The sequence below is a fragment of the Polyodon spathula genome, chromosome 8 (assembly GCF_017654505.1).
Source record: "Polyodon spathula isolate WHYD16114869_AA chromosome 8, ASM1765450v1, whole genome shotgun sequence".
In the NCBI taxonomy this organism is placed as follows: domain Eukaryota; kingdom Metazoa; phylum Chordata; class Actinopteri; order Acipenseriformes; family Polyodontidae; genus Polyodon; species Polyodon spathula.
This window is the reverse complement of record NC_054541.1, coordinates 5,318,059-5,390,147: the sequence shown is the minus strand read 5'-3', so window position 1 is coordinate 5,390,147 and position 72,089 is coordinate 5,318,059. Positions and strand designations below refer to the sequence as shown.

Sequence of the window (72,089 nt, the reverse complement as noted above, 5' to 3'; positions counted from 1 at the left end):
GGCAAGAAACTGGCAGTAAAATAAAAATGACAAAAACAGAATAAAAATTGCCAATGCAGTAACGATCCAATTAGACGGCATAAAGAGTAAAGAAAATACCAAAATTATATCTCAATTGGAGGTCACTGAAAAAGACAGAGACAAATATAAACAACAGTCTAAAAATAGAATTAAATTAAAAACTTCCAAAATACAGGTCAACAGTGACACCTTTTTCCGCCTAGTACAAATGAAGGAGACCGTGGTACTGATGACGATGACTCTGATGAATTAGATTTGGCTAGATTAGCGGAGGAAGAATGGTAGCTGTAATTTCACGTGTTGCAAACAAGGAATATATTTAGCATTATGTTGATGATTTGCTCATTGCTACACCTGATTCAGGTACACACATGGAAACACTACAACAAGCAGAGGGCCTTAAACTAAAACCCAAAAAGGTGGTATTAATGAAAGCTTCAGTAACCTTTCTTGGTCATGAAATAAAGCAGGGAACACGTAACCAGGCAATCTTACAGATGCCTAAACCCATGACAATCACAGGCCTCTGCCAAATGCTGGGTGTAGCAAACTTTTCTGAGTGAATATGTGCCAGGTTTTACAACACTCACACAGTCATTGTATGACCAATTGAAGGGCAACCCTCACAATGCCCCCTTCACATGGACAGAAGATATGAACCTGTCTTTTTTGGATCTCAAAAGTGCTCTGGCTAGTGCACCAGCTCTAGCCCACGCAGAAATTAGGACTACCATCTGCACTGTAAGGCTACAGTGTATACTTTGAATGCTGTCCTGTTACAAATGCACGGCCCACGATCGAGGCCCGTAGCGTACTACTCTCGTAAACAAACCCCTGTGGAAAAGAGATACAATGAGTGCATTAAACAGTTACTGTGTGTGCACTGGGCAGTCATCACAACCAAACCTCTCACTATTGACTTGATGGCCATTTTAGAACTGGTTTTGCAGCTTATCAACCAGATACGTGTGAATGTTACACGTTTCAGCTCCCTGGTAGTCAATCAACCCAGGTGGCTGAACTTATGTCAATAATCGCCATCCTGCAAAACACCACAGGCCATGTATGCATCTATACTGACAGCTGATATGTGTTCAGCACAGTTCATGATTACACTGCACAATGGGTCCACCGCGGATTCATTATATCCACAGGAGAACCAATTAAACACAATGTATTGATTCAACAGATCTGGGAACTGGTACAGACACGCCCTGACCTATTGATCAAGGCCCATCAAACATCCAGCCCCACCATACATGAACAAAACAATCAGACAGTTGATAAAGTTGCAAAACAGCACACCCTCACTGGATCAGTCTGGAAAGCCCTGATAGCAGCAATTGACACAAGCAAAGCAGCACCACCTGATGTTAAAATAGATCAGAAGGAATTGTGGACACTGGAGGGTGAACTAACGCCCTCTGTTAAAAAGGACCCCCTTGTTCAGGTCTCTCAGGGGCTGGTAAAATGAGAGCACACTTGGGTCGTGCCACCCTCATTGCAATATCCTCTCACACAAATGTATCATGAATACTGTCAAGGGGGTTAGTGCTACTCTGCCTTTGCTGCAACACCACTTCTGGTGGCCTAACATGCATACCAACCTGGTCAATGTTTGTAAGCTGTGTTTGGTTTGTGCTCAAGTAAATCAAAGCTATCCAGGGAAAGTCCGCCTGCAAATCGATTTCATCGGTCTTTACCAATTGCCAGAGGGGAGAGAGGGAGTACAATACTGTCTAGTAGTACTGGATCAATTTACAAAATGGCCTGAAATTTTTCCAACTAAAAATGCAACTGTTTTTACAGTAGACAGATTATTATGGGAGAAACTGATACCAGTCTGGGGCACCCCACTGGAAATCAACTCAGATCAGGGAATACATTTCACAGGCCAAGTATATAAACACCTGTGTCAAATGTTAAATATTAAACAGAAGTTTCATGCCACCTCCGGAATGATTGAATGCATGAATTGCACTGTAAAATAAAGTATGACCAAATGAATGCTCCAAAATGGAACTAATAGGCCACAGACACTCCCTACCATCCTGGCTAGGAAAACAGCAACACCCTCAATGGCAACTGGGATAAGCCCACACGAGATGATGACAGGAAGGAAAATTAGGTTACCAAAGAGATCCACATCCTTTCAGTCATCTTGTGGGAACCCAGGTATAGCAGAATCAACTTCAATACTTGAAAGCAATAAAAGACAAATAGGAACAGTTGAAGGAGGAAGCAGGTGTTCAGCAAGAACAAATATAGATTGAAAATGACAGGGAGTTTGCAACTGTAAGTGAAACTGAAATTGATATTGGAAACAGTGTCATGATCAAAGTATTTGTTCCTCCAAAACAATTGTCACATAAATGGCATGGACCATATAAGGTGGCAGACAAAGTGAATAAATGTGTAGGTGTTTTGATAAGAAAACAGGTGAAATGGTATCACATTCAACAAATAAAACTTGTCAACTTGTAAAAACTGTATAACAGTATATACTACACCTGGTCCTTTCTTTACAAGAAAACAGAGACCAGATGGGACCCCCCAACCACCGTGGCAACCAAGACCCAGTGCATCCAGTGTCGACAGTTTGTGCAGTTAAAACTACAGACATTGCACAAAGACAGTCAAAGGTTTGGCTCTGATAAAATATGGAACCTGCCTAAACAAGATGAGTACCCAGAGCTAGATATGTACAGATAGGTGGGATTATAACTCCACAGTGCCCTGGGGGCAGACTTGTAGAACTGATACATTGCCACATTTACAGGGGAACATACAGAAGACCAGAATCACGCCTGATGATGAACTACAAAACTGTACTTACTTGATCATGAACATGGGACGCTTGGGGGAATATGGGAAAGCAAAACTATATTTAGAAATAAAAAAGGGGATTTTCAGAGATACTGCCTATTTATGGTACAAACCTGGCCTGACAATGATTCACCAAAATTTTTATGGCCATAGAGTCATAAGGGAGATATGACACAGTAAAATGTCTAATTCCCACAGAATGGGAGGAGCCTGATAAATGGGAAGATGGTGGGTTAATTCATAATATACCCATTGATCTTTCCGGCACTATACTGAATCCTAACAATGCGCAAGAGTATATGGACAACAATAAATGTGCTTTCAGAGATGGTAGTGTAGGACAATGTTATAAATATCCAAACCAGTTAAGTAATATTACATTGTATAATCATAACTGTTCTTACCGTTCAATCCAAAACATTACCTTAACATCCTGTAATAATTAAACTCCCACAAGATGCCTGGAACTGAGACCACTTCCACGAGAGGGTATCATTCTCGGACCAGAACGCAAAACTGTTTTAAATGATGTAAATATGGTATTAACTCATGTTGATGTATAATTTTACAAACCTTACTGTAATGTTCAATCAGCATGGCAAGCAACATACCAATATCAAACAGTGGCTAGAAAAGCAAATGAATAATCTGGTAAGAGATTACAAGGAAAGGAACCCTGAACAAGTATACAAGGGTAAAGAGAAAGTAAAAGGAGATAAGGTTACACGTAAGAAGCGTGGGTTGTTTGATGATATAGCCGGATGGTTTGGGGCAGGTAACTTGGCTGCAAACAGCTGGGACATCTATCAGATGTCTAAGGGTCAGGCTTGGATAGCAGGAAGCACAGGCACAGGAATAGAGAAGCTTGGTAATGGACAGATGTATGCAAATCATGGTATTAGGTTGCAGGGAAAAGCCATATATAATAATATTAATATTTATTTTTATCTCCTGGTTACAAACCTGTTTCTTTAATCACTGGACCACACAGCCTCAAATATGAATTAATGGAAAGGACAGAAGGGATCCTGTATAATTTGACAAAGAATTGATTGCAGACTCTGCAGAGGACCTCCTGAGTAATATGTGGGAGGAGGTAATGGATATTAGGCTTGGTACAATCTACTGTCATGCTTGGGACAAACTTAAGGCCCAATTGTCCATTTTCCACCCTAAACAAACTGATTTATTGGGGGCAAGCCTGGTGCAGGCACAAGAAAATGGGAAAGATCCATTGAGACATATCGGATTCCATCTATCAATACCATATGCAAACCCTAATAACCAATATAGATATAGCATGAAAGTTAGACCAATAGGGCTATTACATAATGACACTTATTCTATGGGAGAAAACCACATGGAAGGTACAGTGCGGGGCTGGAATGGTATGGTGCATAAAGCATGCTGTTATGAAACCCATACTCATGTTGTTGTCAGTTTTCTGCATTTACCCCTATTAATTGTAATATTACTACTGAATTGGAAATTTACCCCTTAGAAGGATGTGAAAAAGCAATACAAGTAAGGAAATTCCAGTGGTGCATAATGAGTAATTATACAGAAATGAAGTATGGTGAACTTACATGTCAAACTCTACCTGGATTCTGTTTTGCCCCAACTCATAGAGCTCAAACAGTTGATGTGTATATACCTGAACCTGAAGCAGAGGAATTTGAAATCTCAGCTTGGTGGGATGATACATATTTGGAATCGTACTCTGTTGTGTCCTTACATGTACATAAGCTGGTTAAGCTGGCCTTGCAAGAAGAAGAACACAAATTGCTTAAAGGTTGAAGTCGATCTTGCAAACCTGAAAGCCACTGTAATAAAGCTGTATGGCTGGTTGGAGAAGCGATGGGAAATAACTTCTGAGATTGGATATTCCTCATTATCCTTGAAGCGCTAGGGCTACTTATACTGTGGAACTTGGGGCAGTGTATTTGGTGGAAGTATTAACATAAACAATTGATTATGTATTTGATTATAAGTTTCTTTACTTATGTTGTTTTCATATTTTGATATAGCTTAAAGCAAGTGTAACTAGCTATACAAGACATTTGCAGTCTCTCGTATCGAGGCATCTGGGCAGATAGCCAAAGTTAGCAGGTATCTAATCACGATGTGTGGACACAGTGTGAAAACAGAATACCTCAAACAAAGAACAGATTAGGTTAAGACAGTCTGTAAAATGCTTAAATGTGAGGCACTATAGAATGTTATAGATTTGGGCAAGTCGCCCCCCCCCCCTTACCAGATGCGTTGAAGGTGTGTGATAGTAAGGTGGATTCCATACTGTTCGGAAGAAATGGAAGTGGAAATACTAATATTCATAGCATTTAAGGTAATGTTTTTGTTTGAATCGTCAGTCACTTCCTTGAATTGACTCTACATAACTTCTGTGTTGTGATACAAACATATACATTGGTTCATGCTGTGACCTGCGCGTCTTTGCTTGCTTGTATCCAATGTTTATACAGTTGTATATATTTTATGCATGTGAAGTATTTTTGATCAAAAATCATCTTGGTTCATTCTCCCTACACAGCAGTCATTAACTGCTAGATAACTGTAGACAGCAACTTAGATAATGGATCCCCTCCTAGAGGCTCATGACTTGATAATACTAGTAATGACTACAGAGCTTGTTCTTTAGTTGAATGGTAGGACATTTGTCTTAGAACTGCATGGTTTCTGGTTAAGGATCAGCACTTGCCTTTCAATTCAATCCAGTGGGCTTCCATGCCAATTCATTACAGTTCAATTGGCATGAAAGTTATCTGTTGTAATACCATAGTACAGTACCAGTCCCAATGTGTTATAATACTAGGGCCACTGTTTGTACAATATATTATTACTATTAATAATATATTAATATTAACTTCTAAGGTTTCTTAGGGAAATACATTGCAATAACAGGTATACCAGTTTGAGCTACTTTGTAAAGAAGTGTCCCTAACAAATACTTTTTATCTTAAAGCATTTCCGTATGTAGACACTGTTTTAATTATGATGCTGCATCAAACAAACACTGTGATTACAATAATTGTTTTTGGCAATCATTACACTTTTAATAGTACATCATTGTCATTTGGCAGCTCTTTAATACCGATCCATAATAATTCATATGTAATCCCAGCCTCTGTTCTTTCTCTGTCTGCTTCTGTTCAGAGAATGATGTATTTCCTAATGAAAAATTGCCAGAACTTTTCAAAGCCTTTAGTTTGTTTTTCAAGGAATGTTTTGCAGCCTCTTCGTATGTGCCTTTTTTCATAATTCAAGAACATTTAGGAGTGATTTCATTTCCTAGGCGGGCCATGACCCTGTAAACCTGTTTACATCAATGACTGTAACTCATGAATCATATTACAATCAAAGGTCAAACCCCTGATGTTAAAGAACAGTCATGAATCTAAATTCAAGAACAGAGGTCTAGGTTTTTGTTAAATGTATTAAAACAGACAGGTATAATGAAATCAAGACTATGAGTTTAAAGGTCTCTTAAATACTTTTGTACAAGTTCTAAGGCAACACTGGCATTTAGAAATAACTATGAGTACCTATGAGTTGTGTATTGGAGTCCTCTCATCATTCATTTCACATTATATAACTCAATAATGTTAACACTGATAGTTAATTAACCATTATGGGTTTCAACGCAGCCCATTATGAACATTGTATTGTATTGCTGTGTTCCATGGGCTTGTTCTGTGCCAGTACAAAAATTCAACACTCAATGTCAGCTAGATAAGCCACAACACATGCTTATATACCCCTAGTAACTTTAAGACAGTCCTCATGGGGTGCAATATACAATAGTTTGTTATTCTTTTCTCCCTGCTCTCCTCAAAATATTTTTCTTCTTAGCTTATTTCACTGCTAGATGTTTTGTTATGGTTACATTAACCTTTTTTTATCAGAGTCCTTTCCCCAATACTGCAATGCTAAGCAGTGAAGCTATCAGTCACCCTGTGGTGACTTTTAGATCTCAACTGTCCTCCTCTATTGCATCCATGAGTCGTAAGGACTGTCAGACAAATCCAGTGTCAGCATGTCTTACTGAACATGAACATAAATCCTTTCACAATGTATTAATAAGGTCAGAGTAGACTGAAGGCAGAAGTAGTTTATACATTAGTGAATGGTAGGACACTGTTCTCTTGGTTTTAGCCACTGTGATTCTGTCTCTCAGTTGGAGCCACAAAACCACCAGCCATATCTTTTGTTGTTTTCATAAAGTGGTGATGGCACTGGTTGTTGTCTAGCATCTCTCTGAACTCTAAGAGCAAGCACCACAACCCTGAATTGAACATTGACTTCCACTCCGTCCTGGGCATCTGTCAAGCTGGGCCTGGCATAATACAGTCCAATTTTGTGTGGGTTTAGTGACGTGGAATAATCATTGGGAGCAATATTGACACCACCACACTCATTGTGCTTCTTACCTGGGAAAGAGTGCAGGCAGAGACTTTCCAGACTTCAGTTATCTCGGAAAATCGGTTGCTTACGTTCGGAAGAAATGGAGTATCGCTTGCAGATCTTTAGTTCCTTTTCGTGCATTTCTGTGGCGAATATAACTTACTATTATGCACTGAAAAACCTGTTACTTCTTGTAACAGTAATCTGCACTTGTTAATTAACTCAGCACATTGCAGCATTTTTCATATGAATACAAGTGATTATAACAACTTAATAGCTCATGATCACCTATATACAGATATAGCACTAAACACTAGTTCCCTGTATCGGTAATCACAGTAGTGTTCGTCCATCATTTATTCTAACGTGGCTGGAGTAAACTGTGACTTTCAATGAAAAAACAACAAGACTACAACTGGATGATTCTAGATTGTTACTGTTGTTCTTGTACTGCAGTGCTTTTTATAAGCCTGTGTCATTGAATAACTACTGTAAATAGTTCTCTAGGGGCTGCCATATACAATAGGGAGATGCAGTTGCAGAGGTGGCGATAGTGCGCTTGAATAGGGATTTAAATAGCAAGCTGATTAAAAGGTGGAAAGGAAAGGGTAACATTTCAAGATGTTCATAAAGCTGTAGATGTTAGTACATTTTTTTATATCTTTTTTGAATTGTAGTTAAAATTATGGAAGGTGGTAAGTAAATTAATCTTCAAACTTCACATTTAACTTAATCAATCACACTTACAAAGCATTACACGTCTCTTAACCTACTAAGGGTTACGGTAAGATAAACAATAACAGAAGCTTGAGGTTCTTGAATCTGAATACTTGGCAGCACTTAGAGGTAAGCATTTGCATAGAACAACATTGAAGTATTCTGTTCCTACAGGCTATTATCAAAGCTAAATTATTGATTCAGGAATACTAGATGGATGAATAATTGCTCAGCTGTTTGGACACCTGGATGGTGTGTCTCCAGGGAGGTTTGGCTTGGTCTCCACATACAGTGTGGCATAGAAAAAAAGATGTATGTATCAAAAATGCAGAACAGAGAATCTTTACAGTTAAGATTTTCATTGTAAAGAAGCAAGCATTCTCAATCTCAGCTTGAGATATATATAATACACACACTGATGCACAATGAAGACGCAACAGTCTAGGTTTTACATCAATAGATCACTGGGCACATACATAATGTTATTTACATTTTAAATAATGAGCAGATAGGCTTGTTGATTGTTTGAGTAATATTGTTCCTTGGGATAACAAAATACTGAGTTCAAGTCATGCGATTTCATAAAAATATGATTTTAATTAACGCAAGAAAAGCGCTAATTTATAATTCAATAGAGATTCTTTAAAAATCCATCTTACTGTTTTCCATCACAAATAAAATGTTTATACATTAAATGAAAAAGTAAAAGATACAAAAAAAAATATTTCTATCACCCAAACTCAGTGTGAGGGTGTATACTATAAATTGCAAGGCTTTATTTAACATGTTGCACAATAGTCAGTCATGAAGGTCCAGCCTCTATGAAAAAAATGGGACCCCAGGGGCTCTATTACCACTACAGGGCCCCAGGGGCTGCTGTTCAGTTCTAGTGTCTGCCATAGGTATATGTGCATGTAACATAGGCTAGAGTGTCTTGGTAGAACAGTAGTCATCTAGTGAGCTACCACTTTGGATCTTTTGTTGTGCTGGCAATACATTGCTGTGCACAAGAAGGTGCTGGAAGAGCAAAAAAAAAGAAAAAAAAGTAAATACAAAAGGGGCCAATGTTCGCAACTGTAAATAACAGTTTTGGATCAATCGCATGTAATTGTTAACATCAGCATTTAGAGTTGAGTAATAGCAAGCCAAACTCTAATCTGTTATAATTATTTTCCATTTCCTGCAATTAAAAATGCATTAAAGCATTCATGAGCGCTGCGTGTTACGTTAGCCCCATGCAGGGTCTGAAGCATCTGTCTGGGATTATAAAGAGGGCATTTTTTTTTTTCTCTTTTTGCTGTGAGCAGGTGTTTTGGATTAAAGATGAGCAATCACTGTGAATTTAAACCAAGCTCAGAACAACAGACTTGTATACTGAAAGAACAGAATACATAGAGCACTCCTCCCACAGCAGGACCAATTGGATTTCTCGGGAAACATTTATATAGAATCTCCAGCTTCCACTGAGGGGAAGATAAATGAATCATCTTTAGGATGATAAATGGTTTCCTATAGAAAGTACTAAGGTCTTCAAGCACTGTGGATTTCTGCGCCAATGTAATATACCCCAGTAATAGACAGTGCTTTCCCTCATATAAAACCCAATCCAGTACTGAAATGAAAGTCCCTTTTGCTGTCCATGGCAGTCATACATCACAATCACATACAGCCTACCTTCGTTTAATCACCCCACAGTGATTGAAGCTCTGTATCTATAGGACTATCTGTAGTTCTAACTGCATCTTTTATTAAGGTGACTACAAATTTCATTAGTTAAATAACCACAGCACTCCATGAACTTTTGTCAAGTACTCTAATTCTGTTTATATAATAAGTCCATGTATGAAGAGAAAAGTATGTCTAAACCTAAATTTGGAACCATTGGGTTGGATGAACCAGAGTTAGATTCCCTAATAAGTTCTAGTAAAATAATTAAGTTCAGTTACCACTTGATCTTTTACAAGAACTCTATCTTCTAGGAGAAATTGGAACGCTCTGGTTCTCAACCAGCCTCTTCTTTTCTGATGCAGTAACGCATTGTTGTCTCTGTGTTTACTGTATGGCAAATAAACACAATACTCTTCATCCCTTTTTTCTTTACTAATTCCACTGAAAATCTCATACATGTTTACCACAATGTGTTGTTCTTTCATATAGGAAAATGTGAGACCTGCAAAGATACAGTCATTTATATTAGGTCAGATTTACTAGATTTTCCATCATTCTAAATTATTGTTCACTCGTATGTGGATCGAATTTGGACTTGATGGGGGTAGTGTATTTGGTATAGAATCCTAGGGTTTATTCATAAAGTGTTAACACCTGTCGAAATGACAAAACAGGAGTACACGAGCAGATTTCATTCATAGTCTTGTATTTAACAGCAGTTGCTATTCATAAGAGATAATTGAGATGGGCCGTTAAGCCCCAACGATTTTCCTCTATGAAGGCCTGTTTTAAATTCAGATGAATGACATAAAAATGCTGTCGACAATTTGGAGTTATTGAACGCTGGGTGCTTTGGAGTCTGAACTAACGACAGCATCAAAGTGACATTGTCAAAAAAGTTTTCTGACCGTATTTAACACCCCACTCTCATATAAATTAAAAAAATATAAATAAAGTTGTTGCAGCTTTTTTTTTATTAAACTGTGTACATATAAAAGTTAATGCCCCCGTGATTAACACTGCCTAATATATAGATATATAATTTATATATTTAGTAAGTAATGCTGTATCTGTGTTAAACTAAAATAATGATTGAAATAATTGATTTATTTTTTCATTTAATTACTTATGTCCTGCAAAGCAAAGGAACATTAACAATTATTAAGGTAATTTAAATAACCTGCACATGTGATTGCATCCTCCAGTATATAAATCACTTGTCATACAGGCATGCTGTCAATTATTATACAATCAATTCTTTCCTGTTTTGTATTTGTAATTAATTTAGAACAGTTTGTAGATTTTATTTTTCACTATGACATTATGGACTTTTTTTTGTGTTGATCAGTGGCAAAAACTCCTAATTAAATCCACTTTGATTCCATGTTGGCAGGCCTGTGTGTTTTTTTTAAACACTAAACAAAATAAACAAAACCAAAACCTAACTGTACTAATTTAAACTTTTCAGTTCTAAACTAGAAGCTGTTTGCTGGTCACAAAAACCAACACTTATTCAAGAACTGTATAAGCATTCAAACACTGTACCTTCTCTCTGTTTCAAGCTCCCTCATAGTCTCTCTCTAATTAATCTTCAGGTTTTCTTTTTATATCATGTGGATGTTTCCAATTAGCACCAATTATCCCATTTGGGAATAGCCACATTCTCACCTGTATTTGGCAGGAACAGGAAGTAACCCCATCCCTGCCAGCCACCACTAAAACACATCAACACCAATACTTTATTTACAGGCAGGGCTTTCACATTTTACATTTTCTATTTTAGCAAAAAGTTTAACATGTTGCTTGGGTTTCATTGATTACAATTAGGGCTGAATACATTGAAAACAAAACATGAAAAATGTATTGTATGTTGTTGGCCATCAGTTTAGAGAAAGGGAAATAGTATATTAATATTTGTCTATAGGGAATAATTAGACCAAATATATTCCAAGAAGACCCAGAGGAAAAGGTGATCTCTTTATGTATAGAAGCCTTGTGTGTGTTTTCAGCTGATCTGAATAATACTCTGCATCGCTTACCTGCATATAAAGTTCCAACAAAACAAAATACCAAGAAAATAAATAACCCCACTGCAGCACTGAAACGTTACTTTTAACTCTGTAGTTAACTCTGGTATTTTGAATAACGTAGGCCTATGTAGTTCAAGCTTTGTTTAGTACATTAGTACTCTCCAGTGTTCTCACTTTGCCTCTGTTGAATGAATAGTACTCATGCAAGGCAGACAATTAAAACAGTTTTGTGAGTCTATGGGTATGAAAAGACAATTCATCGTGTATTCGTTATAATGCAATGTTGTGCAAAGTTTTCTAATGTTGACAAATACATGATGAATTTTCTTTTCATACCCATACACTCACAAAACTGTGTGCCATTTGAAGCAGAGATTTGATGATGAGCAGAACTGACAGCTTAAATAGAACTGTTATTTCCTCTTCTTCTATTGGTAGATGACTTAATGGGTTATTTTTTGTTTTAACCAAGTACTTTTTTTTCAGTTGTCTTCTCTTTTAAAGTATTTATATTCATTTAAATCTTGTTTTGAAGCCTGGAGTTCATTTAGAAACACAGAAGACATGAGAGGCTGATTTGTGTAATTTGCAGAAAGCAATAGATAGTATAGAATAACAAGGATGTGAAGTATTCAGCTGCAACCGCAATTTTGTTTATGCAGGTTTGTGTACAATTAGTGGAACTCTGCTATCTTAACTATTGCAATGCTGTTGCAGTGACCCATACCCTAACACTACTGGGATTGGTCAAAAGGGTGTTGGTATCACACCATACTTCAGTGTATTAAAAAAACATCACTCCTCGTCTGCAGACTGTTATTGAAGAAAATATAAAGCCATTACTGCAGGAGCACCTTTCTTTTCTTTTTTTGCACTGTATTCACACTGCTGGGTAAATTTCATTACATTTCATGGAACAGTTGCTGGGATTAGTCAATCATAACCACATGGCTATGTCATTTGGGTAAAATCTCAGTTACTTTGGAATTCAATTATCATTGATTTTATTTTAAGAAATGGAACCGCGGGGGTATCATACCGCATCTATTTTGAGATTTGTGACAGCACATTACATACATCCTGGAAGCTGTTTCTGGGTAATGTCTGGCAGAGAAACACTAAACACCACATCTAAAGTAGATTGATATTCTAGAAAAATGAGTGTACACTACAACTTTTGGTCATGGCCAAAAAAAAAAAAAAAAAAAAAAAAAACATTTGAAGAAGTTACTGGATCAGTTTCATACACAGTGCTGTTAGGAGATGGTAGAATGGAAGCCCTCATGCAGACATGAGGGCCCACACAGGGTTATTATTTTGGTTAGCCCTCTAAATGTAGTTCCTTTTGAGAGAGTTTTAGCGGTTGCTCTGTACTAAAAGTGATCACAATTAAAGTTATGTATTACAAGGAGAACTTGCGTGGATTACTCAGACAAGATATAACAACTGCTTACATGAAAGATACTTTCATACAGTCTGACATTAGACACCTATAACAGCAATCCCAGTAAATCTAAGCAGCATGAAGTGGTACAGTACTTTACACTGTAACCCTTTCATTCCTGGCGGGTCCTGACGGTGCCACATTATCTTACCGCCGTTTAGAGTTCTGACAGGGCTTTAAAGTCCCATTTACCAACATATATGTTTTTGTCCTTTTCTCATGTTTACTCAATAAAGGAGTCTATTTTTTAATTATATAACTCCATTTCATATTCTTCAGCTTGATAGAAATAATCCAGGCCTGAAACAGTTAAACCACTGTACACTAACCATTACAGACTGATCAAATGTGTATGAAGCTGCCTCATTCTCCCTCTTGTGCCATGCTCAATTCACACAAATACACAATAGGAAGGAGAAAATTGATACAGTACACGTTTTGTTCACAGATCTAAGGGCCCGTTAAACTATTTTAATACCTGCCCATCTTTCAGAAAGGTGTAGCTGTACTGCAGCTAAAGTTATAGACTCGGTGCAATTTCAAACTAACTTTAGCTGCATGTCATCCATACTTTAATTTGAGGTGCAGGAACATTCATTTGACTTTTTTTACTTGTTGACCCTAAATTGATGTGATACCACCATGTTAGCAACAATCAATCTGAGTGTGACATCCAACTGCAATGCCTTATATTGAAAAATATATAAAAGAATTATTATTATTATTATTATTATTATTATTATTATTATTATTATTATTATTATTATTATTGGTTTTTTTTCATAACTGTCTATGCAACACTTTTTTTTTTTTTTTTTTTTTTTTACCTTACTCATATAGTTCTATAGGAAGGAAGGGCTTAGTAAATGCAAAACTATGTTCTCAATAGTATCCAGCACAAACATGAGCACAGCAAACACATGATACCAGATTCTTTGATGGAAATAGCTACCATCCGCTTTCCTTAATAGGCAGACTTTAAAGCATCCCTGCAGGATTGCATGTGTGTCTGTGTGTGCTGCAGGACTGTTGAGAATAGCCAGCTGTACCATTATTTGGATCTCAGTGAGACAGACAGGATCCCCACCTCTCCCCATGCTGTGTACTTCAACAGAAACAATGGATTATGCAGTAGAGCTTAAATTACACGGCCACAATCACATGGGGCATGTGGAAATTTTAACATTACCACATGGGCCCAGAGTGGTTTATTTCTTACTAGTACTTTACATCTTATTTTAGCAGAAATACCTACACATCTGATTGTTTCCCCAAGGTTTAATGTGGTAGTACCTTTCTGAAATACTAGGTTAAAGGCATTCTTTAATGATATCCTCCTGGCATAGTCTGAGTGCTTTGATTAAGCAACCGAGCATGAAACAACACCTGTCACAATCCTTTGACTAAACATCACTCAAGACACCTTCCTGTGCTATTTTATCTGAGAATTTCTTTCATCACTTTACTATTAATTAATTAGTTAAACTAATATAACTGGCATTTATTTATATGTTGATTTATTAATAATAGATTATGAAAATATATCTATGAAAAATACATACAAATAGTAATTATTATTGTCAGAGAATGTGATAAATGATATTCGTCTGTTCTACAAATTTGCTGCAGTCCATATGGCTGAGCAATATATACCGGTAGGTCAAGCTGTTATAGTCAAAGGGAATGTTTCATTATTTTCCTTGATTGATCGTAAATGCCAAGGTAAAATTACAAAAAGTAAATCAGTGTTTCAGCGTCTTCCTTGGTTTAAATGGTTTCAGTGTTGAAGGACGTGGATGAAATGACAAATGCATTTGTATTGAAAGTTATGAATAAATGATGTGCTTGTATAAAATGAATTAACATATGCCTTGGCATACTGTGCTAAAAAGGAACCAATTCATTATTACTGCAGCTGCTTTAAACAGAGGACACAGCATTATTGAATATATGGGGACACCTTCTGGAATAATAAAGCATTACTATAGTGCAGGAGATATTCGTAGAACATAAAACGCATTGGATACCCTGCTTTACTGTGTTCTGTCAAATTCATTATTATTACCAGTCTTTTTACCCCTATATATTTGAAGCAGATGTGGCTCATGGGTAATGCTAGACTGCATTTAAGCAATGATTTAAGTGGTGTGCATGAGGTAAAAATGATTTCAGAGTTCACTGCACTTAAAAACAAATCAAAATCCAAAGTTATAATTTACCATGACAACACGTGTGGCAACTGAGTGATCTGATTGGTTAAGGTTGATCATGTATAATACAGAATAGCTGCAGCATTTTCTTCTTTGTTGATATAAATTAACACTTAATCCCAGGACTGGCAACTATAATGATACTCATTTACCCAGCAAGTAACCCAGCTGAAGTGCTGTAATTAGACAGGTACTGTAGCCATCCACCCTCCAATAACTGTTAATCCAAAGAGCCATTTTAGGCATTAGACCCCCCTACAGCCCACCGGTGTTTCGGGTACTATTGAGCTTCTTGCCAAAGCAACTAAATCTCTTTTTTTTATTGGCTCGATGTTTTTTGCAATAGAAATTGTATTCTTGACTACTATAGAGAACATTCTTTTTAATTAGGTTTATGCAACAGCATTATTTTGTTGCAACGTATCAATTTATATTTGCAGTAAATGCCTGCTTTTCTTTAAGTCAGACACAGTCGAACATGACGTTTCTAGGACATATTTTTAATTTTACCATGTCTCTCAAAGGAATTCAACCCCTCCCCACACACACACACACACACACACACACACACACACACACACACACACACACACACATCTTATACTGGCATGGCTTCTACCCTGCCACAAACCTTAATATCCGAGAAACAACCTGGAGGAGAGATACAACGTTTTGCCTTCAGGCATCTTAGTAACTGAAAGCTAGAAACCTAAAGTGAACCTTATTAAAGGTATGGAAATGGATTTTAAGTAACCAGGCATGACATATATCCTAAGACTCCATTTATCTTCAGGGAAACAAACATGCATTAAGGAGTACTGCTATTGATCGATATGAATCGTGCATTATAATTGTACAAACATTACAGCTGTAGGTTGAGTCATTAACAGACTGAGCATTCCCGACAAAAGGGACCACAGTAGTAGTCTGGTTAACAGAACATGTAAAAAATGCACAGCTAACAGGCAAACCCATATGGGAAAACAGTCTAGACATATTTCCAAATTAGCATCTCAGAAACTAAGGGCTCTGACAAGCTAGAAAGAAGTTGTGCTACATCTTCTTTTGCCTCATTTTAACTAGACGACTGTTACTAACGACAACTTGCTAATTGAGATCTGAATCCTCAGGAGGTGCCTACAAGTTAAGTTACTCTAGTCTTCCAATTTCAAGTTCGGATTTGGCTATTTTTGGGTGATTATTTAATTAGTCATTATTATTTATCCGCAGGTAAAAGTGCAGTTTGTCAACACAATATCTACCGGTAGTTATTTTGTTATTTAATTGTGGCATTGTGGTGAATACTTGCAGGTGAGTGCAGTGCAGAGTGGATTAATCACACAGACGAATGATTTACAGATGCAAGCGTGTTTATTAATGATTATAATGTCCAGAGCCTTATAACAAAACCTGTAAATAATAATAATGATGGAAGTGGTACAGCGGCGTGTATCACTCCTGTTTGTAATCCCACTCGTTTGACCCACAACCAAAAGTCCAGTATTTTCTCACCCACACAAAACACAGACACAGACACAGTTCCTACAGTGTGTGAATTGACAGTTCGCGGTGAAAAGACAGTTCCGAAGTGAAAAGTGAGTCTTGATGTCTGAGTTTAATGCTGGCCTGCGGCTGCAACTCTGGATCGTGCTAGTACTCTTATAAATTAATAATACAAACAAACAGTGTTACAAGACAGACTGACTCTCAGAAATTATTTTCTCCCAAATTTGAATTGCCATGTGAATTAAATGTTCATGCTGGAATAAAACTCCTAGCTCCTTTGTAAATCTTAAAAGCAGTTGACAAAGTTAATCCTCACCAATACTTCAAGAGCAGTACAGTAACAAGAATCAAAGGAAACAGATTTAAATGAAGTGATGTTATCCAGCGGGTGCAGACACTGAAATTTGGAGCCATTTAATGAACAACCTTGTGTAAGGTTTGGACTCGCATGACCGTTTTGTGTTTTTGGGTTAGCAGGTGCGAATCTATGGGAAAGCCACATGAGCTCATTATATGATTAGATAGAACTGAACAAGGAGGAGGAGAATGTGGGTAGTGACTGAATAAAAAGTTAACTAGAAAATTAGGGAGTCCATGGAAATAGTTACTGCACCTGCAAGATCACAACATGTAATGCTGGTGTGACCCAGAGATTCAAAGAGAATGATAAAGATAAGCAGATGTTAAGACCAAGGAGGTGTAGTGGAACTTAATGACTGGTGCAGAACAATGTGGCCTGTTGGGTTAAACAAACAGTTATGAAAGATGTAAGCTTGTGCATCTCTGGAATTGGGAAGTATTGCGTTGTCTGCATTTCTATTGCATGATGTTAATAAAGTCTTGTTTGACTAAATTATTGTAGTAAATGGATTCATTTGGTTCAAGCCACAAAATAACAGTCTCATACGTAAGTGAGGTGCAGTTAACAGTGGATATAGAACTAGGACAGAAGACAAAATAGACTTCTTTACACAGAGAGTGATGAAGGGAGAGAAAGGGTTATCTAGTCAAGTTGATTCTGAATCATTGGGATCCTTGTCAGTGTTGAGAACAAGCGCTGATGATCTAATGACTTCATATTTCCCCTAAACTTCAGGATCTTAGCATTGTAAAAAAGAAAGGGTTACAAGAATTCTTTCAAAAATAGACATGTTAATAGTTTATATTTATGTAAAATGCAAAGTGAGTGAACAGAAGAAAAATCTACATCAAATCAATATTTGGTTTATGACCACCCTTTGCCTTCAAAACAGCATCAATTCTTCTAGGTACACTTGCACACAGTTTTTGAAGGAACGCGGCAGGTAGGTTGGCCCAAGCATCTTGGAGAACTAACCACAGTTCTTCTGTGGATTTAAGCAGCCTCAGTTGCTTCTCACTCTTCATGTAATCCCAGACAGACTCGATGATGTTGAGATCAGGGCTCTGTGGGGGCCACACCATCACTTCCAGGACTCCTTGTTCTTCTTTACGCTGAAAATAGTTCTTAATGACTTTTGCTGTATGCTTGGGGTTGTTGTCATGCTGCAGAATACATTTGGGGCCAATCAGATGCCTCCCTGATGGTATTGTATGATGGATAAGTATCTGCCTGTACTTCTCAGCATTGAGGAGATCATTAATTCTGACCAAATCCCCAACTCCATTTGCAGCCCCAAACTTGCAAGGAACCTCCACCATGCTTCACTGTTGCCTGCAGACATTCATTTGTGTACCGCTCTCCAGCCCTTCGGCGAACAAACTGCCTTCTGCTACATCCAAATATTTCAAATTTTGACTCATCAGTCCAGAGCACCTGCTGCCCTTTTTCTGCACCCCAGTTCCTGTGTTTTCGTGCATAGTTCAGTCGCTTGGCCTTGTTTCCACATCGGAGGTATGGCTTTTTGGCCGCAAGTCTTCCATGAAGGCCACTTCTGACCAGACTTCTCCGGACAGTAGATGAGTGCACCAGGGTTCCACTGTTTTCTGCCAATTCTGAGCTGATGGTATTGCTGGACATCTTCCGATTGCGAAGGGAAGTAAGCATGATGTGTCTTTCATCTGCTGCAGTAAGTTTCCTTGGCCGACCACTGCATCTTTGTGCTTCTTCAAAAGAGCTTGGATAGTATATCTGGAAACCCCTGTCTGCCTTGAAATTTCTGCCTGGGAGAGACCTTGCTGATGCAGTATAACTACCTTGTGTTTTGTTGCTGTGCTCAGTCTTGCCATGGTGTATGACTTTTGACAGTAAACTGTCTTCAGCAACCTCACCTTGTTAGCTGAGTTTGCCTGTTCCTCCCCCAGTTTTTTTCCTCCTACACCGCTGTTTCTGTTTCAGTTAATGATTGTGTTTCAACCTACGTGCATTAACATAGCCAAACCTAGACTCATTAAGCCATGGTTAACTAAATGAGTCTAAAGAGATACATACCAGTTGAAGTTTCATTGAAAGCTCTTTTAGCCTACATTATTGAAAATGTGCAATCTTGAAACCGTTTTCACACGACCAACCTGATTAAGGAATAAGTTTGTAGAGTGCCTATAGAAAGTCTACACCCCCTTTCAAATGTTTCACCTTTTGTTGCCTTATAGCCTGGAATTAAAACGTATATTTTTTTTTTCATTTATCTGCACATCCTACCCCACAACTTCCAAGTGGAAAAAAAAAAATTCTAGAAATGTGTAAAAAATTAATTAAAAATAAAAACCGAAATAGCTTGGTTGGATAAGTGTCCACTCCCTTTGTAATAGCAATCCTAAATTAGCCCAGGTGTAACCAATCGCTTTCAAAATCACACACCAGTTAAGTGGCCTCCATCTGTGTTAAATTGTAGTGATTCACATGATTTCAGGATAAATTCAGCAGTTCCTGTAGGTTCCCACTGCTGGGTAGTGCATTTCAAAGCAAAGACTCAGCCATGAGCACCAAGGCGCTTTCAAAAGAATTCAAAGTTGTTGAATGACACAGATTAGGAGAGGTATAAAAAATATCAAAGGCCTTGAATATCCCTTAGTGCATTGTCAAGATGATTATAAAGAAGTAGAATGTGTATGGCACCACCAAGACCCTACCTAGATCAGTCTGTCCCTACAAACTGGATGACCGAGCAAGAAGGAGACTGATCAGAGAGGCTACCAAGAAGCCAATGGCAACTTTGCAAGAGCTGCAGGCTTTTATGGCCAAGACTGGTCAAAATGTGCATGTGACAGCAATAACCTAAGCACTCCACAAATCTGGCCTGTATGGTAGGGTGGCAAGAAGGACACCATTACTCAAGGAAGCCCTGCTTCCCTCGACAAGAAAGCTGAAACTGGGCCGGAAGTTCACCTTTCAGCATGATAACAATCCAAAGCACACAGCCAAAGCTACACTGGAGTGGCTAAGGAACAAAAAGGTAAATATCCTTGAGTGGTCCAGTCAGACTCACCTAAATCCAATCGAAAATTTGTGGCATGACTTGAAGATTGTTGTCCATCAACGCTCCCCAAAGAACTTGACAGAGCTTGAATAGTTTTGTAAAGAAGAATGGTCAAATATTGCCAAATTTAGGTGTGCAAAGTTGGTAGAGACCTGCATCAACAGACTCACAGCTGCAATTGCTGCCAAAGGTACTTCCACCAAATATTAATTTAGGGGGCTGGAGACTTATCCAATTATGATCTTTCAGTTTTGTATTTTTAATATATATATTTTTTTCTCAATAGAAACTTTTATCCCTCTTAACAGTGTGGAGTATGCTGTGTAGATTAGTGGAAAAAAATCATCATTTCAATGCATGAAACTGAGGCACTGATGCAAGAAAACATTTCAAGGGGGGTGTAGACTTTCTATAGGCAATGTATTTGCATTAAATACATTGTTGTATGAACATCATATACATAGGGTCAGTATGTAATAATAAGTACTACTGAAGTAAGTTCATATGTGTAGTTGTCACCCATATAAAACTGTATGTGATGCCTCTATTGATTCCCAGTGCTGTTATTTGCTTGTTAATGAAAGGTCAATCATATGTACATATAGTAAAGTATAGAATAACCCAGTTTTTATTCAATCATTAACACATTAAGACAAACATAAAAGCAGCTTTTTAATATCAATTCACATACTGAATCAAAGTTCAAAAAGGAAATACACTTTATGTTGGGCATACAATAAGACATAGGCCTAACACTTTCCATTTCAATATCATTATTCCTGTTTCGTTATGTTTGCATGTACTCTCTCCACAACCACGTTGCTCTTTATTGATTTTCAAAGGAAGGGTTACTATTGTTTTAACGTGTAAACTTTCTGAAGCTTCGTTTTACTTCCACTCCTTATCATGAGCTGGATCTGGCTGGGTATTGTTAGTCCAGAATATAAAATGTACCCTCTTTTTTTTAAACTTATGCTTTGTCTGAATTGTATTTACTCGGGTATTATACCATTCCACAAGTGCCAATTCAACAAGGTCCTATTAGACCATTCAAGATTTAATAGGAATAATTAAATAATGAGCACATTTAATTGTTTTAATTAGATCATTTGAACAAGACTTGAATAAAAAGCTGGACTGGTAGAGCCAACTTTGTGTTTTCTGCTGGAAATGATTAATAACTGTGTGGCAGAGCAAAGCTCTGCCCTAAATTGGCAGGGATGGGGTTAACTTCCCCTACCTGCCTGGGTTTATTATGTTCAGGTGGCTGGGGTTGATTAGTTGATTAGGTTGATTAACGATCAATCAGCTCCCAGCCACCTGATATAAAAGGAGGCCTCTGCTTCTCATTTGGGGAGAGGGAGCTGAGGAAGCAGGTTGGGTTTTTTTGGGTTGTTTAGAAAGTTGAATCCAGTGAAGGCATTGCCCAGCCTGGAAACTGTTATTTTTGTAAGTTTTGCTTTTTATCTTTTTTGTGTTTAAATTGCTTTGTTTTGGCCCTTGTGCCCTTTCATTTTGTGTTTATTTATAATAAAATAGTTATTTTTTTGAACTGCAGTCTGTCTCTGGGCCTCTATCCACTCGCCAGCCTGCCACAAACTGGCTCTAATTATTATATCGTATTATTGTCACAGCTTTCACAATTTATGTGAAATGTACCCATTGCCATGTAATATGTAGATCCCCGTGAAATTTCCCATTTCTGAAAGAATAGTGTAAATATACATATTTTTTGTCAATTAAAAATACAGCTACATCTAGGAGGGGAAACATTTAATGATCACATTTTCAAAAATGCAAAGATGTTTCTGCTCCAGACTACAATGACCCCAGCAGGTGAGATGAGGTATGGGCTATAAACTACTCATTAAAAAACAAAAGCAAAGCAGTTTTGGCAGTTAAGTTACAATTCATTACTTACCATGCTTGCCCATTTCAGAACTCTCAATAAGTCAACGGGTAGACAACTGGGATGTTGCCAGTATAAGAAAATGGTTTTAATTTATAATTTTTTTACGCTGTAACAGCTGGGTGACCCTATTATGATAGTTTGAAATTCTGATGCAATAAAAGAAAAAGAAAAAGTGAATACTGCAACATCTCTGGCTTGAACAGTCCAGGTGTGTAGAAGGGATTCAAGAGCCTGTGGAGTTGCAGGCTCATCATGTTGGCACCCCTTGGGTAGGTTGTAACCGAGGCCCTTGTAGTGGTGGCAGTGCACACATAATAAACATTACTTCTGATAAAGTTAACATATCATTCATAGCCATTAAATACTTTTTGTTTTCTCAATTCTACTGTATTATAACACATATTTGTAACCATAAACTCGTGAAACAAACAAGACACATACACATTCAAGACATATACACATACTGTACATTACAAACCATATATACAGAAAAAAATATGGTAATAAATAAAAGGTCATTTTATTCAAAAAATGCCTTATTCAACCTGGAAGGTAAACAAGTCTAAAAATGAAATTCTAAATCTTTCTTTTTGGTGGCTTTCTGATTATTCTCCAGAGTGTTGGGATGTCTTCATCTGCAACTTGAGAATGTCTTCTCATTGACAATCTTTAATGGACTAGAATTTCCTTTAGGCAAATAAACAAAGAAAACAAAAGTTATTCATTTCATAATATGAAATTATAAGGTTTGTGTATAAGCCTTGCTATGGCAACTTTTAATAAGGGCAGTGTAACTGTGTTAAATTAAAACAGTCGCTGACATTTCATAAAACTATTTGAACCATTATTATTCATGTTGTCATTATTATTAATTAGGTATATTGTAAAAATTAGTCTACTGAAGAAAGCAAAATGACCACTAGATGTCCCCAAACATGTGCACCTATGGGGACAGGCATGTAGTACAGCACAGCTATGGCCAAAGTTTTACTGCTCCCCATTAACAAACAACAGCTTGTTGTATGGCAACAAGTTTTGCATCACCCTATAGAATTAACTCATTTTGCTTCATAAAGTTGAACGAAACCTGCTGAATAATGTAATGTTAACATTGGATTACACACCGCTTCGTAGGTTTATATCTACTGACACAAATTGAAAACGGTGACTGTGGAAGGGTGGTGGGTAATTCACTGACACGGGAGACAGAACAGATGTACTTGAAACACCACACCGGTGCCAAGTTTTATTTTTCAGTAGTACACTCTTTTTACCCGCAGAGGGCACTGTTGTCCATGGCCTGTCTATCAACAATGATAGACAGCACCAAGGGAATACCAAGGCTGGTAAACAAATTAAATACGGGCGCACTCGCAGGTGATGAACTTGGCAGCTTTATCCCAGTCATCGCTACCCGCATGACCCAGATCATCGACCTACACTAGCAGCTCCCTCAGCCTGCTCTAAACAATATTTCTGGGGTCTGCCCAAGGGTTCCCCCGCTGTCGCTGTCTTGCTTTTGGTTTCTTTCATTTCTTTATCCCAGCTGGTTCTCGGTCCTCGACCAGTGCTTCCGCATACTCAGCACGTCTAAAAGGGCAGACCTGAGGCAACAGTAGAGCGTTATCTTATAGGGCTAACAATCTCCCCAAGACCCGCCTCCCAGCCATTCAGAGAGAGGTAAAGTCCACACACCTCCTTTCCCACCTCCCCGTGTCACTGCCATGACTCACATGTGGTTATTGGACGACTGCTGCCCTCTTCCTGCAGCATTGTGAACACGCCAGCAGAGTCAGCACATATCTCCCCCTGCTACAGTGACATTTCAAAATCTAACATTAAATAGTGTACTACTATTATGAGTCCTGGTAGACTCAATCCTTAAATTGTAAGTAATGCAAAACTTTTGGACACAGCTGTATATTCATTATATACTTTTGTATACAACGTGGTAGTATATATACAGTACAATATATTTTATTCAAATTTAAAGTTTAAAGGCTTGTGTAAAAGTTTAGACAACTCTAGAAAACACATTTCTTAAATAACAGGTCTGCATTTGTGTCAGTTTTCAGTAAAGAATTATTCCTTTAACAAAATGACTTAACATTTGGAGCCTATTTCGTGAAGTCGGATGGTTAGTAATCAGATTTGAAATGTAAAGCATATTCCATAATTGAAATGGTAATAAGTTCAGACCTCTTCAGAACAGTGTGCAAATGATCTAGAAATGTTCTCAAACATTACCAGTTTGTTTTCAGAAAGTACAGACGTTACGCTAAAGCTTTAAAAAGTGAGTCTGTTTTACATTTATGAGTCAAAACTGACAATGCTTTTTCTGTTTATGGCTACAATCAATCTGAAATCACAAGTTTTGGCTGACACACAAAAAAAGCTTGTAGTAGCAGTCCTGCTCTGCTAAACCACTAAAAAAGGAGTTTTACCCTCAAAATAAATAAAAACAATGTGTTCCAGCAAGCTATATTTCCAGCTGCAGCCCAGCTTCACCATATAACTATGATCTAAATGAACACAGAAGAAACTCTTGCATAAACTTGACATGATGTTCAGGCTATCCATTAGTAAACCATTCTTTTAGAAGAATCCAGTACCCTGCATGTGGTTCAGCTGTTTGGGACTGAGCTGCTTGTGCTTCCAGTAGGTGCTGTGAGGAAGAGAACTGAACGGGGACACTCCTTCACTCATCTCCATTTCATTCTGTGAAAAATGAAAAGAAAAACAGAATTGTACATTAATTCCTACCTCTATGTGCATAACACAATCTGTACCCTAAACCCGGGACTGATGACTGGATGATAAACTAAATGAAACGAGATATATAGTTTGACCTCTATTTCAGAGCACTCGCAGTTGTGAGATATGAATATAGCATCTTGCCCTATAAGATATCACGGCCTATTGGAAAAAATGGGCTCCCCACATAGTTTCAGTGAAAACGTTCACTTTCAATCTGGAGCCCTATTTGTTTAATTACACTGCAATCTGTCTTACAGCATTCAGAACATACCATAGCTATAATGAGTAAACTGCTGTTCTGTCCGTAGTTTATCTTGGATTTTCTTTCAGAACTGTACCAAATGTACCAGACGTTATTTTAAGAATTTCTAAATGACTACTCATTATACTACAGTCTACATGTCTTTCATTTGAGGAGTCAACCAAAAATAATTAAGCCTTCAGGCATCTTGGTACTGACTATTTATAAATTTATTTTCCTTTATGTAAAGCCTTGTATGAGCTGTCAGTTATTAAAGAAACATGACCTCAAGGTCTGATAAGGCTGACTGAGTGATTTGTGATTAACTGTGTGTGTAATCTGTGGCATGTCCAGCTTCATGCAGACAAAAACTCACAGCTGTGTTCAAATCTCTGAGGACTGGCTGTCCATCTCTGACTTGGGGCTGAGGATAAAGATTAGGTTGGCACTTTACATTAAGTGACTCTAATTTATGTGTATTTACATAGTAGTTACATAGTAAATACATGTGTACATATTATGCATAGTTGCATGTGCATCTTTTTGCAAAATATATGCAAGTACACAGTTGTATCAGAAAAGGATTAGTGGGTTAGGTTTAGGCTTATGGTTATATTGTAATTATGTGTAAGTAAGTATGTATTTACTAAGTAACTACAGTACTATGTAAATACATCATAATCAGAGACACTTACAGTGCCTATAGGAAGTATTCACCCCCCCCTTGGACCTTTTCACAGTTTGTTGTGTTACAACCTGAAATCTTGATGCATTTAAATGGGATTTTTTCCTTTGATTTGCACAACCTACTCAACATTTTCAATGTGAAAAAATGGGGACGACGACAAATCAATTAAAAAAAAAAAAAAAACCTGAAAAGTCTTCATTAGATAAGTATTCACCCCCTTTGCTGTGACACTCCTAAATAAGCTCAGGTGCAACCAATTGCCTTCAGAATTCACACAGTAAGTTAAATGGAGTCCATCTATGTGCAATAAAAGTGGTTCACATGATTTCAGATTAAATACACCTGTCTCTGTAAGGTCCCATAGTTGGGTAGTGCATTCAAAGCAAAGCTACTACCATGAAGACCAAGGAAAGGCACAGAGCAGGCCATCCTCCCAAACTGAGCAGCCGGGCAAGAAGGGCCTTGGTCAGAGAAGACACCAAGAGGCCAATGACAACCCTAAAAGACCTACAGCGTTCCATGGCTGAGATGGGAGAAACTATCCATGTGTCAACAATATCTGAGGTACTCCACAAATCTGGCCTGTATGGAACAGTGGTAAGTAGGAAGCCATCTGAAAAAGCCCATGTAAAATCCTGCTTGGAATTTGCAAAAAAAGATGAAAAGATGTGGCAAAAGATTCTGTGGTCTGATGAAACAAAAAAAAGCGTTATGTCTGGTGCAAACCCAACGCAGCACATTAACCAGGTAACACCATCCCTACTTGAAGCATGGTGGTGGCAGCATCATGCTATGAGGATGCTTTTCACCGGCAGGGACTGGGAAGCTTGTCAGGGTAGAGGGAAAAATGGATGGAGCTAAATACAGGCAAATCCTTGAAGAAAACTTGCTTCAGTCTGCAAAAGACCTAAGACTGGGACAGAGATTCACCTCTCAGCAGGACAATGACCCCAAGCACACAGCCAAAGCGACACTGGAGTGGCTAAAAAACAAGAAAGTGAATATCCTAGAGTGGCCCAGTCACAGTTTTTTTTTTTTTATATTAACTGTCTTTCACAATATAAATTCTCTTGCCTCTTCAAAGTGTTGATTAGGTTGTGTAAATAAAAAGAAAACCCATTTAAATGCATCAAGATTTCAGGTTGTAACAACAAACTGTGAAAACATCCAAGGAGGTGTGAGTACTTACTATAGGCACTGTAATGGTAAGTGTTCGCAGTTGGCTCAGAGTTAAATCTGAATTCCTTTCCGCAGGGCGTGTGCACCTGCCAGATGACAAAGCTCATGCAACAAAAGTGATCTATTTTCAGAACAACTTCTTGTCACCCTTTGTACAAGATGAAGCGATTGTTCTAGGATAGGAATCATCAAATCGGTAGTGTTCTGGAGCTGCCAGATTCTATAAAGAGAAACGGAAAGGCTACTTTGTGCACCTATAGTACTCATTCTGCTCAGCACTGTCTTCACAGATACTGCTTATGTGTCAGAGTTTCAAATGATTGGCAGGTGAAGCCGGGCTGGTGCATATACAAGATTTAAATAGTCACTTCATTGACTATATTAATAAAAATTCATTGACTTCATTATTAAAAAGTATTCTTGAAAACAGCAAAAACTAAAAAAGCAATGTTTATAACCTAGTCATGAAAGTGAAATAAAATACAAAAGTTGAAATTCCAATTAACCCAAAATTAAAGAGTACCAAAATTAAACAATTCTCAGGTAATAGTAAAAATACAGCTATGGCCAAAGGTGTTGCATCGCCCTATAGAATTAACAAATTTTGCTTCATAAAGTTGAATGGATCCTACTAGAAACAATGTAAGATGGGTTATCATCATTATCAATAATACAGCTACTGAAACAAATATGTTAAGCATATAAATCCTATACAAGGCACTGTAAGAAAGTTGATTATTATTGTATAATGTCATGTGAAGCTGTCCCCTAGTACTAGTAAACATAAAAATGTAATAAAAATGTTCATTTGTAATAGAATCTTAATCAAAACTGTTAATCAACCACCCTTACACAATTCACATACGACTGTTTCTTTATGGCATGTACTACTTCAGTCCTCAAGTGTTTACGCTGTATTATCGGGTTACAGCTTACAAGTGCATATCTGATAACTGTCCTCACGTGTCTGGTAGTATGCATACCTTAGCATTTTTAATTAACCAATCGTGGTGTTCAGCAATGGCCAACACGGCTGTGTGCACCTTCTGGTAAATTGCTTCTCCTTCTCGCGTCTGGAAGGTGAACAGCCCTTCACCAGTATCACACATCCTGAGACAAAAAGTATCGTTACTTTTAATCTGTATTGCTGTCCCAAAAGTCTCTTTTAACTCTATCCCACTATACAGTTCCCTAGTGTTGGTTTACAACATCCTAGGCAAAGGTGTGCTAGTGGACCAAACAGCCTCTTCTTGTACTCACATTTTCTTAGGTTGTTTATTTAACACTCTGCATTAGTACAAACTAGAACTGGATGACTGTTTTTTCTTTAGGTTGCACATGAGTAATTTAGCAAAGGCGACACAAATCTCCTAGCCTGAATCCTGCAGCTATGTCGTTACAGTACAATACGAATGCTCCAGCTTCTTGTAGCAATTGGATGTTATAAATTGTGCCTTATGATGAGTCACAGCTCAAGAAGCAAAACATATTAGAGCTTTTTTATGTTTTTATAATACAGGTCAGAATGGCTGCTAGTTTCACAGACCTAGATTAGCACCACACTGTGACAACAATACCTAATATGAACATTGGACAGGGAATGGCACAGCATTCAAATGTTATACTGAAATGGACAATGCTGTTTGTGGGGTACCTTGTTCCAAAGTTAATAAAACATGATAGAAATTGGGAGTTGAAATAAACAAGGTTGACAGTGAGATTGGATTTTAAAACCTACAGTATAGTATCATTCTACAACCTATGTATTATTTAATATAGGAATGAGTTTCCCACACTAGATTGTACCTGCCCGCTTCAAATGTAAACCATGTCGGGGCACGTCCATATCGTCTGAGTGCACAGAGGGGCCAGGAGACGAGTTTGAGCCTCGGGTGCTGGATATCCCAAAGGCAGATTGTCTCAGATGTTATCTGAAGAATACACTCCCCATAGACATCCAGGACTGGAGATGGCATTAAATAAACATGGAACCTCTCTGAAGAGAAAGTGGAAAGCAATTATGTTAAGAGAAACTGCATGCAGTGCGTCTGTCAGCAGCAGGGGGGTTATTTAGGGGAAGTATATTGTATACAGCTATGGCCAAGCGTTGTGCATCACTTACAATTGTAGGATTGAGAGCTAATTAAAAAAAATAATAACCACATGAACATAATTTAGATCTTTTATTTAACATCATGTAATCAAAGAAACTACAAAATGATATCGCAAAAGTCTACTGGAAGCCATAATTGTGGTATATTATTTCATGTTAGATTTAAAAATGTCACATTTTTCTATTTTTGTCAGTTTTTCATTAAGTATATGGAAAACTACAAAGCAGTAAATAATTCCATATGTTAACGTAACATTATTGAGCAGGTTTCATTCAACAATGAAGCAAAATTAGTTAATTCTACAGAGTGATGCAAAACTTGTGGCCATACACAGCTATGCATAATGTTGTTTGTTGAAAGAGAGAAATAAAATCTGTACTGATAAAGAATAGTAAAATGGATATGAATACCTTGGGGGCTAGATACTGTACATACCACTCTGTTCTCTGTATACACCAGCTGCAAGCAGGTCTGGCTCTCCCAGACTGACATCATATATTTCAGTTCCCAGGCACTCCATGTGCAATACTTTACACCATTCGTTTGCTTCCATTTCTACAAAGTAAAACAGACATAAAAAAAGATTTGAGGTTCTGTGTCCCCAGAATTCCAGCATTTCTTTTAATCCAGGTTTGTATTCGACCTACCTGAGTCACAAGCAAAAGTCTTTGAGGTGTCGTCATTAAAAATGAGAGCAACAGCATGCTTCTTGGTGCCCTTAGGTATTCGAATAACATTTTTCACATTATTCAGCTCTGTCACCTACAAAAAGACAGCTCTTATTAGAAAATGTGCATATTAATTCATGGCATCAGCAAACCATGTGTAGTTTTATTATACCACTGTGCCTTTAAGGTGTTAAAAGGTCAACCAGAAATATACAAAGAACCAAATTACATTTACATCATTATATCACTTATATTATCAAACTGTCGGTTTTACAGACTTCTTTGAAAAGTATTGTAAATGGCTTAAAAAGGGAAACTTTTGGTTGTCCTACTTTACCAATTTTAAATGGGGATGTATAAGGGTAATGTTTGGTTGTCTTGAACGTTCCTGGTAATTAAGCCCCTGATAGATATGGCACACAAATATACCTAATTAAAGTGTGTTCAACGCATGTTAACATTGTCGTTCACAATCCCTTTTCTGTCGTTTATTAAGTAGAGTGAACAGGGTAAGTGAACAGTTTACTCAGCCTCCTATCTGTTACCAGTATGATGCAACCGGGTCAGTAATTGGCAGTTACAGTAACACAGATGTAAACACGTTGTTAATTGGTTGTAAAGCAAGTGTAATGGCACTGTTGTGTGATACACTACCATAACAGATTACAATTCAGTCAGTAAACAAATGTGCTAGAAGAACAATATTTATAAAAGCTTAGGCAAGACAAATACTGCATTATATTTTATATATATCATTATATTTCTTTGGCCTTCAGCCTCGCCCTTCGAGGTACCCCTGTCCATAATTTAGTTGGCTGATAGTGGAGAGGCTGATTGTGTGAAGTCAAGGGCAAGAGGGCAGGATAGTTGCCGTCACCCTTAGATGAAACCAAAAAACAAGTGGAGGCTGGGAAGGAGGAGGCGAGCTCTGACGCACAGCAGGTATGAAATGGATTGAGGTACAATATAAAACCCTTTGTAGCTGTTCATTGGACGTGTTGTTTATCAAATGATGAATAAGATACTAGCCATTCAACTGAAGAATATTCTGAGTTTTGTAGGCAACTAATATGCTTGATGTATCACGATTTTAATCTAGTTTAAAACTGATTTCAAGTTAGGGATGGAAATCTTCAGTCAAGTCTGGTATGCAGAATGGCCCATGGTCATCATTACTGAGATAGGTTCTTGTGGAACATCAATCACTGAAAATGATGCAGTTAGAATAATTTGTTGTTCTGAAAGGCTGTTACTGTATTAATAAGGTTTGCTTACAATGAAAAAAAACAAAGTACACTTAACAAAAATATAAACGCCACATGAAACAATCTCAAAGATTGTACTGAGTTACAGTTCATATGGAAATCAGTCAACTGAAATAAATTCATTAGGCCCTAATCTATGGATTTCACATGACTGGGAATACTGATATGCATCTGTTGGTCACAGATACCTTAAAAAAAATAAAGGTAGGGGCGTAGATCGGAAAACCAGTCAGTATCTGGTGTGACCACCATTTGCCTCATGCAGACACATCTCCTTCTATTAGAGTTGTTCAGGCTGTTGATTGTGGCCTGTGGAATGTTGTCCCACTCATCTTCATTGGCTGTGCGAAGTTGCTGGATATTGGCGGGAACTGGAACACGCTGTCGTACACGTTGATCCAGAGCATCCCAAACATGCTCAGTGGATGACATGTCTCGTGAGTATGCAGTCCATGGAAGAACTGGGACATTTTCAGCTTCCAGGAATTGTATACAGATCCTTGCGACATGGGGCCGTGCATTATCATGCTGAAACATGAGGTGATGGCGGCGGATGAATAGCACGACAATGGGCCTCAGGATCTCGTTACGGTATCTCTGTGTATTCAAATTGCCATCGATAAAATGCAATTGTGTTCGTTGTCCATAGCTTATGCCTGCCCATACCATAACCCCACCCCCGCAACTATGGGGCACTCTGTTCACAACGTTGACATCAGCAAACCTCTTGTCCACACAACGCTATACACGCTGTCTGCCATCTGCCCGGTACATTTGAAACCGGGTTTCATCCGTGAAGAGCACACTTCTCCACCGTGCCAGTGGCCGTCGAAGGTGAGCATTTGCCCACTGAAGTCGGTTACAATGCCGAACTGCAGTCAAGACCTTGGTGAGGACGACAAGCATGTAGATGAGCTTCCCTGAGATGGTTTCTGACAGTTTGTGCAGAAATTCTTCAGTTGTGCAAACCCACAGTTTCATCACCTGTCCGGGTGGCTGGTCTCAGACAATCCTGTAGGTGAAGAAGCCGGATGTGGCGGTCCCGGGCTGGCGTGGTTACACATGGTCTGCGGTTGGACGTACTGCCAAATTCTCTAAAACGACATTGGAGGCGGCTTATGGTAGAGAAATGAACATTCAATTCTCTGGCAACAGCTCTGGTGGACATTCCAGCTGTCACAATGCTAATTCCACGCTCCCTTAAAACTTGAGACATCTGTGGCATTGTGTTGTGTGACAAAACTGCACAATGAGTGGGCTTTTATTGTCCCCAGCACAAGGTGCACCTGTGTAATGATCATGCTGTTTAATCAGCTTCTTGATATGCCACACCTGTCAGGTGGATGGATTATCTTGGCAAAGGAGAAATGCTCACTAACAGGGATGTAAACAAATTTGTGCACAAAATTTGAGAGAAATAAGCTTTTTGTGCGTATAGAAAATTTCTGGGATCTTTTATTTCAGCTCATGAAACATGAGACCAACACTTTACATGTTGCGTTTATATTTTTGTTCATTGTATGTTGCGTCTCATCTTACCACAGCAACACCCAGCAACGTCATTTTATTTTATTTTTTTAGCTAACTGCCTGTCCTGTACAGTATGCGTGACAACTAAAGTTGGGCATGTTCCCTTCAAATATGTAATCTCAAACATAATGCTCTACTGCTAAATGAAATGAAGTGTTCTTATTAGTAATTTTGGTTATGGCTTTAATTCAAATTTTATCTTGAGTTTTTCAGCATAATCTAGCACGGCAAATGGAGTCTTAATCAGCCGATCAATTGCGTTATTCTGCATTTCACATTTGAAGCCTTTACAAGACAAGCACCAAAATAAAACAATAACATACAGTATATTGTGTTTCTTACCACTGATACAAACAAAACAAAGCCATTTCAGTCAACACACCTACATTAACTGCACATACAACTGCATTACAGCAATGCTTTTGCAGGGGGTGGGAGGATGTAGGTTGCACTTTAAAACCTGTGTTCAAATCACCTGATCTACTAGTGGGAGTACTGTTTCAGACAGACAGGAGTTTGTCATTGGAGGCAAAGCCTCCTCTGGTAAAAAGAGAAACAAACTCTGATCTCTTCCAATTAAAACCTATGCTCAGATCACAAGATCTTTCACTGCTAACACTGTGTTTAAATGGGAGAAGGGAGACTTGCCTCCCTTTGTAAAAAGAAAGAAAAAAGCAACTCTCCTCCAGGACCAGAACACCATCTGCCACTGCTAGTACAGCAAGCACGTATCTCTCAGCAGCCAGAAATTCTGTTCATTTAGGAATGTTGAATCTAGGGTTAAGTTAAAATATTTATTTCCTTAAATTTTAGCCAATAATTGTATTTTACTGAACATTATATTATAATTCTCTCTCATTCTCTCTCTCTCTCTCTCTCTCTTTCTCTCTCTCTTCTTTGAAACACTGAGGAGGCTCTGTCTCCCTTGCATCCTCTAAGGAGCCTCCACTGTGTGCAAGTGATTTGGAGGGCAGTTTAAATAGGATTGGAGGCACTGAAAGGTTTTCTAACCCACTTTATAAGAGCAACAACCATTTGTCATCCACATTTCTCTGCTGCAATGTTTTTAATAGCTCTAGCTTTGCAGGACAGCCAGGAGCAAAGCCCAGTATTTGGGTTTTCATTATGCGCTTCAGGAGGGGAAAAAATCGAAATCAATTGGAAATGTAGAACGCTAACATTGATAGATGGGAACCGTTAATGTACTATATCAATGTCTACTAATAAATCATAGGTTTGTTTTCCAAGAAACACATGTTTAACTGCTGGTCACATAAGTGTAACACTTTTCCAAGCATACACATTTTTTTAAACTTAATATTTTATTAAAAACTTGAATGCTCAAACTGAAGACTTCAAAGGGTAAGATAAGTTCAATGCAATGACAGTAAATGACAGCAAAAACTAAAGAGAAAAAACTGAAATATGTCAATTGCATAAGTGTTCAGACCCAACAACTCAATATTTGGTGGAAGCACCTCTGGCAGCAATTACAGCGGCAAGTCTTTTTGGGTAAGTCTCTACCAACTTTGCACACAGGCTTGGTGCAATTTGTGCCCATTCTTCTTGGCAGATTTGCTCAAGCTCTCTCAGGTTGCTTGGGGATTGCTTATGGACAGCAGTTTTGAAGTCTTTCCACAGATTCTCAATAGGATTCAAGTCAGGACTTTGACTGGGCCACACAAGGACATTCACTTTCTTATTCTTAAGCCACTCCAGTGTAACTTTACCCTTGTGCTTTGGATCAGTGTCCTGCTGAAAGCTGATTTTTAGCCCCATTTTTAAGTCTTTATTAGATTGAAACAGGTTTTCCTCCAGTATTTGTCTGTACTTTGCTCCATCCATTTCTCCTTCAGTCCTAACAAGCTTTCCATTCCTTGCTGAGAAGAAGTAACCCCATAGCATAATACTGCCTCCACCATGCTTGACTGTAGGGATGGTGTTGACTGGGAGATGTGCTTGGCATTTAGACCAAAAAGTTCCAATTTGGTCTAGTCTGACCACAACACCTTTTACCACATTTTTGCAGGATCACTCAGGTGCTTTGTTGCAAACTCCATGCGAGCTTTGAGATGGCTTATTTTTAGTAAATGCTTCCTTCTTGCCACCCTGCCATACAGGCTACATTTTTGAAGTGTTCTGGATATTGTTGACTGATGCACATTTTCTCCCATTTCAGCCATTGAACTCTGTAGCTCTTTCAAAGTTGGCGTTGGCCTCACAGTGGCATCCCTCACCAGTTTCCTCCTTGCCCAGCTTTTCAGTTTTGAGGGACGGCCTGATCTAGGCAGTGTCTGTGTGGTACAATGCACCTTCCATTGCTTGATGATTGAGTAGCCTGAGCTCACAGGGATATTCAGAGACTTCAATATTTTTTTTGTACCCTTCTCCTGATCTGTGCTTTTCACTGACTTAATCCCTGACTTGGTTTGAAAGTTCCTTGGTCTTCATGGTTGAGTCTTTGCTTGAAATTCACTACCTGAACAAGGAACCTCAAAGACATATGTATTTTTATTCTGAAATCATGAGAACCACTAATACTGCTGTAACAGGGCGAGAAGCCCTGTACTGTATTTTTTTTTAGAATGGAGTCTCCCCCTCCGCCCCTGTGTTATTTTGCATTGACATATTATGATTTATTTATTGTATTTATTATTGTTTTAACGGCGAAAGCCATGGTTATTGTTTTTGTATTTATTTAATGGATTTAAATATGACGGCATTGTCGCGTTTGTTTTGTTATTGATTTGTTTTTATTTAGATGTGTTCTGGCAGAGACGAGATTGGCAGCCCCTCCTCTGCCAGTTGCTAATTTTAAAACTCGTGCAGAATATGGCCGAGGGGTAATGAGAGAATTGATAGTTTAACCCCTCGGCCATAGTAAATAAAAGCCTGCAGCTCTCTGCACTCTGGGTAGGTTGTTCGGAAGTGGAGAAAGGGAGAGCAAGAGGAGAGATTAATTTAAAAATTGAAACATTTATAAGAACAGTGAAGACGATTGCCCAGCCTGACCTATTTTGTGTTTGTTATTTGTTTTGTTCAGCTACTTATTTTGTGCTCTGTGAGCAAGTGTTTGTTTTGTTTGAATATTTTATTTATTTTTTGTTCTTTAATAAACGGCGCAACCACTCACCTTTTGAACTGCAGTTACCTGGTTTGTTGTTGTTCCTCATTCTGGCCTGACGTCACTGCTCAGCTGTTTCCTGTCACAATTGTTAAGGTCATTTTGTGCACCTGAATTAATTTAAGTTTGCCACAGCAAAGGGTTTGAATACTTAAGCAATCATGACTTTTCCATTTTTATTTGATATTAATTATCTATTTTCTTTTTGCTTTTGCTTTGAATGTGTGGAGTAGGTTGTGTATATAACACACATTAATTCCCACTTCAGAATGGAGTCATACTCTAAATTACAGATGCATTGAATGTATTTGATTAACATTTAAAACCGCTCAGATCAGTAATAAAAAAATTGCCAGCCACCAAATGAACTTAGTGGGCACTTAATACAGGCACCAGTCTCTCATTCAATGTTATTCACTTGTACGGTCCTAATGAGGTATTTCGGACAAATAAATAAATAGAAGGTAACAGCAAGTGACTTTAATACAGGGTTATGGTACTTTCTTTAGCGCTATCCTCCACTGAATAATTGTTTAGTACATCCAACTATATAGTACATAATAAGGCTGTAATTTTATCAGGATGTTCTATAAACCCACAAGAGCAAAGCTTGACTTATTCACAATTGGAGGGATTCCTCTAGTTTCTCACACAGAACGCTTGTAGTACATTTTTATATCAGCTGTTTTGAGTCAACAAAGGTGCTTGTGTTTATTAACTGCAGGAGGCACTTTCATTCTTCTTAGTGAGGTTGCACAAGTAAATATTAACTGATCTTGAGTACATTGTTGTACTTATAATCTTAGATCTCAGACTGTTCTAAGTTTCTCAGTTCCTAAAGTTTGCATGGAATTCGGAAAAAAAGTATTTTTCTAGCTCCGTGGTCTTGGAACAAACTTCAGGTAGAACTGAAACTTATTGTCTTGCTACCTTTACGGGAGTTGAAACAAAACGTTTTGCCCAGTGCTCTTAAATTGATTCTTGTAATTTGATGAACTTGTTTGTATTGGTTGTGCTCATTTGAATTTGTTATTATATGCCACCTTATTGACCAGGTATCCCTCTAAAAGGAGAATCTCCACAGGACTTTCCTGGTTAAATAAGGGTTAAATAAATAAACACAAATACCTACGGGGGAAAAAAGGGGTATTTTTTTAAAAAAAGATTTTATAAAGATGTTTATAAACTAATACATTTCCATTAACATCTTTATTTCAATCATGTGATCAACTTGCAGCTGGTAAAAAAGGGGTCTGCTGCTTGAACATTCCTACAAGAGCTGACCTTCTTTACTACTAAACATTAACACAAAATGAACATTTGTTTGTTAGCAAGCTAGAATACACCCCTTAAAATAGAGTGTGACTTAACAGTAAAAACATGTAGGCAAAGTGATACAAATTCCTGATGGACCTAATAAGTTCAGGTCAATACAAAGGGGTTGGAGGTGACTTGCCTTGTGATAGCATCTGAAGTAGGCTGCTCGCTCATCTGAAAACTTTTCCAGCCTTTTAGGGCCTTTGCTGGATGCCTTCTTGAAAACCAACCAGCATCTGTGATATATCTGTGGAAAAGAACAGACGATCAACAAGCCATTCATGAAGATAAATTAACAAATCACTCCGAGCTTGGCGGTAGTTCCAAGAGGTACCCAGATTCCAGCCCTCTTATCCAATCACATCTCCCCTCTGCTCCAGCAATGGTCAGCACTGTTTTATGATGTTCAGAGCTGGTATCTGGTTAACAGCTGGTCAAGCTGCTTCAAGGGACTGAAGCCATGTTCCATCTGCCACTGGGATTGAGTAATGAACTATTTGAAAACTCATTCATTTACATCAGCAGCAGATCAAAATCAAATTCAACCGGGACTCTGTCAGCCCATTAGAATTATGGGCTGGCAGAACCCTATATATTGTGCCGATGAAGGAAGTTACAATGTAAAAGACACAACAATTACAAGCTGAACATTAAGGCTGTGAATGCATTTAGAGAAATATTGAAGAGTAATTGATCTGTTAAAAAATGAGATACATACAATGAAATGACAGCTCATTGGCATCACTCAAGTTATAGAATTCAAGTAGCTAGGAGTTTATTTTTGATCCATTGCAAAAATATACTAGAAATTTGTATTAAATATCTGGACTGCAGAGTGTTAGCCAAGTTATCCACTTTGAAAAAGGCAAAGCACTGGCTTAGCCTCAAGCTGAGGTTATGTATTAGAAACCTTACAACTTTCATCCAGCAAGCGGCACTCTCCATTCCAGGGCAGACGATGGCTGAACAGTTATACAATGACTTTCTTTAAAAAAAAAAAAAAAAAAAAAAACACACAATCACACACACACACACACCAAAAGTTAATCATGCTAATATTTCTTGGGAAATGTAATGCCATCACTTTCTTTTTTCAAGGTTATAGATTAATAAAATGTACTGATTGCTTCTTGGATGTCTTTCATAGCCGAGCTTATGTCCCAAGGGTTTCAAAGAACTTCAATTCTCAGAAGCTTCAAGCTTTTGCTTTCCTTCCCAGTACCATGGCAAATCCATGGCTTTCCTGTGGCTCATGTGTTTCCAAGGCCTCTCTGTTCCTTTCTGTGACGTCTTGAAGTGGAAAACGAGGATGTGCTGATCTCGTCAGCTCCGTGTGCTTTAACATTCAAATTCTCACAAAACAAAGTAATCTGCAGTAACACTAGGTTTTCACAAATGAGAATTGATTATTACCCATAGCTCCTAGCGCTTTCATACCTTCTTTTCAGAATTCACATTACTTGCCAAGCTAAAGGGCTTGATCTATTTCAATAAAATAATTGTGAGAAATGAATTCAATATTCTCATCGCTCAGTCATTGCATCTAAAGCGCTTTTAAATCGGTGTTATGTCAGCAGCTGTCACTAATATTTATAAATTGGGGGATACTACAGAATTCAAGATATATAAAGGCACTCATTTTTATGTGTGCTGCGGTAATGCTTTGAGGGTCAATATATCCTTTTCGACAATGCAGAGGGAAGATGTATGGCATCGACCTGTTCTGCCTTTGGAAAGGGCCATCTGCTCGCCTCTGATTAAATTGACTTTTATTTTGTATTTGTTTTTTACTACTGTTCACCACATGTCAACCTATTTTCCAATTTGATCTTTTTTATGTTATCCTCCTGAGCACTGCACTGCCTGTAAGTGTAGTGTTCAGCCTGGCTTCCCTTCTGAAAAGAGGTATGGAGTTTGTGCAAGTCAGATTTAGATGGGAATCTGATGAGAATGCTCTCACTGTGTCAGATGTATTCATCTGCCTCTGGAGAGGACATCATATTAAACTATACATATTTCAAAGGGTTATTTCTTTTTCATACATTGACTTTGTTATAATCCCTGTAGAACTCAGGCTAGGCAGACTGGTACCTACAGAAAAGCTTTAAACCTCAGAGATTGTGCAAAGAAAGCTATGAATACCTGTGCATTGAATTAGGTTTCATCAATACAAATTTGAATCTATTTTCAATAAGTTTGAGAATAGATTTTCATAGATAACCCAGATATCATAACTTAAATATTTATGAGAAGTATAATCTATTTGCTATTCACTTTCAATGGGATTTCAAATCCTGTTAGCCTGGGGGGGCAACAACTCAGAATAGTTTGAATAAGAAAACAAGAGTCCACAGAAAGCATCATCCAAATGACTGACTCAATTCTCAGCGTTTCATAAGAGCTTGACTTTCATTAACACCTTATACACCTAGAGTGCCATGTAGTTATCTACATAGTGGTGAGGTGACACTGGACAAAGTATTCTTGTGGGATATCAGGACCCCACAACCCCACACTGAAGGTGTCTAGTTTTTCCTTTACTTCCCATAAATATGGGATTGGCTCTGAGTAATTTGCTACGCTTATGACCTTGCAGTGGATCCATCCTTGATTTAGGATTTCTGACAGTTTCCATTTGTTGTGGTCATGCCTCAGTTCTGTTTCTGAACTGGACAAATCAAAAATGACAACCAGCAAGCATCGTTTCAGTGATGCACCAAAATGGAGATGTTTCAACTGAAAGTTACTTGACTACAGGCATAGTTTCTGGTATTATTTTGATTTAAGCATCCATTTTTAACAATCAAAAATATAGATATAAATGATTGTATTTAAAACTGTATTTTGACTGGCTCTTGTAATGCTTTATTTGCATATTTCTCTACAGCCCATTGTTTTTAAATGTATTGCTTTCATTCACCTTAACGAAAGCTACTTGTTTATATATATATATATATATTATATATATATATATATATATATATATATATATATATATATATATATATATATATATGTATATATAAAGTAGCTTTCGAGGTGAATGAAAGCAATACATTTAAAAACAATGGGCTGTAGAGAAATATGCAAATAAAACATTACAAGAGACAGTCAAAATACAGTTTCTTTACTTAAAATACTTTCTGAAGTCAAAATACATTTGCGCTGTACCGAAGAGCCCCAAAAAGGGCAAAGCATGTATGCGGCTACTGTATTTTGACTTTTAAAACGCTGTGACTGTAGAAGCAAATAGGCAACTTTCATGCAATTTGATTGGCTCCTGTAATGCTTTATTTGCATATTTCCCTACAACTCATTGTTTTTAAGTATATTGGTTTCATTCACCTTCACTTGAAAATTGCTTGTTTTCACTTACTCTCCTGAGCCTATTTGAAGTCAAAGTACAGTTGCGCTGTACTGATGAGACCCAAAAATATGCAGTTAGTGTATTTTGACTTTTAAAAGGCTGTGACTGTAGAAGCCGTTAGGCAACTTTCATGCGATTTGATTGGCTCTTGTAATGTGTCATTTGCATATTTCCCTACAACCATATATACACAAACACACACACACACAGTACCAGTCAAAAGTTACAATATACAAAACAAAACATAAGGAGTATCAAAGCAATGTTCAAGAAAATTAAAAATTGTCTCAATCTTGGATCCCTCAAAATTGCCACCCTTACCTTAATAACAGCCTCACAAACACAAGGCATTCGGTTAACAAGTTTCAGCAGGAAATCACCCAACATGACTTCCCAGCTCGTCTGCAGCACTTCCCAGAGATGTAGGACACTTGTGGGTAGCTTTGCTTTGACTCTTCTGTCCAGTTTGTCCCATACAAGTTCTATGGGATTGAGGTCTGGAGACTGGGCAGCCCAGGCCATTAGATTGAGTTGTCCTTCACTTTCCTTCTTCGCCAGATAGTTCTTGCACAACTTTGAGGTGTGTTTCGGGTCATTATCTTGCTGAAGAATGAAGGACTGCCCAACTAGCCGTAATCCTGATGGAATGGCATGCCTCTGAAGTATGCTATGATAGCCATGCTGGTTGAGCTTGCCATGGACTTGTAAAGATCATCGACTCTGTCACCAGCAAAGCAACCCCAGACCATGACACTGCCTCCTCCATGCTTGACAGTGGGAACCACACATACAGAACTCATGCACTCACCCTCTCTGCATCTTACAAATACTAGTATATTTAAACTTTTGACTCATCGGTCCATAAGACCGACTTCCACTCCTCAAACATCCAGTTTCTGTGTTTTTTGGCCCAGGCAAGTCTCTTCCTCTTATTCTGCACTCTTAACAATGGTTTCTTTGCAGCAATTCTTCCAGTTAGGCCAGTTTCATGCAATCTCCTCTGAACAGTTGATGTTGAAACATCTGTACTTCTAGTAGCATTTACCTGAGCTCACCGGTTTCGCAGACTTGTCACTCGAATTAACTTGTCCTCTGATTCTAAGGTCACCCTTGGCTTGCCTGACCTTGTTCGGTCCTCATGAGTGCAGGTTTCTTCAAATTGCTTGATGGTCTTGGCCACAGCAGTTACAGACACTTGCAAAGTTCTTGCGATTTGTCTTAAAGATTGACCTTCATTTCTTAAAGTAATTCAGACTTTTTTCTTTGCTTAACTGAGCGTATTTTGTTATTTTCTGCTCCCTTACATTCAGGAATGACAAACTTGTGCCTACGCTACCTATATTTATAGTAATCATGGACCCTCACCTGTTAACAATAATTGGTGACAAAAGGTTAATTAGGTAATATGCTAGTTAACTTAGAGAACATCTAACAAAGACACTTTTATACTTAGGCCAGTGTTCTAACACCGTGTTATACACATTTCAGACTTTTACCTGATTTGGGCTTCAGATTGAAATCCCCTTGCTTTGGGTGACCATTTCATTGAAATTGTAAATATTGACATTTTCATTTAAAAATTAAATTTTTGAATGCAATTCACATATGATTATCAGCTTATATTTACAATGAAAATTGTGTTTATAGTCTGGAACCAACTCCCCAGTAAAAATGATAATCATGAAAAACCTGGTTTCAAGCAGGTGTACTCAAACGATTGACTGGTACTGTGTATATATGCGGCGATCTAATTCAAGCATTCAGAATTCTAAAAGGTATTGACAATGTCAACCCAAGGGACTTTTTCAACTTGCAAAAAGATACAAGGACCAGGGATCACAAATGGAAATTAGTTAAAGGGGCATTCAGTGTAAAATAGGAGGCACTTTTTTTAAAGAGAAAAAAAATTGTCTGGTATCAACTCCCCAAACTTGTTAGCTGACACCCTGGGTTCAGAAGCTGCTTGATGAGACATCAATAATTTACTAACAACAAAATATTGACAGACTCCTCTTAATTGTTTTTTACAGTGTAAAATTGAACACAAAATTTAACATAATTATGATCAAAGTGAAACACCTTCAAAATAGCCAACAGACAGCAATAATTGTGTTTTCAGTGTAAAATTGAACACAAAATTTAACATAATTATGATCGCCTTCATAGCCAATGTTTTGTATAACATTTATGGAGGGTTCAAAAATCAGCGTTATTCTATCAAACTCGTAACGCTGTATAGTAATGACAGGTGACAGATATTTTTAATCGGAAATGTATTTTTTAAAAATTGGATGGGCTGGTTGGTAAGCCATCTATGTAGGCTCGGTTGGAATTAATTTTCTTATGTTGACATCTACTTTTGTATGTACGATTGCAGGCTATAAATAAATAAGTTTCAAGTGTCATTTGTTTTTTGTAGTTAGTTATTATACATGTATACCGTGTATGTAACACTTAATTATGTATGTATTAATCTTTAAAAAAAATACAATACAACTCCCTAAATGTACACAATTTGTTTATAATTGTTCGGTGAATTCCTCTAATCAGCCACCAAACATTTGCATTCTAATTGCAGGCTACCTGTAGATGAAACATACATGCTAACGTCCGCATATTTATTTTTCAAAGTTCCCATGTAAACAAAAAACAGCAATCACTGTAATATTTACCTATGGCCATACATTTGTAATTAATAAATACAATCTTAGAAATTTTTTGATGTCTTGTGAGGGATTGTGTTTTGTAGTTAATTGTTCGGTGAATTCCTCTAATCAGCCACCAAACATTTGCAGTATTATAAGAACATTTCATATGCTGTAGCTGGGCGAGTGCCCTGCACATATAGGTACTGTATAGTCACTGTGAGTGCAGTAATGCAACTGTTAGTTTAGTTTTTGGTAAAAGTTTAGCTAGTGTTCCAAGTTGGAGCTAAGCTTTTGTTTTGTTTATTTTTGATGGTATTGTGAATACAGTAATAAAAGTTTGCAAAAAACATTTAAACTGCAACCTCCAGCCTGTGTAAATGTTTTCTGCAAGCCACTCTACTATATAAGGTTTCAGTGGTGGGATGATACCACCTCCTGGAGGTTGGGAGTATAGTTGCAGTTGGAAAAAAAAGTATTACTATTCAAGAAAAAAAAAATGGAAACTGACTGATGCCGTTCAGGGTTACCTGCGCCTGAGGAGCTGGAGTGCTTGTTGCAGTTGTACAGTCTACCACTCCACAAGCAGGCCAAGCTGAGGAAACAGCACAATCGAGGCTTGATCATACCTTGAAAGCCTGGGAAGACTGGCTGTCCCACCACCCTGACTTGCTCCCAACGCCTACTCTCTGTGAGTATTCTGGTGAGCCCAACCCACACTGGAAAGACGGCCCGGAGCACAGCCCAACAGAAGGGTGTGGACTGTGTGAATACTTTGGGCATGGATGGCGAGAATGTCCGGAGCCGGAGTCGGACAGAGAGAAGTCGGAGTCAAATATTGAATTATCTAGGTGGTCTGACCTACTACTAATATGTCATTTGGTGTATTGTGTCTCTGAAATGATTAAACACAGTGGATGGTGTCAAAATGTAAATAAAGACAGGGGCCAGGGAAATTTGCACATATGTTCCGATGCTATAGGATGCATCACAAATCACCTGCCCGTTTGGTGAATGGAACCCCTTCCTGTTCACATATGTTTATGCATGGTGCTGCAGTGATTTGAGAGCAACGTGTGTGAAATCGATGGTTCCCATTACTCTGAAAAATCCATCAATGGCATAAAATTCTTTTTTATTATTTTGTAGCTGCTCCCGATTAAGTGGGATACTGGTATAATCGTTAACCCTTGTTTATCAAGTCATCCGTGACCCTTTGAAATGACCCAAAGACAGAAGGACAATGCTGCCGACACCTTCATATGCGGGGTACGGTATGACTCCTTTTGTAGGCAATTCAAGGTTCTCCCGCAGAGCCTTACAGAGGTCGACAATAGCTGCCCTATCCAGACGCAATCACGTTTTTAGATAGTCATCTTGTAAATCTAAGAAATGAACCCTGGTCCTACAACTTCGGCATCGCAGCCAGGGTCTGTCAATCTCAGGCTTGCACTCAAGCTTTAAAATTATATTTGCCTCTGCTGCAACTGCTGCCACTCCCAGCAAAGCCATACTGTAGCTTATTTATGCTGTTTAACACCAAAGAACTTAAAAATTGTTTCAAGATGAGTTCAATACTTTTTCGTTAATTAAAACCCTCCTTTTCCAAGTGCAAATTAACGCCTGATTTACAATCACATTAGCAAGATTATTTAATAATGAAATAGGCATAACGACAGCTTGAAAATGCCCAAATCAATGCTACATACAGATTTGTTCATTAACACTGGAGTTATCAGTTACCAACTTTTGAAAATCCCCCCCCCCCCCCCCTTAGTTTCTTCCCAAAACTATTAGTCTTGTGAAGAGCTGCAGGATTGAAACGTGTATCCCTGTTTTGCCGTTTACAAAACTGCAACGGTTGCACGTTTTCTTTAATCTTTTAAGGATATATGTATCATTTAAAAAAAAAAAAAAAAAAAAGTGAGAAAATGTTAAATCTTCAGGAAGGCATACATTACATTCTGGCCTTGTAGTATTTCTGATTTTATACAGTCTTGAATCCAGTCTATTCACACATCATCAAAACAAAAGTTTTTTCTGTTTTTTTTTTTTATGTACGTGGAAAATGAAAGTGGTACTGGCAGGGCGGGCCATTATATTACCTAATAAACATTGTAAAAGGCAGGCACTCTTTCACAAGTGTAGAAGTTGCAGCTTTACAGTTTTCTCAATTCACTCTGCAGCACAGTCACAGTTTACAAAGCAGGTAATTTTACTAATATTACTTGATATACCGGCCACACTGGCATTTTTTTTTTTATCATGAATGCACCTTGGGCACAGAAAAACATAGCTAACCAGCATTAAAAAAAGGTATTTTAATTAATACTCTTACTGCTCTTTTTTATTATTAAATTTTGATGTAGCTTTGATTTACTGAGTGCAAAATCCACAACATAAATCTTGGTAATAGTATTATATTGCAAATGCTTGTTTTATAGCAAAAAAACCCAATTGAGTAATACTTAAAGAAGATACTGAATGATTTGTGATATACTATTTTTATTCGCTGCCGTAAGGCAAAAAAAAACATGTCTACCATTAATGAATATTCAATATTGCATTTATACTACAAGTATATAAAATAAACAGCAATACAATGTGTACATTCTTTATATTAAATCAATTAATTCAGGGATTATTTTACCTGGCGGATGTTTAGTTTAATTGTCGACAGACTATGCTTAGACGCAGATTAATTTTGAACCGTGTTTATGGCCTCTTTGTAACCTTCTTTTTAGAGAGAGCCTTGAGGCCGGCCTCTCTTGTTTTCTACCCTTGCTGGTGTTAATGAAGGGGCTACAAACCGTTCAGATTAGACAGACCGCAGGATGATCAGCTGCTTGCATTTCTTAGCTAAACGCATTCAACGAAATAGTGATCCAAATCAAAACAACATCAGAAATTATTTCGGACACTTCAAGTTGTTATAAAACACATATCGATGGCAGTATTGTTTGAACTACCAAAGAATTTCAGCGTGTTTTATTTATTTATTTACTGTCATTCCTTGACATTGCTGTTTCTTCACAGTAAACATTGGCCATAGACATGTTTTCATAAAGTAATAACATGAGGTTTACTTGTGCCTTTTTGTAGCTGAACGAGCAAACAAACTGAAATTTAACTTTCAACACTTCAAATAAAACAAACGTGGAAATGCCATTATAAAATGAAAAGGGGGAAAAAGTCACTGTTTTGGTTCTCGTTTATTACAATCCACATAACAGAAAGCCGGAACAAAAAATATATAACATAAAAAATATATATATATAAAAATCACTACACAGCATTTCCAGCAAGTTTAAGCGAGGCATTTCAGAATGACGTGCATGCCTATGAGATTCTAACTCACTCTAAAGAACCAAAATGCCTTTTTGACCTAGATGGCCTTCCATAGAGATCACTATGCGTGCGCACGCATAATCTGGTTTGTTTACTTTGTTTTATTTGATTTTCTCACATATCACTCAGAGATCTTTTTCATTTGCCACTTTTGAAACTGTCACGCAACTATGGTGAGGCGATAACTAAGTGCAATGTATTTTTATCATTTCCAGTGAATACGACACGTCAAAAAATATTCATTAGAATATTTAGATATTTGTCCCAGTGCTAATAAATACATAATATATAAATACATGGAAATAAAATGTATTTTACAACATCTAACCTTGTTTTGGACATGCTCTGCTATATTTTGCTACACTTTGCTACACTTTAACCACGCCAGTGAACAGAGAAGGGTATATGGGGACGTTAGACCGCTTGTTTTTCTCAACCATTATTATCTAGGCTTCCTGTTGACAGAGACATTTGTCAAGAAAAAGGTCTTCTGTTGCTCGGCAGTATGCAATCTGTTACAAAAATCGTTGCAAAGTATCTGCTAAAAGCAGGAAGGTGCTCATTTATCTGAAGAGTACTTTTTAAAAGAAAGGAGAGGTGATTGTGTGTGGGGGGGGTGTGGGGTTGGGTAAAGAGTGTTTTTAGATCTAGTGCTGTATCTGTACAATCATATAATCCCACAACCATGCTTTTGCACTGTATTCTAAACTTCCTCAGTACTCTGTTTCACCAAAAGTAGATCTTATTCATAGTCCAGTTTGTGCACTCTCCAAAACTATCTTTAGCTGCTGCTTCAATCCACCATTACCATCTGCTTGTCATTACGTCACACTACATACTGTGCTCCTACTACATATTGCAGCAGTTGCAGGTTATAAAACCAATTAGACATGAGTTGTTCAGTTCCAATACAAAAATGTGTGTAATTTTAACAGTGTACTGTGGTTGTGCAGTTACAATGTAATCCCATGTGAAATTACAATGTGAGGGGTACCCCCCCCCCCCAAATGTTTTATAGAGCAGGCATTTTCGACTACTTCTATTAGGTAATGCATATTTCAATTAATTTGCATTGAAGGCTATACAGAATGTCAATTATTGCAAAGATGGCACCATATGTCAAAAGCAATTAAAACAAAAGTTATTATCACATCATGTGAACTTTTGAAAAGCTTGCTACAGTGAGTGAGGGGGTAACTTCCCTAAATAGCAAATTAAATATTTAAAATGTAGCAGCAGTATGATAAATGTCTTGGAAAATCCAGACACACATTCACTGCTGCACTATGTGAATCACCTGAAATGAATGTACGCTACAGTTATAGCAACAGTAATATATATTGTGAAATTGTTATAAAAGCAGAAAGTCCATAAGTTTCCAGCAGAACAACAAATACTGTACATCCTACACATCAACACTGTAACAATACATGATTCAGTTATAGTGATTTTTGTTGAGTATCTAGTTTAATTGTACTCGCTAATATCTAAAGCATAGTAAACTGTCTTTATACCACCTAGCTGTTACCTGCCATTTTATCAATAGTAATAAATGAGGAACCAATAACAGCATTTGTTCATTCCCTGAGACAGCTTAATTCAGGTTTTCTGTAACACAGACTAAAACTTTTTACCCATTGACATTTTCTTTTACTTTGTAAACATTTATTCCAGGTTAATATAGTATAGTACACCACACACACACCCATATATTTATTACACAGATACATATCTATAGTGTAAATGCATCATAAATACAGCATACATTGATAAATAAAGAATATAAATAAAGAAAAGCCTTCCACTCAAAGTTTATAATATATTATAAAATGCAAGGATCATTTTCTTTAAATGCTCTTCATGTATGAGTCTATTGCTATCTTTTCACTAAACAAAATGCAAGCAGATCAGAAAGAAAACCATGCCCTGCTTTAACACAGGGAAAGTAATGTACTTACCCGTAAGTGCCTGCTACGAATTCTTGCATATCCTTGTTTTACAATGTCATTAAAATTTGAAGCCATGGCCTGACGGTTTTCACCTTAGCAACTGGTGCCGAGAAGAGTCCAGGTACAGACACAGACGCAGATACAAGAGCCCTCTTCTGTTTTTTTTTTCTTTCTTTCTTTCCACCTAGTAACCTCAGTAACTCCTTCCGGAGTGCAAACTAAATGAAGAGTTTATTCCACATGGGAAAGGCATGTGAGCGAATAACAGAGCTATACATTACACAGAGCAAAGACAACACAGAAAGAGAAGGAGGGAACCGTAGGGCTGGAGGGAGTTCAGACAGCTCGACTGGAACACTTTCTAATAGAAACTGCCTGTCTGCTCCAAGGAATGTACCATCTTGCCACACTTCTGAAAGTACAAGAGTCATTGATACTGTGTGTATGCCATTACTGTTATGGAGTATGTCTATCCAAGGCTTTGTTTTTTACATGCTTTTTAAACCTCATTTTATCCTCCACAAAAGTATTTTTATTCTTAAATGTATCAATAATGTGTGTTAAAATATGTGTCATTGGTGAGGAATAATTGCTCACATGATTCTGAAAGGCTGGGCATTTTTCATATGTTATTGTAAATGGAAAACTACAAATATGTTAACATAACATTATTCAACAGATTTCATTCGACTTTATGAAGTAAAATTTGTTAATTCTATCGGGTGATGCAAAACGTTTGGCTGGAGCTGTAGGTCTTAAGGTTAGGCAGTAGGCAATTCATTGCAAATATAGGAGCAGCTTTATTCTCCAGAACACCTGCCAACTGGCTGCAGACTTCTTCAAATCATTCTGCAGCAGGCAGGTAAAGAGTGGCTAACAAATCTAACTTACAAATACTTACCTTAACAGGAAATTGAATATTTACACGCACACTCAGTAAGCAAAATGCAAGCAAATGTGCAGATTAATGTGCACAGATGGTACATTGATTTGACAGTAAGCAAAGGATTTTGTAATTTAAAGGGACTGCAGTCTATATTCTTAAACCATAAAAATATAGTATCAAAAGAGCAACGTGGCATGGGTATGTAATATCATAGTTTTCTTATACATCTGTAAGGTTCAGGGGTTTAAAATACTCCTGTAGCTCAAAAGGGCTCACATAGCTATTACACTGGAGTGTAACCACTAACCTGTCCCCCTGCCCCTAGTGAATGTAATAAATACACAAGTATAGAATACCACATAGAACAAATGTGCTATCTCTTACATCCACAGGGACAGTGCTGCAGGGGGCAGGTTAATTGCAAATCAAGGTCTGTCTAACCAGTCATCACTGTGTTATACAAGGTATCAGTGATATTTTCTTTTGAAAGTAATATTGCTGTAACCCAGCCCACACAAGCCGACTGATCTGTAGTTTTTATTTCCAAGTTTGGAAAATCAAAGAGCCTATCTATATTCCAGTTTAAAATAACAATATCATTTCCCTGCAAAACCAAAGACACTTTTAAAAAACTTTTTAGATGTAGATAAATGTGTCAAGGCTTTTTTTCTCTTTATTAAAAAATAGTTTATTTGGTAATATGCTCACTCTTGAAACGATTGGAAGGAAATAATAATGTAGAATACAGCTCTATGTACACCAAGCAAATAGTAATATTCTAGCACTGGGGCCACTTTGAAGTCGAGTCATAGGCTATGGATGGTCCCAATGTAAATATGCATTCATATCAAGCTCTCAGAAACACAATAACTCAGATGATGGGTTTATTTCTCTATCAGTAAGTTTAAAAGTGCCAGACATAGGTATGAAATACAGATACTGTCCACGCTTTTTCAAACTCTACACTTACATTTTCAAGCTATGTCTCAAGATCAGCTTGTTGAATATTTACGAAAGTAGTTCGTTACCCACCATGTCTGGCTTGTGAATGGCTACAGTCACTAAGACTAGATCTTGGTTAAGTTATAGAACATACTGTAAAGATGAACCCCAGGAGAAATGCACATATGAGAATGTGTTTTTCAGCCGCAGGCATCTACATTTCTAGGATTCACTTAGAACTATGGCACCGCTATCCTTACAGCAGCTATAAAAAAAGGACCTAATTGACATTTTATGCAACGTTATCCAACATGTTATCAGACAGTAGTTTTTGTAATTTGGCACATTACCTTAAAACACCACAATTAAAATATAACCCTAGGTGTACATACATTGTCAGATTGAACTTTAAAAATAAATTAGCTGGTACACAAGCTTTAGAGTCCTTCCCTTTGAAGATGGTCCAGGTTTTGATTTTACATCTGCTTCAAACCAAAGCCTGCACAGCTTAACTTCTACAAAAAGTTACTGAATTTGTCCCACAATCTCGTTCCGTTTAGCCCCAAAACATATAGCATTTCCTGGGTTAGTGCAATCGTCCACAGTTTATCCTGTGCACTTCATTAGAAAGCAGACCTTATTGGATAATTAGTTTGTTAAATTACACAATTTTAGCTTTCTCCCTCTTCGAAGCTTTCTGCACACTCTGTGAACTAACCAGCCATCCTCCTGCCACTACCTGCAGCAGCAGGGCACGTTCGTGTCAGATGCGGGCTCTGTTCTCAAGGTCAGTGAGGATTCAGAAACTTAAATTCAACTAGTGTCCCTCATTCTGCTGCTTAACATGGCTTAAAACATCTGCCCTTTGTTTTGCTTTATTGCAATCATTTTTCAGTCACTCTCGAATGAACAGAACAGCTGCCCTGTCAGCTGCCCTGTAAGAGTGAGACTTACTGCAGTGGTTGAATATAATGACTTTTTGCATCTACAGATTGTAAAGGTATATTAAATGAAAAGCAATAAAGTAAATCTCTTTTAATTTGGAAAAAAAAATATTAAGATCTCCGTAACAGGACAAGAACGATTGTACAGTTATTTGTTATTTGTGAACTGGGTCTCCCCCTTATCCCTTGTGTTATTTTGGTTTATTTATTATTTATGTATATAAATGATGCCAAAAGCTGTGTGTTTTGTTTATTATAATGGATTTATTATCTGTATTTGTATATCTGACAGGGTAGTCGTGCGTTTTGTTTTGTTATTTGTGTTCATGGCCATGCTCCCCTCCCGTCGTTGCCTTCCGAGGGACCACTGCCACCCTGTCATACATCGCCCGGGGATGCCAGTTCGTCATCGCCTGGGGCTGCCTGCCTTGCACCGCCCAAGGAAGCCACGCCCGCTTCGCCTGGGGCTGTCTATCTCTCCTTTTTATCCCCTAGGGTTGCAGAAGGTCTCGCTTGCCAGGGGTTGCTGAAGATCTCGCTTCGCATGGGGGTGCTGTCTGTCTCTCCTTTGCTTCTCCTAGGGTTGCTGCCGGTCCTGCTTTGCCTGGGCTCTGCTTCACCTGGGGTCGCTGAGGTCTTTGCTTCGCCTGGGGTCGCTGAGGGCTCTGCTTCTCCTGGGGTTGCTGTCAGTCCTGCTAGACAGCAGAAAATACTGTGGCTGGAGCCCCATAGAGGGGAGCTGCCACCCAGGGGGGGGAGGGGGAGGGTCAGGAGACCAGCTCCCCCAGCCGCACTTTCGCAGAAGGAGAAACAGCGGCTGAAGTCCCGGAAGAGGGAGCTGCCAGCCATGAAGGAGTGGGGGGTGAAGGACCTCTCACCATGGTCCCCACCATGGACACCTTGCTCCCCCTCTTCCAGGACTTTAAGACTGAGGGGGGAGGTGGCCGTTGGGGCCATGTGTGCTTTGCACAAGAGGGGGCTCGAGGGGAGAGAATGTGTAACAGAGCAAGGAGGCCTGTACAATGGTTATTTATTTGAGAAAGGGATCTCCCCCTCCACCCCTGAGTTATTTTGAGTTTATTTATTTATTATTTATGTAAATAAATGACAGCGAAAACCATATGTTTTGTTTATTATGATTTATTTATTGTTATGTGTATTTGTATATAGGGCGGCGTAGCAATGTGTTTTGTTTTGTTATTGTTTTGAAAATGTATTGTATTTAAAAATGACAACGAGAAGCCGTAGTTTGTTTATGTTTTGAAGTGGGGATGGGTAGCACCATCCACAATAAAACCTTGTGCAGAAGGTGGTCATCTCCCAAGTCTAATTAGTTAATTTATTAATTGAGAGATGACCACCAAGATAAATATCGACAGCTCTCTGCACTCTGGGTGGGGTGTTCAGAGGAGGAACGACAGCGAGTGAGGAGAGAGAGAGAGAGAAATTTAAAAATAATAGAAAGGAACCGTGAAGGCTACTGCCCAGCTGGACCTTAACTATTATTTGTGTTTGTGATTTGCTTTGTTTAATTATTTATTTTGCTCTGTGATCAATGTTTTTGTTTAAATATTTATTTTAAATTTGTTTAATAAAAACAGTGCCGCAAGGGTCATTTGCCTGCAGTACCTGTCAGTGCTTTTCTTCCTGCATTTTCTCAACTACGCGATGGCAGCAATCTAAGCTTTCCTCTCAAAATAACTGCCAGTCTCCAACTGCAGCATTCTTTACAGGGGTGTCTGTGTCACACAATCATATTTAGCATACACACTGCTAATAGTAAACACTAATTAAAGATATCTGGCACTCTCTTCTGCCAACATCAGCACTGTGAAAAGATTTGCACACATCCATCTGGCACGTGCCAGCATGTTGCACTGTGCAATCAACAGTGCCAGCTGATACCCGAATGGAAACTAGAAACATCATTCAAAAAGGAAAAACAAGGTACTGGACCTGTGGCTACATAAGATTTTCTGGGCCACGTACTGCAAGGTACTGGAGGTCCTGCCTTGGTGTGGAGTTCTGTGCAAAATGCCAAGTTTAATATAGCATATAATGCTAATCAACATTTAGTAAATCTTGCCCTGAATGCTGTACTGTTCAATTCGCTGTGCTTGGTGTTTTTATATATATATATATATATATATATATAGTGCCTTGCAAAAGTATTCAGACCCCTGACCAATTCTCTCATATTACCGAATTACAAATGGTACATTGAAATTTCGTTCTGTTTGATATTTTATTTTTAAAACACTTAAACTCAAAATCAGTTATTGTAAGGTGACATTGGTTTTATGTTGGGAAATATTTTTAAGAAAAATAAAAAACTGAAATATCTTGCTTGCATAAGTATTCAACCCCCACACATTAATATTTGGTAGAGCCACCTTTCGCTGCAATAACAGCTTTAAGTCTTTTGGGGTAAGTATGTACCAGCTTTACACACAGTGTCAGAGTGATTTTGGCCCATTCTTCTTGATTTGCTCCAGATTTGCTCCAGGTTGGTTGGACGACGCTTGTGGACCGCAATTTTCAAATAGTGCCACAGATTCTCAATGGGATTGAGATCAGGACTTTGACTTGGCCACTGTAGGACATTCACCTTTTTGTTCTTGAGCCACTCCAATGTTGCTTTGGCCTTGTGCTTGGGATCATTGTCCTGCTGAAAGGTGAATTTCCTCCCAAGCTTCAGTTTTTTAGCAGACTGAAGCAGATTCTCTTGCAGTATTTTCCTGTATTTTGCTCCATCCATTCTTCCTTCAATTGTAACAAGATGCCCAGTCCCTGCTGATGAGAAGCATCCCCACAGCATGATGCTGCCACCACCATACTTCACTGTAGGGATGGTGTGTCTTGAGGCATGGGCAGTGTTAGGTTTGCGCCACACATAACGCTTTGAGTTTTGGCCAAAAAGCTCTATCTTGGTCTCATCTGACTACAAAGCCTTTTCCCACATCGCAGCTGGGTCACTCTCATGCTTTCTGGCAAACTCCAGACGTGCTTTCAGATGGTACTTTTTGAGTAACAGCTTCTTTCTTGCCACCCTCCCATACAGGCCAGTGTTATGCAGAGCTCTTGATATGGTTGACTGGTGCACCATTACTCCACTCCCAGCCACTGAACTCTGTAGCTCCTTCAAAGTGATTGTTGGCCTCTCTGTGGCTTCTCTCACAAGTCTCCTTCTTGTTTGAGTGCTGAGTTTTGAGGGATGGCCTTTTCTTGGCAGTGCCTGGGTGGTGTGATGCAGCTTCCACTTCCTGATTATTGATCCAACTGTGCTCACTGGGATATCCAAACACTTGGATATTATTTTGTACCCTTTCCCTAATCTATGCATTTGTATTACTTTATCTCTAACTTCTGTAGACTGCTCTTTTGTCTTCATTTTCCTTCAGATTCACAGCCTTACCAATGATCCTTCAACAGTGGGGTTTTTATCCAGAAAATGTGACAGCAACTTTAATGGTTCATAGGTAGAGGCCAATGGTAAGGTAATTGTGTCCTCGTTAGGGCAATTTCTTTCATCGGTGCAAACTGGGAGCTTCCACAGCACAGGGGTTGAATACTTATGCAAATAAGATATTTCAGTTTTTTATTTTTCTTAAAAATATTTCCCAACATAAAACCAATGTCACCTTACAATAATTGATTTTGAGTTTCAGTGTTTAAAAATAAAACACACACACACACACACACACACACACACACACACAAACACATATATATATATATATATATATATATATATATATATATATATATATATATAATATATATTATATATATATATATATAATATATATATATATATATATATATTATGTTGAGAGAGGATGGCAGACGCAGAATGCAAGCGAAAAAATAAATAAATAATTAGCTGCTCCAAACCAGCACAGTTACTCAGAGAAATACAAAATAACAAATAAAATAAAAAAAGGCTCAAGGACCAAAACAATTATTCCATGAACAAACAAAACAATCTCTCTTTGCCAAGTGTAAAGACAATCAGGCTCGGGTCAATCTTGACAAATGGTATGTCCAGTAGAAAAAGTGAACAGAACAAGAAAAGAAAAAAAAAGTACCGTTTACACAGTTCAAAGTCAGTCAGGTTCCTTTTTGCAGCTCCCAGGTACAACTAAACAAAAGCAAAGCATTGTTTTACATAGGATTTCTTTTCCAGGGACTAACAGGGAACAGGTGCCTGCCAAACTAGCCACTAATTACTTAAGTCTGCCAGCTGAGAATTCTCCGGACTTATTTTTTACATTTTGGAGATTTTCTTGAAGATTTTTTTTTTTCTTTTTTTTTTTGAGTAACCTCATTCTGAGATTCTGATCTTGAGCTCTAAAAAATGTTGGTTTCCTGTCAGTGCAACTACTAGTAATACTTTCACTCCAACTACATAACCACTACACTACACAGATTCACATCTTAACCCTTTCAACAGACTGGGCTACTATTTACATTTACAATAAGTTGGCTTGTGTTTTTCTGGCACAATAAAAGCGGATCGAACTTGCATGAAAAACACAAGCCAAGTAAGAAGAAACAATTGGGGCAACAGTTGTGCCTATTTGCTTTGTGCTGGGCAAGCTTGCCGCAACGGTTTCTTGAAACTTGGCTTGAGTTATTAATATTTCCATTTTAAATGGCTGGGAACTTGATGGTTTTTTTTTTCACATTTCCAATGTGTTTTTGTTTTATGTTTTTGGGATCCTTTGAGACAATGATTTCACTCAAAGGAGATACATCGATTGCTAGGTGAGGTCCTGAAAAGAGTGCTGACCAATGCTTATAAAAACTATCTTTATTAACACTGTCACTGTGACAAGGGTGTAATTGATGTGATTGTGTATAGCAAGCAGCCTAATTTGTTCACTTAAGTGACAGATAGCTTGCAAGGCATTGTTTGTTGGTGTAAATGCAATTTTTTGTCCACTAGCACTCAATTATAGACAGCAAAGTTGGCCAAAAACACATTGTGCTCAAATGGCATTGTCTAGGAATGATTTGCCACGCTACAGGTCTTGGCAAGAAAAGCATATATTGGCAGAACTTTAGAAAGGGGCCAGCTGACAGTAGAAAATCTAAATTACAATAGCAGTAATCATGACATTAATATTAAAAATACAATTCAGTACTTTCTGATTGTTGGTAAGACAGTAAACATTCAATTTTTAATCTGAGGGAACACAAAGCCACTTTTTTCAGGAACAGTGGCTTGAAACCTGATTAAAGCAGGCCAGGAGACCTAGTTTGAGTTAACTTTGCTGTATCAAACCCCAAGTCACCGTTGTTGTGCCATGCAGTGGACTGAAACCTAGTCTACAGAAACCAAGTTCAGAGCTACAAAGTGGCTTTGTGTTCCCCTAGCTTAAGACTCATCTTTTCAAAACAAATTGTTTTGCAACTCCACCATTTTAAGATATTTAACAAAAAAAGTAACCTATATTTAGATATTCTGAATAAGACAGCGACAAATGTTCCTGTAAAATAACGTAATTATACTTCAAATGAACAATGAGTTAATATTTTTTATCTGAACCCTGATATTTCAGTCTAATTATGTTAACTTGAGCGTACATTACACCATGTAACAATTTTTTTTTTTCTTTGGTTCCTGGGTAGTAAGTGTTATTTCTTAATTGCTTATGCCTCAAAAGTATAGAAAATGGCTATTATTCCCCACAAACTTTGCTTTTGTTACCAGGACAGTGATATTTTGAAATTTACCTATTTTCCAGAACATTCCAGATAGATTCAGTGCTGAGTAAACTTGGAGTAACTTCTAGAACTTTCTAGAACTTTCCAGTAATATAAATAGTAGTATAAATACAGGGGCCTTAAGCCCACCAGTTAAGTTTAGTTCCAGCTGCCTATGTGGATACATATCTGCATTTTTCTGAGATGGCATCAGGAGGCTGCAAGCATCCGGCAGACTCATTTTGTTATGTCTGCGGCCAATTTATCAAGACAAGAGCGAAAAAGTACTCCGTGGAAGCATCTGCTAAGATGTGTGAGGCCTACAAGGCATATTTCGGCATGCCTGTCGGGGATCAAGATTTCCAATGAGAAAAAGGGCAAATTTGTGTCTTTTTGTTCACATAAAGTCAGAAAAAAACAACATATGAATCCAAATTAACATGTATTTATACTAAAGTAATACAAAAATGACTACAAAAGATTCAGAAGTGAGTAGTTTTTCGGGATTTACGATTATACTGTAAATCACTTTCATGAATCAGCCCCCAAATGTAGTCTCCCATCATGTTCTCGTTATACTGTCCTTGGTAGCGGCGTTCAAAGTCCAGTATATCCTGGTGGAAGCGCTCGCCTTGCTCCTCCGAGTACGCTCCCATGTTCTCCTTGAATTTATCAAGATGAGCATCAAGGATATGGACTTTGAGGGACATCCTACAGCCCATTGGGCCGTAGTTCTTCACGAGAGTCTCAACCAGCTCCACATAGTTTTCGGCCTTGTGATTGCCCAGGAAGCCCCGAAACACTGCAACAAAGCTGTTCCAAGCCGCTTTCTCCTTACTAGTGAGTTTCTTGGGGAATTCATTGCACTCCAGGATCTTCTTTATCTTTGGTCCTACGAAGACACCGGCTTTGACCTTTGCCTCAGACAACTTAGGGAAGAAGTCTTGAAGGTACTTGAAGGCTGCCGACTCCTTATCTAGAGCTCTGACAAATTGTTTCATAAGGCCCAATTTGATGTGCAATGGTGGCATCAGCACTTTCCGGGGGTCCACCAGTGGCTCCCACTTGACGCTGTTCCTCCCCACAGAGAACTCGGTCCGCTGTGGCCAGTCCCGCCTGTGGTAGTGCGCCTTGGTGCCCCTGCTGTCCCAAAGGCAAAGATAGCAGCTAAACTTGGTAAAACCGCCTTGGAGACCCATCCGGAATGCCACCATTGCAGCCTCTTGATGCCATCTCATAAAAATGCAGATATGTATCCACTTAGGCAGCTGGAACTAAACTGAACTGGTGGGCCTAAGGCCCCTGTATTTATACTACTATTTATATTACTGGAAAGTTCTAGAAAGTTCTAGAAGTTACTCCAAGTTTACTCAGCACTGAATCTATCTGGAATGTTCTGGAAAATAGGTAAATTTCAAAATATCACTGTCCTGGTCACAAAAGCAAAGTTTGTGGGGAATAATAGCCATTTTCTATACTTTTGAGGCATAAGCAATTAGGAAATAACACTTACTACCCAGGAACAAAAATTGTGTTACATAATGATTATTCATGATAATTAAATCTCTCCAAGCAAATAACTATTTTATATAGTTTTCATTTTACATGCAAGGCTTCTGGCAGATATCAGCAGTATTTGACTTCTCTGATTATATTAGTATATTCTCGTATTTAAAAAAAAAATGTAATTCATTCACTAGTTCTCTATTTATACATCAACATCACAGTACGAATTACCCTTTTTCTTAATATTTTAGTTCTAAGCATGTCATATTTTTGGTCACATGTCTTACACAGCTGCATTATAACACCTTTTTGACAGGTCACGTCTTAACTAATTTCAGTGCAACACAACTGTTACTGACTCAAGAATCACTTAGCATGCACTCTGTTCCTTCCACTGTGCTTGGATATTAGAATCTCAGAGATGGATCTTGTCAGAGCAAATCATTTTTTTTTCTTGTGTTTTTTTTTAAAAATCCACAAGTGTATGGTATCCATTTAGTTATGGTATGTTTTATTTTGCCTAGGGCTAAAAAGACAGAGCTATATTCTGGAGAAAAGATCACACTTTGTTTTAGGCTTTTTCCCTAAGCTACTCCATAAAAAAATCTTTCATATTAAATGAAGTACAATCCTTTATTTTTATATATTAAAATTGAGACCAAGGCCTTTTTTGCAAGAGTGTCCTGGCAAGGTGACCAGAAGCAGACAGCAGTAATTTCATGCTCTGTACTCTGTGCTGTGTGGGATTCTTGTGCACTGTATTCAAACCTAGTAATATACATAGGTCAATAAATCCCTCCTGGAAACCCCAGCTTAATTATTTTTAAATTGCGTCAGTATTTAGATTTATTTAGATCATTGAACCAGACGTCCCTGTATTTTCTGAATGTGTTAAATGTGTCTATTGTAGATACCACAATCATGTTCGATAATTACAAAGCAGTAACAAGATGTTACACTGTATGGGCGTACCCCTGAAATTATATCCTGTTTGACAGGTCTACAGCTGTGACCAAAAGTTTTGCATCACCTAGAGTGTTAGGACTGAGACACACACACACACACACACACACACATATATATATATGAACATGAACAAGGATTGCTGATAGTGTGCTACGGGTTTATTTGGAACTGGAATCTACGTTTATTTAACTGATTTTGTCTGCAAAGTTACTCGTGCACATTGTAACCAGCTGTGTGTTTCTGCATTGCTAATAAATTTTGCTGCAGAGGTTATCCCAGAGTAGTTAAACAATGCATGATGCTTGTAATCGATGTATCTCCTTGGGGCTTCTCCGACTGAGTTATCAGGTCCCTAAATCATATTAGGGTAACAGCGATGAAAGGAAACATGTGTTACATTTACTAAAATACAAATAATAATACAAATGGTTTTAAAAGGACAAATTCCCATTGGGTTTATTTTTATTTTAGATTTATTTATTTTTGTAAGGTATACACCATATTGACATCCGTCCTATAAGGCGTATACCTTTATTAAAAACGTGCACGTATTAATCTATCAATTAGTTCAAACTAATAATGCCCATAAATTAAGTTTCAAATGTTTATATATATATATATATATATATAGATATATAATCGATATATATATATCTATATATATATATATATATTGTGAGCCAGCTCACAAGTTTACCACCAGGAGTCGTTCATGGCAGGCTTGGTATGAGCCCACAAAGGTTGCCAGTAATGATCAGATGGACCTGTGGGCAGCATACATACCTGCCATGATGTCAGGGTGTTAACGGACCAACAGGCTGCAGGTGTGGTTAGGTAGGCAATTAGGGTTTGACTATTGTTAGACTATCATTGGCCTTAATTGGCCCACACCTGTAGCAGCCAAATGCCTGGCTGTTAAAAGGGAGCATGTGCCGCTAGTCTGGGGGGTTGTTTGTTATGTTTTCCTGCCTGCCTGCGAACTTCTAAGAATTATCTACAATAAGATAGTTATATATAAGAAGTTAATGGGATAACGTGGTGGTCTTTTGCATCTGCAATTCTCTGTTCTCTGCAGGGGCTATGAGGAACGGCCTGTCCGCTGCTGAGATTCGCAAAGGGACTGGACTGCAGAATAAGGGTAGGAGAAGGGTTCCTAAAGAAGAAACCAAACAAGCTAGGAGAAACCCAAAACCCAGGTGGAATTACCTATTCACCAACTGGACGGCGTTATTGGTCCGGTTGGTTTACATCAGCAATTTTGCTTTGGTGGTTTGGTTTTTGTTTGAAACCTTGTTTGAACTGTTTACTTTCTTTTGGACATTGCAATATAAGAGCCAGTTGTATAGAACACTGGAATAAAGACTTACTTTGTTTTGGAAACTACTGTCTGTTTTCTTCGTGTGCACCTACCCGCTCACAATATATATATATATAAGTAATCGGTCGCTTTTCCGCGCTAACCGTTTATCAGCCATGATCAATCTCTTCAGCAACATTAGCTTATTATTGAACAGAGAAAATTCGTTCAGATATAGTAGATAAGGTCACTAACTTACCAAAGTTTTCGTACACTGTTGTATGTGCTCTGTGTGCTACTATTAGCGGTAGTATCACTTGAGCTGTTCAGTGTGTTGACTTACTATGTAAATAAATCCTGTTCGTCTGTGGGGTGTATCAACTTTAATCTCTGTCTCGATCTCCTGCCTGTCACTCAGCAGTGAAAGCACGCACCCACACGGCAGATGGCTACCCTGTCACAAGCATTAATACTCTCTCTCTCTCTAAACATGGGATTTAGAGGAGCTCCTGAATTAAAGCCGAATCTCAAAACAGAAATTGTGTGAATATAGTAATTGTTACAGCTGTGTATAATGTTATTTATAACAGGATTCATTCTTCCGACTTTTTACATATCTGCCCTTACTCTGGTCCCACCTCAGTCAGATATGCAACGGGTTACTATATATGCAGTGCATATAGAAATTCTACACCCCCTTCAATTTTTTTTCACATTTTGTTGTGTCAGTGCCTCAGAGTTTCATGCATTTAAATGAGGATTTTTTTCTACTTATCTACACACCATACTCCACACTGTAAAGGGGAAAAGTTTTTATTGAGAAAAAAATTATATATTAAAAATACAAAACTGAAAGATCAGAACTGGATAAGTCTCCACCCCCCTGAGTTAATACTTGGTGGAAGCTCCTTTGGCAACAATTATAGCTTGTGAGTCTGTTGGGATAGGTCTCTACCAACTTTGCACACCTAGATTTGGCAATATTTGCCCATTTTTTTTTACAAAACTGTTCAACCTCTGTCAAGTTCCTTGGGGAACGTTGATGGACAGCAATCTTCAAGTTATGCCACAAATTTTCGATTGGATTTAGGTCGGGGCTCTGACTCTGGCCACTCAAGAACATTTACCTTTTTGTTCCTTACCCACTCCAGTGTAGCTTTGGCTGTGTGCTTTGGGTCGTTGTCATGCTGAAAGGTGAACTTCTTTCCCAGTCTCAGCTTTCTAAAAGGTATTGACAGTGTTGACCCAAGGGACTTTTTCAGCCTGAAAAAAGAAACAAGGACCAGGGGTCACAAATGGAGTTTAGAAAAAGGGGCATTCAGAACAGAAAATAGGAGACACTTTTTTACACAGAGAATTGTGAGGGTCTGGAATCAACTCCCCAGTAATGTTGTTGAAGCTGACACCCTGGGATCCTTCAAGAAGCTGCTTGATGAGATTTTGGGATCAATAAGCTACTAACAACCAAACGAGCAAGATGGGCCGAATGGCCTCCTCTCGTTTGTAAACTTTATGTTCTTATGTTCTTGCAGAGGGCAGCAGGTTTTCCTCAAAGACTTCTCTGTACTTTGCTCCATTCATTTTCCCTTCTATCCTGACAAGTGCCCCAGTCCCTGCCGATGAGAAACATCCCCATAACATGATGCTGCCACCACCATGCTTCACAGTAGGGATGGTGTTTTTTGGGTGATGTGCTGTGTTGGGTTTGAGCCAAACATAACGCTTTGCATTTAGGCCAAAAAGTTCCATTTTAGTTTCATCAGACCACAAAACATTTTGCCACATGGCTACAGAATCTCCCGAGTGTTTTTTTGCATACTTCAAACGGAATTCAAGGTGGGCTTTCGTGAGTAATGTTTTCTATCATTCTAAAATTATATATATATATATATATACACACACATACATACATATACACACACACACACTATTTTAAAACACTGAAACTCAAAATCAATTATTGTAAGGTGACATTGGTTTTATGTTGGGAAATATTTTTAAAAATAAAAAACTGAAATATCTTGCTTGCATAAGTATTCAATCCCTGTGCTGTGGAAGCTCCCAGTTTGCACCGATGAAAGAAATTGTGTTAACGAGGACACAATTACCTTACCATTGGCCTCCACCTGTGAACCATTACAGTTGCTGTCACATTTTCTGGATAAAAACCCCACTGTTGAAGGATCATTGGTAAGGCTGTGAATCTGAAGGAAAATTAAGATCAAAGAGCATTCTACAGAAGTTAGAGATAAAGTAATACCAATGCATAGATTAGGGAAAGGGTACAAAATAATATCCAAGTGTTTGGATATGCCAGTGAGCACAGTTGGATCAATAATCAGGAAGTGGAAGTTGCATCATACCACTCAGGCACTGCCAACGAAAAGGCCGTCCTTCAAAACTCAACGCTCAAACAAGGAGACTTGTGAGAGAAGCCACAGAGAGGCCAACAATTGCTTTGAAGGAGCTACAGAGTTCAGTAGCTGGGAGTGGAGTGGAGTAATGGTGCACCAGTCAACCATATCAAGAGCTCTGCATAACATTGGCCTGTATGGGAGGGTGGCAAGAAAGAAACCATTACTCAAAAAGTAACATCTGAAAGCACGTCTGGAGTTTGCCAGAAAGCATGAGAGTGACCCAGCTGCAATGTGGGAAAAGGTTTTGTGGTCAGATGAGACCAAGATAGAGCTTTTTGGCCAAAACTGAAAGTGTTATGTGCGGCGCAAACCTAACCCTGCCAGTGCCTCAAGACACACCATCCCTACAGTGAAGTATGGTGGTGGCAGCATCATGCTGTGGGGATGCTTCTCATCAGCAGGGACTGGGCATCTTGTTACAATTGAAGGAAGAATGGATGGAGCAAAATACAGGAAAATACTGCAAGAGAATCTGCTTCAGTCTGCTAAAAAACTGAAGCTTGGGAGGAAATTCACCTTTCAGCAGGACAATGATCCCAAGCACAAGGCCAAAGCAACACTGGAGTGGCTCAAGAACAAAAAGGTGACTGTCCTACAGTGGCCCAGTCAAAGTCCTGATCTCAATCCCATTGAGAATCTGTGGCACTATTTGAAAATTGCGGTCCACAAGCGTCGTCCAACCAACCTGAACAACCTGGAGCAAATCTACCAAGAAGAATGGGCCAAAATCACTCCGACACTGTGTACCAAATGTCTACCAAATATTAATGTGTGGGGGTTGAATACTTATGCAAGCAAGATATTTCAGTTTTTTATTTTTCTTAAAAATATTTCCCAACATAAAACCAATGTCACCTTACAATAATTGATTTTGAGTTTAAGTGTTTTATAAATAAAATATCGAACAGAACGAAATTTCAATGTACCATTTGTAATTCAGTAATATGAGAAAATTGGTCAGGGGTCTGAATACTTTTGCAAGTCACTATATATATATATATATATATATATATATATATATATATATATATATATATATATATATATATACACACACACACACACTGTATATATAGGTGTTGTGCTAATCCTCTGCACTGGAAGAAACAAGGGGTTTATCTGTGCAGCTCTAAGACATGGCCTGGTGTCCTGGTGATAACAGTACAATTTCATGTATCAAAACACATAATTGCATAAGGCAGGTCTAAATCAAGAATATTAAATCCATAATGCATAGGTGCCACATGTAACATATACTTTTGTGTAAATGGCTTATGCTTCACTCGAATGAAGGGCAAGACAGAGAGACTTTGTTAGATGGCTGATAATATATGCTCAGTTTACAGGTGCTTCTATGTAAATCAGGAATTGGAGGAATAATTAAAAACTGGTCACGTATCCATCAAGAAACAAAAAAATACAAATCTTGTAGACCTGCCCCATCAAATCAATGTGTGAGCCCTCACCCTGTTGACAGTGTTGTGGCAAGATATTGAACAACTGTGGAATAAAAATTGATGAAGTGAATGTGACACATCTCAGACTTTAAAAAAAAAAATATTTGAAATGAGACATTTAACTGTGCAAGGAAAAGAGAAGCAGTGCTGAAAGCAATGATATAGACAAATTGATTTTAAACCCTTAGCAGCAATCATTGAGAAACCCTAGTGCTGATCTAGGGAGTGCTCTACCCTCTCAGTACAATTCTAACGAAGAAAGCCACAGCCAGAGAATTTTATCACTGCCATTAATAAGTGATTAGATAGTGAATTATTTCTTATCTTCAGATCCCTCAGGACTCAGCGAGGAGGCTTTTGCTCACTTTGCAAGTTTTAGATTTGTCTTTAATTATCAGGCAGCTCCAGCCTAGGTCATCATGGTTGTTTTGTAAAACGTCCATTCAATTTACTCACTAATTGAATAAACCAGTGGAATGAATGCAGAGCACTTGGAACTGCTGGTGCCATGGCAGGCACAAACTAAAGCCTGATGAACAGTTTAGCTTTGTTTATTTGGCAGGAATCGTGATGTTCTGGGCAACGGACTGAAATACACTCTGGAGCTGGAGTGATTTTTGCTGTTGCATTCCAGCAGTGTCTGGTACGTTTAAATCAAACACCCTCAGGCTATTTTAACAAACAAGCACGGTACAGCGATATCCTTTCCAGGAACTGCTGAATGATGAATTTTACATGGGCAGTCCCAAGTCTCTCGAGGTGTTCATGTTAAATACAATATTATAACATACATGCTGATAGTCACTCAGATCAGAGCAGGGCATCCTGGGCCTCTCTCCTTGAGTGGGTGAAAAATCAGCTTTCACCTTGCACAGCAAGTTTGCTGCATTTTTCTTTATTTATTTAAATATATATTACAGTAGTTGAATAAAAACAAATAAACAGTGTAGCTTATTTGAATGCAACATCGTCTATCATTTAATTTAAACTATCAAAAAGTCTTTAGAAAAAATAGAAAAGGGTGTGTGTGGGGCAGGGGTCACAGACCAAACATACTCTGTCGGGCTGATGCATTCAATGTTATATTCCACACCAAGGCACAATCATTTAACATAACTGGTAACATGTGAATGGATGGCTACTGAATCAGTTAAACTTCTTTGATGGTCATTTGGAAACCAGGGCTAGGCGCAGGGCTAGTGCAAGCTTCCAACCCTTCCAACTGTTAACCTAGATTACAATGTTTCCTGGAATTGCTCACCCTTTACTGTGCTGAATATAGTTACTACAAAGAGTCTGATACAGTAATTTATATTCTGGTATTCAAGTCCAAGAACAACCTACATTTTAAAAACCTGACCACACAAAGTCATTGCAAGAAGAGGATTATGAAATTAAGAGGGAATTAGTGCCTTCCAAATCATTTAGCTCCATAAAACAAATACAAAACAAGCACAAGTAAGAAAGCATTCTGTTTATACGCCAGCATAATCGTGCTACAGGATATGCTTTGGTATGTGGTAGGCCTGTCAAAACTATTTTCCCTCTGCCTGAAACTCATTAGATGTAGGTATTGTTACTAAGGAGAATGCACATCTGAAATATATGTTGAATCTGTTTGTCTTCATTTATCAGGCTGGAAAATGTCACAATGTATCTTCCCAAGTTGGGCACAACAATTATTTTATTATTATTTGTTGATTTAGCAGAAACCTTTATCCAAGGCGACTTACAGAGAGAGTAGGGTGTTTGAACTATGCCTCTGCTGCAGTCACTTACAACGAAAGATGGAGCACAAGGAGGTTAAGTGACTTGCTCAAGGTCACACAGTGAGTGAGGTGGGATTTGAACCCGGGACCTCCTGGTTACAAGCCCGTTTCTTCAACCACCGGACCACAGCCTCCTGCATGAGCAAAGACACATTAACAAGTTTTACAAAAAGAAGATTAAGTAATCCTAAAAAAATATTGTGAATCAGAAATAATGTTAATTTTGAACTAATACAATTATATAAGGAACTTCAAATCTCCAATTTCTTATAAGCTGCACCACTGAAAAAGTCAAATTAAGCAAATTATTAGTTCAATTAAGTAAGAGCTCAGTTGGAACAAAAACCAGCAAGGCATTGGTCCCCCAGGACCAGGATTGAGAACCACTGCTACCTAAATAGTGTGTCATCAACACTGGTTGACTGATATTCATTAGGAGAATCAGAAAATAAACATTTTGTTGCCTAAAGAAAAAAAAAATCCACCTAATGTTGGTAATTAGCGCTTACCAGAGTCTGTGAATCAAGTCGAGAAACTAATACAACAAGTATGACCACAAACACGCCTACTGCCAAAGCTTGCAACAGAGGCTCCTAGCTCTGGCCCCAGTTTTATGTTCCAGTTTTATTCCAGCCAGGTCCCAAAGAAGTTAATTGACTTGTTCAATAACTAAATTAGGACCTGGTTAGAAATAATATCTGGAGTGGAATAGATCTTGAGGTTGGGTTCACAATGTAAGACTGTCAGTTCTATCACACATGAACAGTTTTTGTAGAAGACATGTACTGACATTACATAACAATGTGACCAAATAACCATAAGGCAAGGGTACACAACTCTGCACAGGTTAATACCTGAATAGAGGTGTAACTGATTAAATACAGCAATTAGGGGAACGGTTGTAACAAATATCTGGGTTTGCAGTGATGGATTGCCCTCTGGTCACACATTTTACTTCTTCAAATAAACACTTTAGACACAGGATACCAGGAAATGCCGTATCATGTGTTTATTATTTCCAATAATAAAGAAAATAAACATAACAAAACCTAACCCAATCTCAGGCCATATCTACACAAATGTTTCCATAACTAATAACAAGGCAGGCTAAGCCTGTTACCTCGTCACCAAAATCAAACCGTAATCCAAATACCTTTTCCAATAGTTTGTTTTCCCATTTCACACTATTCACAATAACAATCAGCTCTCTTTCTCTTCATCCAAGCTCCTACCATCCCCCTCCACATCCTTTTAAACTTAACTAATTAATCCACTAATTACTCCATTGACTAAACCTGGCATTGGTTCCTGACTCCAGTAACCTCTACTGGGTCCTAATTCCCCCCATGTATGGTCTCATCTAAACGAGATGTAATTACTTTGTTTGCCATCCAGTTAGTTTGCATTGTCTTTCCATTTTTACTTGACCAATCCCTTATAATATGTATTTCAATGTATTTTTACACTAGTCCTTTAATCTTATGCTTGATGATTTGGTATTTGTGCTTTACAGTGCTCTCAACCTGTGTATGGATACCTGGAACAATTCCTGGACAAGAGAGAGATGAAAGACAATCAGTCACCAGAGACCCTATGAAGACAGCGTTCAAGAAACATCTGAGAGACTTTTAAATATTTTGTTGCTCTGAAGGGCTCAGTAATTCAAAATCAGTAAAAAGCTTTTGCTTTGGCAGCTGTAGACTAGGCTACATTTTTGCTTCGACCCATTTATAATTAAGCAGTGTATTAAGACCTGAATGGTTCAATTAAACAATTAAGAACATGAGTGGAACAATGACCAGGGCCCATTACTTCATAATGGCTATGGCACCATTAAAACTATTATTTAATCCAGACCCTTTACAATATTCAGCCACTGGTTTAAATCATTCAAAGAAGGGGTTTAAGTGAAAAACAAAGACCTAACCGGGCATGCAAGTGTATTGTTGTCTTTAAAAGCAAGCTTGTTCCTATTTGTTAATATTTAATAGTGGTAGTATTTCAATCTGTGACTGTTTAGATTGAATTGATCCAGAGACAGTTGTATAATGTGGCATGTTCACTGCTGTTGACGGAAGAGCTAAAAACAGCTCAACATGGTCATGGTAAACTGAAGGAATTCATTAAATCTAAAATAAAAGAGAAGCAGAGGGAGACAAGGATTATAGATAACTGCTCAATAACTGCATATTCCCATGAGTGAATGTTTTACGACAGATAGTCGCTGTCATTGAGGAGGTCATTGCATAGCATTGAAGTGCTGTGTGCCATCAATTATCTTTACGCCAAAGTCCCAAATCTTCAAATTAGAAGGAATACCTTTGATCAGTTAAAAAAAAAAAGTGAATATGCCGAAGTAGGTTCCCTACTCTGATCAGTTTCAGGTTCTTGTGCTGAAAATGTTTTATTTCATTTATTTTATTTTGTAGCATGTTACCCTACATGTACACTGCCTGGTCCCTTTATTAGTATCTTTCATTGGGTTGAGACACTGGTTGCCTTGAATGGTAACCTATTAATGGAAACCCAAACATCCTCAGCTTCTGAAATTTGGCAAGAAAATAATAATACTCTTGATGGTTAGATTATAAAGAGTACTAGAAATCTAAAAACCGAGGGCACTGAGTTTTGTACATTATGGACCACATAGATTCCACTTAACAGCTACACAATAAGTGGGATAATGCAAATGAAACACTTTGAAGAAAAAGGTTTCAATTTGTGTATTTGGTATTAGCCGACTCACCAAGGGACCGAGGGACATTTAGTTTTGAAATGTCAACTTCATCTTGAAGCCGCTGGCAAACAGACTGAAAGCACTGTAGCAGCATTGCTATTTCCTCTGAGATAAATGCGCTGGTGGCCTCTCTGGCTGAAAGCGACATCCAGGATATTAAAGCAGCTTAAAATTCAGTGCTCAAGGCATTTTCCAAATGAAAAATCTAAATCTATTGCAGGCATACTGTCTCTTTCTGATAGGAACATGTGAGACTGCAGCACACTGGGTTCAAACTCAGCCTGAAGGTTCTATTTGTTTTTCCCTTAAAGATTAATAACAACATTATTTACTTTTACTACAGACTCCCAAATACACCTTTGCATACCATGGCAAATATGCCATTATTGATTACCTTTATAAGAAGTGTATTAATGTAAGCACAACCTAAGGATATACAATTAATAATGTCTCCAGTGTGTCTCCTATATAGCAATTGCTTGTTTCTGTGCATAGGTTCCTATACAACATACTCAATTATAAACCTCAGATTCTCACAGCAAACAGGTTGAGTAGAGCTGTCATTATCTCACAAGTAGATGTCCTCTAAAAGCAAAAATAACTTTATAAACGGTTCGCTAAATAAGCGAACCAGACAAAAATATAACTTCGAAATATTTAATGTTTAGTTTATAGAGCATTAATATCTTCTGCAAGGGTCATTACTTGTAGATAATTGACTTTCTTCCATTATGTGCTCACACCTAACTGCATCTGCAGTCAATTATCTAGCAGGTAATGACATCTGCATCCTCTCTGGGGGAACTAGCTACCGGGGAACTTCAGGACAACTCAGTCTCCCACTACCTTCTACCAACTCAAGACCCACCTGTTTAGACTGCACTTGTAGATCTCTTGCTCTACGCCTCCTACTATTTACTGGACTTGCCTGACTTCAGGACCACGTTACTGGATCCTCAGCTAATGTATTATTGCACTACTATATCATTGTAGATATAACTTGTTGCATCCTATATTGTATTCTTTTGGTACTGTATTATTGCACTTACTGTAAACTATACTTTATTTAAATATTAATCTTGCATTGTAACCCTGTACTGCCCTGTAACACCTTGTAAGTCACCTTGGATAAAGGCATCTGCCTAATTAATAATAAACTAATGCATTCTGTAATTAACTCTGTTCATCATTTGAAATTACTGTATCCCAATTAAACGACATAAATAGTATTGGGAAGAACCATCTGAAAGTTATACTCCATTTAAGCAGAAATCCTGACTATCAGTATCCCAATTAGGCGCGTCGACTGCATTTCAATGCTGATTATTAAACCTTCATGGAAAAGTCAGATTGTACACACTAGAAGTAGTAGTCAAAACCCATGACTTTAAATACAATTTAAAATGAATTTAAAAAAAAAATCTTTGAAAAATATTCAATCTAAATATTGTTGCCCTTTTACTCTAAATGAATCCAGTTGAGACTTTCATAATTAAGAAGATATAACAGAATAAACAAAAATACAAATAAGGTTCACAAAAACAGGTTTGTAAGTTCATACATTTTAGAAAAATACAAATAAGGTTCACAAAAACAGGTTTGTAAGTTCATACATTTTATCAAACTATCAAGCAGTGTTGGATTTTACATTTATACCTGTTGCATATTAATATGTATGAATTAGAAATGTGAAAAGAACCAAACCCAAAATGGTAAACTACTTAAAGACCTTTATTTGAATTTATTTTGCTTACTAACAAGTACACCAGTTACCATCGCTGTGTACTCTGTAGCGTACGTGCAACGAAATAAATAACGAAGCACGTAACCGCAACAAAAAAATTAAATAATAAAACAAATAACATGGTTGAAACTTTTTTTTTTTTTTTTGCAAGGTCTTGCTATCCACACTAAGAAAAAAAGTCATTTGTGATTGAAGAAATGGCTGTATTTTTTTTTCCTTTTTTTGCATGAAAAGTTCAATTCTGACAGGAACGTAAGTCGTTGATACAGCAGGGACTTCAACTCTCATCTGCTTCAAGGTTTATATTATTTCCAAATTTGGCATAGAGTTGAACTTTCAAATCAGCCAACACTTGCAGTATGGCCGCGACTCTGCCCTCGTAAACTTTGATCTCGTCTTTTAGCGATTCCTGTGGAAAACAACATTGAAATTGTCAGTAATACAGCAGGAGAAAGAAATTCATCTTTTTATTTTAAAAACAACTTACTGTTCAAAACCACGTTCTGAATCAAGCTACAGTCAGAACTAGACCAGCTTACTGTAATTCTATTGTTTCAATAACTACATAATGAAGAAGTAATGGATAAACTAAAAACACACTATTTCAATCATATTAGCTACAGCATTTTGCCCCCCACCCTTCTTCAGACAGCATGGTAGAAATAGCTGGGGGTATTGATGCTGTTGTTTAGGTTTGAATGTAGAACACAACAGATGAATGTTCTAAGAACACTGTCATCTTTTTTATTTCTTGTGCCCCGTTATTTTACCCAAAACTCCCCACAAAAGCTCGGGAGAACTGAAGGGTTAGGGTTGGATTCGTGGGCATCCTCCGACCCCACTGCCAAGTCAGTCGCTGCTTTAGACCCAGGGACTCGACAGTGCATTTCAGTTTTTCTTGTTAAAAATTATAACATTTTATACCGTGCCATAAAAACATACATACTTAACAACAAAAAAGTGAAAATGCTTGATACAGCATTGTCTTCGAATTCTTAAAAAATTATGACCAGTGCATAAATCCCCCAACTGGCATTATAGCTTGTGACCAGGATGGCTTGCAGTGGTGACGTCAGACCCGGAAGAACACAGACTCCAAAACAAGGACTGGCTGGTGAAAACTGAGCCGTGGCGCTCAGTATATTTATTAAATATAAAGCAAACAAAAGATTTAAACAAAACACACAACACTAAAAGTAAAGGCCGCGTTGGCCAAACAAACAGACAGACAAAACATAAAACGGACGTGGATGAACCCAACAAACAAGTACCGTGCTGGCACTTCCAGCATGCTGTAGCAGTTGCTACATTATTTTAAATTAACTCTCCTCTCTCACTTCCCGAACACACAACCCCGAGTGAGTGCTTTGTG

At 38.0% G+C, this 72,089-nt stretch overlaps 2 protein-coding genes across 2 annotated transcripts in view; both read right to left on the bottom strand.

Annotated features, from left to right (window-relative positions):
• Positions 1-22,328: 22,328 nt before the first annotated feature.
• Positions 22,329-48,653, bottom strand: LOC121319234 (docking protein 5-like). Its single transcript, XM_041256448.1, has 8 exons — positions 48,353-48,653; positions 37,174-37,281; positions 29,778-29,892; positions 29,566-29,685; positions 28,823-29,012; positions 28,000-28,126; positions 24,764-24,869; positions 22,329-22,838 (listed from the first exon to the last, which is right to left on the bottom strand). Exons 1-8 carry the CDS (start codon positions 48,416-48,418, stop codon positions 22,783-22,785), a joined length of 888 nt encoding a protein of 295 aa, XP_041112382.1. The 5' UTR covers positions 48,419-48,653; the 3' UTR covers positions 22,329-22,782.
• A 22,035-nt stretch (positions 48,654-70,688) lies between these two features.
• Positions 70,689-72,089, bottom strand: part of LOC121319233 (prefoldin subunit 4-like) — a 3,248-nt gene continuing 1,847 nt past the window's right edge. The window contains exon 4 of the mRNA XM_041256447.1: positions 70,689-71,126. Within this exon, the coding sequence (XP_041112381.1) occupies positions 70,995-71,126 (132 nt within the window). The 3' untranslated portion in view covers positions 70,689-70,994. The remainder of the gene's footprint in view (positions 71,127-72,089) is intronic.

What these genes read in the sequence shown, in the direction of transcription:
- LOC121319234 (XM_041256448.1), bottom strand. Translation starts at nt 48,418, where the DNA reads ATGGCTTCAAATTTTAATGACATTGTAAAACAAGGATATGCAAGAATT. An exon ending in TTCGTAGCAGGCACTTACGG is followed by an intron (nt 37,282 to 48,352) that starts GTAAGTACATTA and finishes TCTTTTCCACAG; the next exon opens with ATATATCACAGATGCTGGTT. An exon ending in ACAGCTGAACCACATGCAGG is followed by an intron (nt 22,839 to 24,763) that starts GTACTGGATTCT and finishes ATTTGCCTAAAG; the next exon opens with GAAATTCTAGTCCATTAAAG.